This window comes from Oncorhynchus nerka, linkage group LG19 (genome assembly GCF_034236695.1).
Source record: "Oncorhynchus nerka isolate Pitt River linkage group LG19, Oner_Uvic_2.0, whole genome shotgun sequence".
In the NCBI taxonomy this organism is placed as follows: domain Eukaryota; kingdom Metazoa; phylum Chordata; class Actinopteri; order Salmoniformes; family Salmonidae; genus Oncorhynchus; species Oncorhynchus nerka.
The window spans coordinates 38,086,456-38,158,544 of record NC_088414.1 but is presented as its reverse complement, the minus strand read 5'-3'; the positions used below and the strand labels follow the sequence as shown (position 1 = coordinate 38,158,544).

General features: G+C 42.4%; 1 protein-coding gene across 2 annotated transcripts; it reads right to left on the bottom strand.

Annotated features, from left to right (window-relative positions):
- Window positions 1-20,953: 20,953 nt before the first annotated feature.
- Window positions 20,954-71,781, bottom strand: LOC115146848 (CMP-N-acetylneuraminate-beta-galactosamide-alpha-2,3-sialyltransferase 1-like). Of its 2 annotated transcripts, XM_029688866.2 has the most exons (7): window positions 71,662-71,779; window positions 69,279-69,616; window positions 60,433-60,626; window positions 59,105-59,287; window positions 58,950-58,995; window positions 50,451-50,570; window positions 47,085-49,939 (listed from the first exon to the last, which is right to left on the bottom strand). In XM_029688866.2, the coding sequence occupies exons 2-7, from the start codon at window positions 69,567-69,569 to the stop codon at window positions 49,772-49,774; spliced, it is 1,002 nt and encodes a 333-aa protein (XP_029544726.1). In that variant the 5' UTR covers window positions 69,570-69,616; window positions 71,662-71,779; the 3' UTR covers window positions 47,085-49,771. The 2 variants fall into 2 exon arrangements, with proteins under 2 accessions (XP_064861000.1, XP_029544726.1); XM_065004928.1 differs by lacking the exons at window positions 47,085-49,939; window positions 50,451-50,570 and adding an exon at window positions 20,954-32,655 and having other exon boundaries at window positions 71,662-71,781.
- Window positions 71,782-72,089: the final 308 nt, after the last annotated feature.

The window sequence follows — 72,089 nt, the reverse complement described above, 5'->3', positions numbered from 1 at the left end:
GGAAGGGGTACTAGGTGAAGTCATGTGTGTGCTATGGTCAGTGGACTGGAGGAAGGGGTACTAGGTGAAGTCATGTGTGTGCTATGGTCAGTGGACTAGAGGAAGGGGTACTAGGTGAAGTCATGTGTGCTATGGTCAATGGACTGGAGGAAGGGGTACTAGGTGAACTCATGTGTGGATGGTCAGTGGACTGGAGGAAGGGGTACTAGGTGAAGTCATGTGTGTGCTATGGTCAGTGGACAGGAGGAAGGGGTACTAGGTGAAGTCATGTGTGTGCTATGGTCAGTGGACTGGAGGAAGGGGTACTAGGTGAAGTCATGTGTGTGCTATGGTCAGTGGACAGGAGGAAGGGGTATTAGGTGAAGTCATGTGTGTGCTATGGTCAGTGGACTGGAGGAAGGGGTACTAGGTGAAGTCATGTGTGTGCTATGGTCAGTGGACTGGAGGAAGGGGTACTAGGTGAAGTCATGTGTGTGCTATGGTCAGTGGACTGGAGGAAGGGGTACTAGGTGAAGTCATGTGTGTGCTATGGTCAGTGGACTGGAGGAAGGGGTACTAGGTGAAGTCATGTGTGTGCTATGGTCAGTGGACAGGAGGAAGGGGTACTAGGTGAAGTCATGTGTGTGCTATGGTCAGTGGACTGGAGGAAGGGGTACTAGGTGAAGTCATGTGTGTGCTATGGTCAGTGGACTGGAGGAAGGGGTACTAGGTGAAGTCATGTGTGTGCTATGGTCAATGGACTGGAGGAAGGGGTACTAGGTGAAGTCATGTGTGTGCTATGGTCAGTGGACTGGAGGAAGGGGTACTAGGTGAAGTCATGTGTGTGCTATGGTCAGTGGACTGGAGGAAGGGGTACTAGGTGAAGTCATGTGTGTGCTATGGTCAGTGGACAGGAGGAAGGGGTACTAGGTGAAGTCATGTGTGTGCTATGGTCAGTGGACTGGAGGAAGGGGTACTAGGTGAAGTCATGTGTGTGCTATGGTCAGTGGACTAGAGGAGGGTAAGGTGAAGTCATGTGTGCTATGGTCAGTGGACAGGAAGGGTCTAGGTGAAGTCATGTGTGTGCTATGGTCAGTGGACTGGAGGAAGGGGTACTAGGTGAAGTCATGTGTGTGCTATGGTCAGTGGACAGGAGGAAGGGGTACAGGTGAAGTCATGTGTCTGCTATGGTCAGTGGACTGGAGGAAGGGGTACTAGGTGAAGTCTGCTATGGTCAGTGGACTGGAGGAAGGGGTACTAGGTGAACTCATGTGTGTGCTATGGTCAGTGGACTGGAGGAAGGGGTACTAGGTGAAGTCATGTGTGTGCTATGGTCAGTGGACAGGAGGAAGGGGTACTAGGTGAAGTCATGTGTGTGCTATGGTCAGTGGACTGGAGGAAGGGGTACTAGGTGAAGTCATGTGTGTGTGCTATGGTCAGTGGACTGGAGGAAGGGGTACTAGGTGAAGTCATGTGTGTGCTATGGTCAGTGGACTGGAGGAAGGGGTACTAGGTGAAGTTATGTGTGTGCTATGGTCAGTGGACTAGAGGAAGGGGTACTAGGTGAAGTCATGTGTGTGCTATGGTCAGTGGACTGGAGGAAGGGGTACAGTGGTCACTGGTCAGTGGACTGGAGGAAGGGGTACTAGGCGAAGTCATGTGTGTGCTATGGTCAGTGGACTGGAGGAACGGGTACTAGGCGAAGTCATGTGTGTGCTATGGTCAGTGGACCGGAGGAAGGGGTACTAGGTGAAGTCATGTGTGTGCTATGGTCAGTGGACTAGAGGAAGGGGTACTGGGTGAAGTCATGTGTGTGCTATGGTCAGTGGACCGGAGGAAGGGGTACTAGGTGAAGTCATGTGTGTGCTATGGTCAGTGGACTAGAGGAAGGGGTACTGGGTGAAGTCATGTGTGTGCTATGGTCAGTGGACTGGAAATCAAATCAAACAGCTGAAAAAACAATATATCCTTATTTAGAACATATTTCACAGCGATTTAGATGGTACACTGATTTTCTACACTAAAGATGGCTTGTTTTGACACAAACTGAAATGTAGAATTTTAGCAACCAGGTAAAGGCAGAGCGATTTCTACATGCTTGCCCCAGTTTTCCGTTGTTGGTTGTGCTGATATGTGGGCCTAAATCATTCCTTTGTGAATTTCTTTTGTGAAACACTATAATTTTATTTGATTATTAATGCAGACATTTTATGGACATTTTCTTAAATCACATTTCAATTTTTTATTTATTTAGCTCCTTTAAGGAAGGATAACAGAATTCCATTCAGGTCAGCAGGAGGGGTCAGCCAATGAATTATTCTTCTGACATTCATTCCATAACTGCAGGTTGCTGTAAATGACCAACCTTGGCTTTAATCCTGTTCAGACTATACAAACTGTAGCACTTCAGTTTTTTTTTTACAAACTGCCAATACACTTATGAAAGTATAAGAAGAAAAAATGGACTACTTTCAAATGGATAGCCCTTAATGGCACTACAGATGCTGTCACAAAAGCATCCATTGCAAAGATTAGCTGTCTTCTACATCTCTATGGTCATCAGAGTTAGAAAAGCTAGAGAACCCGCAACATTTTGAAGTAGTCATATATAGTCATGCTGTTACAGAAGTGATTAATGGCAAAGATAGGTGTAGCTTTTCTAACAACTGTTGTCATGTCACCTAGAATAATTACTTTGATGAGTAAAATTTATCTTCAATTCATTCTTTGAATGAAACCATGTTTACATGTATAAACATGTACCACACATATAATGTACCACACATATAATGTATGTGTGTGCTTACTGCTGCTCGATCATCCTATTTTTCTAACTTAATTGAGGAAAGTAAGAAAAATCCGAAATTCCTTTTTGATACTGTCGCAAAGCTAACTAAAAAGCAGCATTCCCCAAGAGAGGATGACTTTCACTTTAGCAGTGATAAATTCATGAACTTCTTTGAGGAAAAGATTATGATTATTAGAAAGCAAATTACGGACTCCTCTTTAAATCTGCGTATTCCTTCAAAGCTCAGTTGTCCTGAGTCTGCACAACTCTCCCAGGACCTAGGATCAAGAGAGACGCTCAAGTGTTTTAGTACTATATCTCTTGACACAATGATGAAAATAATCATGGCCTCTAAACCTTCAAGCTGCATACTGGACCCTATTCCAACTAAACTACTGAAAGAGCTGCTTCCTGTGCTTGGCCCTCCTATGTTGAACATAATAAACGTCTCTCTATCCACCGGATGTGTACCAAACTCACTAAAAGTGGCAGTAATAAAGCCTCTCTTGAAAAAGCCAAACCTTGACCCAGAAAAATATAAAAAACTATCGGCCTATATCGAATCTTCCATTCCTCCCAAAAATTTTAGAAAAGGCTGTTGCGCAGCAACTCACTGCCTTCTGAAGACAAACAATGTATACGAAATGCTTCAGTCTGGTTTTAGACCCCATCATAGCACTGAGACGGCACTTGTGAAGGTGGTAAATGACATTTTAATGGCATCGGACCGAGGCTCTGCATCTGTCCTCGTGCTCCTAGACCTTAGTGCTGCTTTTGATACCATCGATCACCACATTCTTTTGGAGAGATTGGAAACCCAAATTGGTCTACACAGACAAGTTCTGGCCTGGTTTAGATCTTATCTGTCAGAAAGATATCAGTTTGTCTCTGTGAATGGTTTGTCCTCTGACAAATCAACTGTAAATTTCGGTGTTCCTCAAGGTTCCGTTTTAGGACCACTATTGTTTTCACTATATATTTTACCTCTTGGGGATGTTATTCGAAAACATAATGTTAACTTTCCCTGCTATGCGGATGACACACAGCTGTACATTTCAATGAAACATGGTGAAGCCCCAAAATTGCCCTTGCTAGAAGCATGTGTTTCAGACATAAGGAAGTGGATGGCTGCAAACTTTCTACTTTTAAACTCAGAAAAACAGAGATGCTTGTTCCCAAGAGATGCTAGGTCCCAAGAAACAAAGAGATCTTCTGTTGAATCTGACAATTAATCTTAATGGTTGTACAGTCGTCTCAAATAAAACTGTGAAGGACCTCGGCATTACTCTGGACCCTGATCTCTCTTTTGAAGAACATATCAAGACCATTTCAAGGACAGCTTTTTTCTATCTACGTAACATTGCAAAAATCAGAAACTTTCTGTCCAAAAATGATGCAGAAAAATTAATCCATGCTTTTGTCACTTCTAGGTTAGACTACTGCAATGCTCTACTTTCCGGCTACCCGGATAAAGCACTAAATAAACTTCAGTTAGTGCTAAATACGGCTGCTAGAATCCTGACTAGAACCCAAAAATTTGATCATATTACTCCAGTGCTAGCCTCTCTACACTGGCTTCCTGTCAAAGCAAGGGCTGATTTCAAGGTTTTACTGCTAACCTACAAAGCATTACATGGGCTTGCTCCTACCTATCTCTCTGATTTGGTCCTGCCGTACATACCTACACGTACGCTACGGTCACAAGACGCAGGCCTCCTAATTGTCCCTAGAATTTCTAAGCAAACAGCTGGAGGCAGGGCTTTCTCCAATAGAGCTCCATTTTTATGGAACGGTCTGCCTACCCATGTCAGAGACGCAAACTCGGTCTCAACCTTTAAGTCTTTACTGAAGACTCATCTCTTCAGTGGGTCATATGATTGAGTGTAGTCTGGCCCAGGAGTGGGAAGGTGAACGGAAAAGCTCTGGAGCAACGAACCGCCCTTGCTGTCTCTGCCTGGCCGGTTCCCCTCTTTCCACTGGGATTCTCTGCCTCTAACCCTATTACAGGGGCTGAGTCACTGGCTTGCTGGGGCTCTCTCATGCCGTCCCTGGAAGGGGTGCGTCACCTGAGTGGGTTGATTCACCGATGTGGTCACCCTGTCTGGGTTGGCGCCCCCCCCTTGGGTTGTGCCATGGCAGAGATCTTTGTGGGCTATACTCAGCCTTGTCTCAGGATGGTAAGTTGGTGGTTGAAGATATCCCTCTAGTGGTGTGGGTGCTGTGCTTTGGCAAAGTGGGCGGGGTTATATCCTGCCTGTTTGGCCCTGTCCGGGGGTGTCCTCGGATGGGGCCACAGTGTCTCTTGACCCCTCCTGTCTCAGCCTCCAGTATTTACGCTGCAGTAGTTTATGTGTCGGGGGGCTAGGGTCAGTTTGTTATATCTGGAGTACTTCTCCTGTCCTATTCGGTGTGCGTTCTCTAATTCTCTCCTTCTCTCTTTCTTTCTCTCTCTCGGAGGACCTGAGCCCTAGGACCATGCCCCAGGACTACCTGACATGATGACTCCTTGCTGTCCCCAGTCCACCTGGCCGTGCTGCTGCTCCAGTTTCAACTGTTCTGCCTTATTATTATTTGACCATGCTGGTCATTTATGAACATTTGAACATCTTGGCCATGTTCTGTTATAATCTCCACCCGGCACAGCCAGAAGAGGACTGGCCACCCCACATAGCCTGGTTCCTCTCTAGGTTTCTTCCTAGGTTTTGGCCTTTCTAGGGAGTTTTTCCTAGCCACCGTGCTTCTACACCTGCATTGCTTGCTGTTTGGGGTTTTAGGCTGGGTTTCTGTACAGCACTTTGAGATATCAGCTGATGTACGAAGGGCTATATAAATACATTTGATTTGATTTATGGTCAGTGGACTGGAGGAAGGGGTACTAGGTTGAAAGTCATTGCTTAATCCCAAGAGGCCATTAGATCTGTGCTTGGGAGCCTTTGACCAACTCTATGGGTACCATAGTTCGGATGTACCGATCCTGTGCTGGTGTTGTTACACGTGGTCTACCACCCCGAGGACGATCAGCCGTCCATCCTGTCTCCCTGTAGCGCTGTCTTAGGCGTCTCACGGTACGGACATTGCAATTTATTGCCCTGGCCACATCTGCAGTCCTCATGCCTCCTTACAGCATGCCTAAGGCACATTCACGCAGATGAGCAGGGACCCTGGGCATCTTTCTTTTTGTGTTTTTCAGAGTCTGTAGTCTGCCTCTTTAGTGTCCTAAATTTTCATAGCTGTGACCTTAATTGCCTACCATCTGTAAAGCTGTTTTAAAATTTTATTTCACCTTTATTTATTAACCAGGTAGGCTAGTTGAGAACAACTTCTCATTTGCAACTGCGACCTGGCCAAGATAAAGCAAAGCAGTGTGACACAGACAACAACACAAAGTTACACATGGACTAAACAATAAACAAGCCAATAACACAAACAAGTCAATGACACAGTAGAGAAAAGAAAGTCTATATACAGTGTGTGCAAAAAGCATGAGGAGGTAGGCAATAAATAGGCCATAGGACTGAATAATTACAATTTAGCAGATTAACACGCGTGATAAATGAGCAGATGATGATGAGCAGATGATGATGCGCAAGTAGAGATACTGGTGTGCAAAAAATAGAAAAGTAAATCAAATAAGAACAGTTTAGGGATGAGGTAGGTAGATTAGGAGGGCTATTTACAGATGGACTATGTACAGCTGCAGTGATCGGTTAGCTGCTCAGATAGTTGATGTTTAAAGTTGGTGAGGGAAATAAGTCTCCAGCTTCAGTGATTTTTGCAATTCGTTCCAGTCAGAGAACTGGAAGGAAAGGTGGCCAAATGAAGTGTTGGCTTTGGGGATGATCAGTGAGATATACATGTATGTTCCTATTTGGAATTTTGCTTGATATTTTGAATAAACTCAGTTATGTTACTCAATACCTGTGTCCTGCGCCTGACTCCGCTATAACTCTGCACCCAATCGCTGACAGGGTTGATACATTTTTTGTTAGGGCAAATCAAGACTGACATTTCTAAGTGGAAATGAAAAACTGCAGAAGCCTGTTCAAAACTCAAATACTTTACACGTCTCCTAAATTCTCAGCAACAAAAGAATGATCAAATTAAAATCCTACATTTGAACCTTAAGCTTGTAGATGGATGTCAATCGGACAGAAATCACAAAATGTAATCAACATACATATTAAAGAGTACGTATTAAACATATGTCAAGGTCTTCAGATTAAAAAGATGTGTCTGTGCCAGAGGTTGGTTGATTGATGTAGCCCGGGGCTTGTGGTTCCATTTTATAGCCCTCAAACCAATTGTTTCCCCCCTATCTAACATCTGCAGTTTCTAATTTTTTATTTTTGTTGTAAAACACATCCCCATATGTGGTCTTCTTGTAAATCACATGACGCCTTTCTTCTGTTTCAGAATGCTTGTGTGTTCCAAATGGCACCATATTCCCTATTCTGATGCTAAAAGTTTGACCAGGGCCCTAGAATGCACTATATAGGGAATAGTGTGACATTTGGGATGAACCTCTATGTATGCTCAGTGTAGTTGGAAATACACCCTTCTGAGCAGCAAATACCACACAGAATTGCACCATGGGCATTTTAACCAAACATATCTTTTTTTGCCGGTGTTTTGTTTTCCCACATATATTGATTAATTTGCTTCTCATCATGAAACTATTTCAGATACCTTCCTCATAACACCAAAAAAAATATATGTTTTTCTCCAATCTCCAACCCTCATAAAATCCGACATAGCCTTGAATAAAATGCAGTGTTCTAAACAATAAATGGTATAATGCACATGAAAAAGTGGAGCCTTGTATTAAATACATTATGATGAAAATGGCGCAATGTAGGCTCCACAAAATATATAATGCATTACGAAGAAAATTGTGTACTGTTGCCTACACAATAAGGGGCCTTTCTGACTTCAAGTGCATCAGTATCCCAAAATATGAATCAAAATCAAGCATAGAAAACATTATTGGCATTAAATGTAAAAAACGTAAGGCTACTATTATATTGTAATTATTTCAGTGACAACAATATTGGCTTAACACGTTTGTTTTTTGATACAAATGAATTGTGGACACACAAAAAAAAGCAGTGCAGAATCCCATTGCCCATCATGCATTGCTCCAATAACTTTCAGAAGATTGTTCCCGAAGTTAACTAAATCTAATGCAATACCTTTTGAAGTTTATTGCAGGAGTTGATTATGAGACTGTGTTGCAAACTGTTTTTGATGTCTTCTTTTTTTTGTAAAACACATCCCCATATGGGGTCTTCTTGTAAATCACATGACACCTATTGCTCAATAGTGTATTGCTCAAGCACTCCTGTGCATTCCAAATGGCACCCTATTCCCTATATGATGCTAAAAGTTTAACCAGGGCCCTAGAATGCACTATATAGGGAATAGTGTGACATTCAGAACGTAAACGCAATTTATGCCCTTATGACAGTGTAACTGCTCATTTATTTACAGTGTAAGTATTGTCATCATTACTCATTATTAAGCTGTACTTAAACTGTACTTAGGGTTAGTTATTGTTAGGGTTAGAGTTACTGCTCTAAGTACATTGTAGCTAAATGAGTCATTACAATACTTCTTACATTGTAATTACAGTTACAAAATAACCAGAGAACGAGCGACTGGCCAGTAATCGAAAGATTGCTGGGTCGAATCTCTGACCTGACCAGTGGTGTAAAGTACCTAAGTAAAAATACTTTTAAGTACTACTAAAGTCGTTTTTGGTGGTATCTGTACAGTACTTTACAATTTATATGTTTTACAACTTTTACTTTTACTTCACTACATTCCTAAAGAAAATAATATACTTTTTAATCCATACATTTTCCCTGACACCAAAAAGAACTTTAGCAGGATAGAAAATGGTCCAATTCACACACTTATCAACAGAACCTCACTGGAAATCCCTACTGCCTCTGATCTGGCAGACTCACTAAACAAAAATTCTTCATTTGTAAATTATGTCTGACTGTTGGAGTGTGCCCCTGGCTATCTGTAAATGATGTCTGACTGTTGGAGTGTGCCCCTGGCTATCTGTAAATGATGTCTGACTGTTGGAGTGTGCCCCTGGCTATCTGTAAATGATGTCTGACTGTTGGAGTGTGCCCCTGGCTATCTGTAAATGATGTCTGACTGTTGGAGTGTGCCCCTGGCTATCTGTAAATGATGTCTGACTGTTGGAGTGTGCCCCTGGCTATCTGTAAATGATGTCTGACTGTTGGAGTGTGCCCCTGGCTATCTGTAAATGATGTCTGACTGTTGGAGTGTGCCCCTGGCTATCTGTAAATGATGTCTGACTGTTGGAGTGTGCCCCTGGCTATCTGTAAATGATGTCTGACTGTTGGAGTGTGCCCCTGGCTATATGTAAATGATGTCTGACTGTTGGAGTAGCCCCTGGGTATCTGTAAATGATGTCTGACTGTTGGAGTGTGCCCCTGGCTATCTGTAAATGATGTCTGACTGTTGGAGTAGCCCCTGGGTATCTGTAAATGATAGCTGATTGTTGGAGTGGGTCCCTGGCTATCTGTAAATGATGTCTCAGTGTTGGAGTGTGCCCCTGGCTATCTGTAAATGATGTCTGGGTGTTGGAGTGTGCCCCTGGCTATCTGTAAATGATGTCTGACTGTTGGAGTGGGTCCCTGGCTATCTGTAAATGATGTCTCAGTGTTGGAGTGTGCCCCTGGCTATCTGTAAATGATGTCTGGGTGTTGGAGTGTTCCCCTGGCTATCTGTAAATGATGTCTGAGGGTTGGAGTGTGCCCCTGGCTATCTGTAAATGATGTCTGACTGTTGGAGTGTGCCCCTGGCTATCTGTAAATGCGACTAACAGTTCTGACCTGGCTACAGTGAAGATGTTCCAGTAGCCAAAAGAGGAATTGTTTCTGCGCCCCAGGAGGCAGACGAGTTATCCTGCAATCCTAAGCCACATGGAGCTGCTGTCACCACCCACAACACACACACACACAAATCCATCGCTTCCCAGAGGAAGATGAGTTGTGAGGCTTGACACACCTCTCTCATCCCACAGTTGACCAGGCCAGCTCCAGGCCTCCTCAGTGTTCAGGGAGTGACCACACCCTCACCAGTTGGGAGCTGCTGAGGGAATGCGAGTACCTGCGTCATGAGCAGCACCGGTACCGCCACTACTCTCCTGACCACCACCGCTCTAGGCCTCCCCAGCTAGATCCATCGTCACCGTCAAGGGAGCCCCACTACAGCTGGCCCGTCTACTCCCCTGAGAGACACTACTCCAGGCCGTCACACCACGAGATGTCCCGAGGTGGCCCAGCTATTTCACAGATTGGCATCGCTCCAGGCCCCCTTGGCTGGCCCAGCTGCTCCCTCAACCAACTTCCTGCTAGGTCCCCCTGACCCAAGCCACCAGAGCGCCTGGTCTGCTTCTGTTCTCCAGAGCGGCCCAGATCCCCATCATGACAAGACAACTTCAGAGGGCACAGTCCACGACACCAGGATCTGCACCTCGCCTCAGCCAGCTCCTCGACTGGCCACAGTTAAGGAGTCTCGCACTCCAGTCATGGTTCCACAGTCAGCCACTGTCATGGGGCCCGTTCTGGCTGTAGTTGTGGAGTCATCCTCTCCTCCCAGTGGGGACCTCCTGCTGGTTGAGGCAGATGCTTGGGTGCCTGAGGTTTGACTGTCTGCTGCCCTGGAATATTCAGCCACAAAGATTCCACCTGCTCTCCCTCAGGAGCCCCTCCCTGCTCTGGGCCCAGAGTCCAAGCCCACAGTGGATTTTATTACCTGCTCCTAGGTTGGAGCTACAGCCTGCAGCTACTGCAGATGTCAAGTGCAGCCATGAACCTGGGGCCTCTCTTGCCCAACCTGCCAACACCGTGATAGTTCCAGCCCGAGGGTCCTGCTACCTCCAGACCTCGCCTCAGGGGACCTGCCAGACATCCCCCCGGGTGACCCATCTCTCATGTCCTGCTGACTAGGATTGGAGTGCCCCTCCTCCCCGGTAGGGTCAGAATCAGAGTTCCCTGCCCCCACAGTAGGGGTAGGGTAAGAGTCAGAGTTTACTTCCTCCACAGTGGGGTCAGAGTTCCCTTCCCTCCTGGTGGGGTTAGTGTTGCCCTTCTTCCTGGTAGAGTCAGGCTTAAAGTTCCCCGTCTCTCTCATATGATTTAAGTTTCCTGCCTCTCAAGTAAGTCTAAAGTTCCCTACTTTCCTGGAAGGTCCAGTCTATCCTGCCCCCTTGGTAGACTCTCAGTTTCTGTCTGTAACCCGGCCTTCAGTCTCTGGCCGGAGTTTCAGGTTCACACTGTTCTGCGTTAGGTTCCCGGACTCATGGCATAGTGCTAGGTCCCCAGTCATACACTGTTTTAGGTCCACAGTTCTCTGCACTAGTACCCCCTAAATGTGCTACTCTGCCAGGCCCTAGGTATCCTACCCAGCTAGGCCCCACATTCGATTCACCTTCAGGTCCGCAGTTTCTGGACCAGCTAGGCCCCGAATTCGCTTCATCATCAGATCCGCAGTTTCCAGGCCAGCTAGGAACCACATTTGCTTCACCTGCCCTGCTCAGATTGCAGCCCTCTGCCTTATTTGGTGGTTAGTTTCCTAGCCCGCCAGGTTTAGGGCCCTTGTCCCGCTAACCCACACGTTATCTGTGCTGGGCTCTCAGTCCTCAGCCCTCATCTGCATTCAGTCCTCAGTCTCCAGCTGCACTAGGTCTGCTGTCTCCAACAATAGTCAGCTCTCAGTCCCCAGTTCAGGTGGGTCATCAGGCTCCTGCCCCGCTAGGCTCAAAGGTACCAGTTTCTCCAGTAGTCCCAGAGCTTGACTGTTCTCCTAGCCCTCAGTCGTTGCCCCTGTTCATCTTTCCCACTATCCTGACTAGTCTCCCAGTCCCTTGCACAGGGCGGGGTTCATTGCACAGGGCGGAGTTCAGACCCAGGGCATCCAGCTTAATGATGAGCTTGGAGGGTACTATGGGGTTGAATGCTGAGCTATAGTCAATGAACAGCATTCTTACATTCTTGCATCGTCTGGTGACCTATTGGGGCGGTAAGCAAATTGAAGTGGGTCTCTAGGGTAACAGGTAAGGTGGAGGAAAGGAACATATGATCCTTGACTAGTCTCTCAAAGCACTTCATGATGAAAAGTCATTTAGTTCAGTTACCTTTGCACAGGAACAATGGTGGCCATCTTGAAGCATTTGGGGACAGCAGACTTGGATAGGGAGATATATGCTGCAGAAATGTTTTGGTACCCTTCCCCAGATCTGTCCTTTGACACAATCCTGTCTCGGAGCTCTACGGACAATTCCTTCAACCTCATGAATTGGTTTTTGCTGTCAACTGTGAGACCTTATATAGACACGTGTGTACCTTTCCAAATCATGTCCAATCAATGGAATTCACCACAGGTGGACTCCAATTAAGCTAGAGAAACATCTCAAGGATGATCAATGGAAACAGGATGCACCTGAGCTCAATTTCGAGTTTCATAGCAAAGGGTCTGGATACTTACCTAAATAAGGTATTTCTGTTTTTAATTTTATACATTTGCAAATATTTCTAAAACCCTTTTTTCCCTTTTTCATTATGTTGTATTGTTTGTAGATTGCTGAGGATTTTTACTTATTTAATACAGTTTAGAATAAGGCTGTAATGTAACTAAATGTGGAAAAGGTCAAGGGTTCTGAATACTTTCCGATGGAGCTGTATTTACAATACACTGCATAATGAAACAATCCCTAGTAAGCTAGTGGTTTGAGGGTGGACTGACACTATTATTTGGCATGAATAGACTGGTTTTACACACAACAACTTGTATTACAAGCTGGGAGAACGAAGACGGCTCATATCATGCAGATACAAGAGAAATCTGCAATGTTTGAATTTCCAACTTCAATTAGTGAACAAGTAACCCTAACCCTAACCCTAATCCTAACCCTAACCCTAACCCCGGGGGTCCAGAGAAAATACGTTATGTCAGTGATTGATTGACCTTACAGATAATTGTATGTGTGGTGTACAGAGATGGGGTAATCGTTCAAAAATCATGTTGTTGAACACAGAATGAGTCCTTAGTATGTGATTTGTCAAGCACACTGTCCACTTTATTTGGTGTTGACCTGGCCGCAGAGTTTCATATCTTTCACTCACAACACACAAACCACTCGCTGGCTGATTCTTGTTAGCCCATATGTACCTCACATATGAGACCCATTTTAGCATATCTGTGTGTGTCTGCACAAAATGGGCTAGTTCTTCTTTCACTCTGACTGTCTCATTTATCATGGCCTGAGAAAGCTCTTCACACCAGATTCCCCCCTAATACTCCAAACACCATTTGATGTTCCCATTGCCTGATGAATAGGTTCATAAAATAGTTTTACATACAATAATGCAAAATATTTTTTTCTCTCCAATTACATCACACAAACAGTAACATTAGATCAAAGAGAAGGTAGCCTCTGCCTGGTGCCAGTTCATTCAGGTGTTAAAGAAGCACCAAAAAGCAGCCATTTTAAGAAAAAGAAATAGCAAAATATGCACAGATAACAGATTCTGAAAACCTGAAAGAGTAAATAACCTTTTAAGTTTTGCAACAAATGCAGCCGATTTGCCGATAGTGCACAACTTCTGACCAGAGCCCTATGGGTTAACGTAGTGCACTAAACAGGGCACAGGGTGACATTTAGGATGCAGGCCATATGTACCTCACATGTGAGACCACATTTTAACATATTTCTGTGTGTCTGCAAAAAATGGTCTGGTTTTTCTTTCACTCAATCTCTTGTTTATCACAAGACAGCCCTTCACACCAGTGAGTCCCACCTGACACTGAACACTCCAACACCATTAGGTGTTCTCATTGCCTGATGAATTGGTTTGTAAAATACACTATATACTGTTTACAAAAGGTATGTGGACACCCCTTCAAATTAGTGGATTTGGCTATTTCAGCCACACCCGTTTTCTGACAGGTGTATAAAATCGAGCACACCGATATGCGATCTCCATAGACAAACATTGGCAGTAGAATGGCCTTTCTGAAGATCTCAGTGACTTTCAACGTGGCACTGTCATAAGATGCCACCTTTCCAACAAGTCAGTTTGTCAAATATCTGCCCTGCTAGAGCTTCCCCGGTCAACTGTAAGTGGAAACGTCTAGGAGAAACAATGGCTCAGTCGCAAAGTGGTAGGCCACACAAGCTTACAGAACGGGACCGCTGAAGCGTGAAAAAAAATGTCTGTCCTCGGTTACAACACTCGGTACCGAGTTCCAAACTGCCTCTGGAGGCGGCAACAGAACAAGAACTGTTCGTTGGCAGCTTCATGAAATGGATTTCCATGGCTGAACAGCACACAAGCCTAAGATCACCATGCGCAATTCCAAACATCAGCTGGAGTGGTGTGAAGCTCATCGCCATTGGACTCTGGAGCAGTGGAAATGCATTCTCTGGAGTAATGAATCACGCTTCACCATCTGGGATTCCGACGGACAAATCTGGGATTGATGGCTGCCATGAGAACGCTACCTTCCTGAATGCATAGTGCCAACTGTAAAGTTTGGTGGAGTAATGTTCTGGAGCTGTGGTTCATGGTTCGGGCCCCTTAGTTCCATCGAAGGGAAGTCTTAACGCTGCAGCAAACAATGACATTCTAGATGATTCTGTGCTTCCAACTTTGTGGCAACAGTTTGGGGAAGGCCCTTTCCTGTTTCAGCATGACATTGCAACCCGTGCACAAAGCGAGGTCCATACAGAAATGGTTTGTCGAGATCGGTGTGGAAGAACTTGACTGGCCTGCACAGAGCCCTGACCTCAACTCCATCGAACACCTTTGGGATGAACTGGAACCTGTTCTGATTTGTATTATTTGTCTATCTCTTTTGTAAGTTTGCCTCCCTCTTGGAGGGGTAAGCAGCTCTTTGTGTAGATGCAGTATATGAAAAGACTGTGTGTTTGTAAAATCTTTGAGACCCTCTCCGGTATGTCCTGAGAGTTCCTGTCCGGTATGTCCTGAGAGTTCCTCTCCGGTATGTCCTGAGAGTTCCTGTCCGGTATGTCCTGAGAGTTCCTGTCCGGTATGTCCTGAGAGTTCCTCTCCGGTATGTCCTGAGAGTTCCTCTCCGGTATGTCCTGAGAGTTCCTGTCCGGTATGTCCTGAGAGTTCCTCTCCGGTATGTCCTGAGAGTTCCTCTCCGGTATGGAGATAATGAGACAAACGTAAGTCTCCCGAAAGCTAAGATGAGGAAATATGACGGTGTATGTAGCGCTTGGCATCATTGTGACTACGGTGGGAGACGAGGAGATATGATGAAGTGTATGTAGCGCTTGGCATCACTGTGACTACGGTGGGAGACGAGGAGATATGAGGAAGCGTATGTAGCGCTTGGCTTCACTGTGACTACGGTGGGGGATGAGGAAAGACCGGTATGTTTACTGTGTCTAAAAATGTTGGCAGCGGACAGCATGAAGCCAAATAAATGAAGGTGTAACTTAAAGACATTACACCCCAAACCCGCTGATAAGCCGCTTGAGTTTATTCAGCGAAAACGTGCAGAATATTGCCAACAATCGTCCCGCTTTGTGAATGCTACTTCAGTAAACCAGCGAGCACTGTTAGCATCATATAAGGTGGCGTACCAAATTGCTCAGTGCAAAACACTCCATAGCAGAGGAGCTGATACTGCCTGCAGCATTAGAAATAGTCTCTGTCATGCTGAATGACGCTAGTGCTGCAAAAATAAAAGTACTTCCCTGAAAACAGTTCCCAATATGACTGGGTGAGAGATCCTTTCAATGTACCAGCTCCAACTAGTTTCAGCTCTGCAGAGGAGGACCAGTTCCCAATATGACTGGGTGAGAGATCCTTTCAATGCACCAGCTCCAACTGGTTTCAGCTCTGCAGAGGAGGACCAGTTCCCAATATGACTGGGTGAGAGATCCTTTCAATGCACCAACTCCAACTGGTTTCAGCTCTGCAGAGGAGGACCAGTTCCCAATATGACTGGGTGAGAGATCCTTTCAATGCACCAGCTCCAACTGGTTTCAGCTCTGCAGAGGAGGACCAGTTCCCAATATGACTGGGTGAGAGATCCTTTCAATGCACCAGCTCCAACTGGTTTCAGCTCTGCAGAGGAGGACGAGTTCCCAATATGACTGGGTGAGAGATCCTTTCAATGCACCAACTCCAACTGGTTTCAGCTCTGCAGAGGAGGACCAGTTCCCAATATGACTGGGTGAGAGATCCTTTCAATGCACCAGCTCCAACTGGTTTCAGCTCTGCAGAGGAGGACGAGTTCCCAATATGACTGGGTGAGAGATCCTTTCAATGCACCAACTCCAACTGGTTTCAGCTCTGCAGAGGAGGACCAGTTCACTGGTATGACTGGGTGAGAGATCCTTTCAATGCACCAACTCCAACTGGTTTCAGCTCTGCAGAGGAGGACCAGTTCATTGATATGACGTCTGACTCCACATTGAGACTGAGGTTCACATCACAGACACTGAGTGTAGAGAGGCAGTATCCACTTTTAGGGCAGAGGGCCATGGGCATTCTTCTTCCTTTTGCAACATCTTATCTTTGTGAGACTGGCTTCTCTGCTGTTGCTGCACTGAAGACCAAGTACAGGTCCCAGCTAAACATTGAGCAGGAGCTGAGAGTTGCAGTATCATGCTTCGAAAAGCTGTGCTCTGCAAAACGTGCTCATTGTAGCCATTAATCCTGACTTCCTCATTTTGATTTTTAAAAATCAGCACAAATTGTTTTATAAATTTTTGTTTTATAGGTCAAAGTGTTTCATATATTGTGCTCCTGAGTTAATGTTGCTGATCAATTTGAATTTATTATTATTTATTGATTATATTAAATGTTATTTTTCAGTATCAAATACAATGGATAAAATGTTATGCAGATGTGTACTTATAACAATTTTATAGACAAATGATACTATTTACAGTCGTGGCAGAGAGTTGGGGGATGCGAAATGTTTACTTCTTCCAAGGGGGGGGGCGTAACAGAAAATAATTGAGAAGCACTGGTTTAGTGGGTTAGTGACCACTGTTATAGTGGGTTAGTTTAGTGGGTTAGTGACCACTGTTATAGTGGGTTAGTTTAATGGGTTAGTGACCACTGTTATATTGGGTTAGTTTAGTGGGTTAGTGACCACTGTTACAGTGGGGCAAAAAAGTATTTAGTCAGCCACCAATTGTGCAAGTTCTCCCACTTAAAAAGATGAGAGAGGCCTGTAATTTTCATCCTAGGTACACTTCAACTATGACAGACAAAATGAGGGGGAACAAATCCAGAAAATCACATTGTAGGATTTTTAATGAATTTATTTGCACATTATGGTGGAAGTTGTTGAAAAAAGCACAAGACAGCAACGGAGATCCTTACATAGCTCTCCTTGAGTACAGAAACACACCCCTGGATGAAGTAGGTCTCATCTGCACAACTACTAATGGGAAGAAGGCTGAAGACAAAGATTCCGACATTAAAGAGATTGTTAAAGCCAGGACTTTATCAGCATGTCAGGAGCTGTCTCACAAGCAGACAACAGAGAGACTCTATCAGCATGTCAGGAGCTGTCTCACAAGCAGACAACAGAGACTCTATCAGCATGTCAGGAGCTGTCTCACAAGCAGACAACAGAGAGACTCTATCAGCATGTCAGGAGCGTCTCACAAGCAGACAACAGAGAGACTCTATCAGCATGTCAGGAGCCGTCTCACAAGCAGACAACAGAGAGACTCCATCAACATGTCAGGAGCCGTCTCACAAGCAGACAACAGAGACAAAAACACTACTGTGACCAAGGCACACCTAAACTTTCTGTCATGAAGGAAGGAGAACGAGTCAGGATCAGACAAGACAACAAATGGCAACCAGCAATTGTACTTGGAAAACATGACCAGCCAAGGTTATACATAGTACAAACACCAAACGAGAGAGAATCTACAGAAGGAACCGGAGACACATGAAACAACACACCCAGAGAGACACTCAGAAACCATAATGGACCTTATCCTGTGGAAAGAGAACCTGAAACAAGTGTCAGCCTGGAGGAAAACTACTCACCTGTGTGTTCTCCAGCACCAACAACACCAAAACAAACAGAGGAAAGCCTGAAACAAGTGTCAGCCTGGAGGAAAACTACTCACCTGTGTGTTCTCCAGCACCAACAACACCAAAACAAACAGAGGAAAGCAACAATGTAAACACTGACACACCAGTGAAATCAACAACGACGAGACGGCCTACAGGGAGGAGGTGAGGGCCCTCGGAGTGTGGTGTCAGGAAAATAACCTCACACTCAACGTCAACAAAACTAAGGAGATGATTGTGGACTTCAGGAAACAGCAGAGGGAACACCCCCCTATCCACATCGATGGAACAGTAGTGGAGAGGGTAGCAAGTTTTAAGTTCCTCGGCATACACATCACAGACAAACTGAATTGGTCCACTCACACAGACAGCATCGTGAAGAAGGCGCAGCAGCGCCTCTTCAACCTCAGGAGGCTGAAGAAATTTGGCTTGTCACCAAAAGCACTCACAAACTTCTACAGATGCACAATCGAGAGCATCCTGGCGGGCTGTATCACCGCCTGGTACGGCAACTGCTCCGCCCTCAACCGTAAGGCTCTCCAGAGGGTAGTGAGGTCTGCACAACGCATCACCGGGGCAAACTACCTGCCCTCCAGGACACCTACACCACCCGATGTTACAGGAAGGCCATAAAGATCATCAAGGACATCAACCACCCGAGCCACTGCCTGTTCACCCCGCTATCATCCAGAAGGCGAGGTCAGTACAGGTGCATCAAAGCTGGGACCGAGAGACTGAAAAACAGCTTCTATCTCAAGGCCATCAGACTGTTAAACAGCCACCACTAACATTGAGTGGCTGCTGCCAACACACTGACATTGACACTGACTCAACTCCAGCCACTTTAATAATGGGAATTGATGGGGAATGATGTAAATATATCACTAGCCACTTTAAACAATGCTACCTTATATAATGTTACTTACCCTACATTATTAATCTCATATGCATACGTATATACTGTACTCTATATCATCGACTGCATCCTTATGTAATACATGTATCACTAGCCACTTTAACTATGCCACTTTGTTTACTTTGTCTACATACTCATCTCATATGTATATTCTGTACTCGATACCATCTACTGTATGCTGCCCTGTACCATCACTCATTCATATATCCTTATGTACATATTCTTTATCCCCTTACACTGTGTATAAGACAGTAGTTTTGGAATTGTTAGTTAGATTACTTGTTGGTTATTACTGCATTGTCGGAACTAGAAGCACAAGCATTTCGCTACACTCGCATTAACATCTGCTAACCATGTGTATGTGACAAATAAAATTTGATTTGATTTGAACTCAATATGGAAGACTTATCAGAACGTTACCAGTACTGAAAAGACTGTTAAAAAAATAAGAAAATATTAATAAAACATTGAAAACATCTTAATAATAACAATTGTGATGTCCATGTTATGTTGTATATTGCATAACAATTGCATATTGCGATGTGAAACACTGAGTTGAAAGAGCATACAAAAATAAATGTAAAAAAAAGTCTAATGAAAGGGAGATGTCATGTCTGTTCATGTACAGTATTTACCTTGAGTGCCTGAGGCTGGCGCTGTTACTAACTACTACATGTGGTCATCTGTACTTGCACTTGACCCGTGACCTCTGATAAACTTGGTTCTTCTACCCGCATCCCTATCTCAGTGTGCTAGTATATTACACTAGCCAAACCTAGCTTAGTTAAGCGCTAGCTAGCTCTAGGCTAGTTGGTTTCAGCCAATGTGAGCTTACATCTTAGTGGTTAATAATGTAATGGTTGTAGCATTGTTTCTCATAGGCCTCCTGTCATTTATAGCTTTTTCAAAATTGACACTAATAGTACAGTGAGTTGTAAATAATGTGATTGTGTATGTATGGTGTATGGTGTATGTATGTATGGTGTATGATGTATCGTGTATGTATGGTGTATGGTGTATGTATGGTGTATGTATGGTGTATGGTGTATGTATGGTGTGTGTATGGTGTATGTATGGTGTGTGTATGGTGTGTGTATGGTGTATGGTGTATGTATGGTGTATGTATGGTGTATGTATGGTGTATGGTGTATGGTGTATGTATGGTGTATGTATGGTGTATGGTGTATGTATGGTGTATGTATGGTGTATGGTGTATGTATGGTGTGTGTATGGTGTATGTATGGTGTATGTATGGTGTATGGTGTATGTATGGTGTATGGGTGTATGGTGTATGTATGGTGTATGGTGTATGTATGGTGTATGGTGGTGTATGGTGTATGTATGGTGTATGGTGTATGTATGGTGTATGTATGGTGTATGTATGGTGTATGGTGTATGGTGTATGGTGTATGTATGGTGTATGGTGTATGGTGACTCCAGGTTTGGATGAATGGACCTACTAGACCCTCAAGACAAATCCCTTGGCGGATACCAGGAATGGTGGGAGGACAACCCGAAGGTCTTTCTCTTTGCACATAACAGCAGCGTCCAGGCTTCCAGAGTACTCACCCTATCGCCTGCTGTATGCACGGGAGCCGCAGCTGTTTACTGAGTTAAACAATGCAATTGTATATACAATAGTATTAAACATATGTGATTGACTTAGTGTTGTTTGTGTATTGCTATTTTTGTATTTGTATAAAACTTCCACCACCTCAGGTGGCGTTTCAGGCCAAATGACTTGGCCTGGAAGAAGGACGAAAGTAAGGTGAGACCTGGGAATCGTCGCTGCTCTTTTACTTCTACCTGGGGTCACCATTTATTAAGGTGAACATAATATATACTGTCAGCAGTACCAACACTGGCCCAGGGGTTTCTCCAAATAGTAAATCTCAAGGCTAACCACTGGCTCACGTTAAGCAACCTTCGCTTCCAGGTAGGTACTGTTAAGGTGTATGACTCCAGTGGTCCTGACACCATCCTGGAGTTTCTCTCACAACTCACATCTCTCTTTTCCAGGGACCATCCCTTATCTCCCGCATCAACCCCACTGACATAACAAATTACACGGCTATTCTTTATTTTCTGTTTGTCATTAATGTCACGAACCGGCTCAAAGCCCGTAACAAAGGGAGACAACGTGGAGATAAGGAGTAGCAAAATATGTATTTATTAACTAAAGTAACTAAGTATAATATACAATGGTGTGTGTAATCAGTAATCAGTAGTGTAAGTGAGTGTTTTCCATGCATGAATGTGATAATGCAGGGTGATGAAAGGTGCCAAAGCAAACAAACAAACAAACGGCCACCAAGAACCACAACACAATCTACAAAGGGTGTCTGCATGGAGAGAGTCTCCTCCATGAATGGGGAAGTGGTGTATTTATCCTGGGAGACACCGGGCCCAGGTGTTTCCCATGTAGCTGACGACCCTCCCAACTCCGCCCACCAGCATCCTAATAAGGAAATAACAGAGAGAATACGGCAGACAGAGTGGGAGGGTCGTCACATCCCCCCCCCATAAAACCGGGGACCAACAAGGACCCCGGAACAAAATACCAGCCTCTAAGTTCCAAATTGACACAGCTTCTGCGCCACAAATTGATGAGGGTTTACGTGTTCACATTTACAATTTGCCCCAGCCAACCTCCTCCCCAGACCTCAGCGACCTTCGTACAGGAAGCAACATTTAAGAGGAAAGAAGAAAACAAGACCAGGAGGGAGCAGACAGGACAGAGAGAACATGACAATACGAAACAATGGTCAGTCACGTAAACATTAGGAACAGGGCGCACGAGAGAGCGCATCAGCAATCACGTTTTCAGTCCCCCGGATGTGCCTCACATCGAGATGGAATGATTGTAAAAATAAACACCATCGCATTATCCTCTGGTTTGGACACATCATGGACCTCAAAAAAGTGAGGGGGTTATGGTCGGTGTAGACCACAATAGGTACTACCCCCGACCCGACATACACTTCGAAGTGTTGTAGCGCCCAAATTAGTGCTAGCGCTTCCTTTTCAATAACCGAATAGTTCAACTGATAATCGTTAAACTTTTTGGAAAAGAAACTAACAGGCCTCTCAATCCCAGACACATCTGCTTGCAGCAAAACTGCACCTGCCCCCACATGACTAGCATCCACCTGCAAGGTAAATGACAAATCCATGCGAGGAGCAGCCAGCACTGGAGTTGAGGTAAGCAACCTCTTTGCATCTTCAAAAGCGTGTTGACAACGAGTAGACCAAACATAAACAGCCTTAGCTTTCAGCATATCTGTCAAGGGAGCGACCACAGTAGAGAAGTTATTACAAAAACTACGGTAATAACCAATCATGCCCAAGAAACACATCAGTTCCTTTTTAGTAGTTGGTGGTGGAAAAGCATCAATAGCCACCACTTTAGCCCGAACAGGACGCACTTCACCCTGCCCAACCATTTTTCCAAGGTATGCAACGGTCGCCTGAGCAAACTCACATTTTGCCAGATTGATTGTGAGGCGACCCGCAGCCAGACATTCGAACAAGGCTTGAATACGGGACAGATGTTCTTCCCAAGTATCTGCATAGAGCACTACATCGTCCAAATAAACAGCGCACCCGGTCAGACCGGCGACAACCCTGTTCATAAGTCGCTGAAAAGTGGCAGGTGCATTGCGCAGACTGAAACTCATAACTGAATACGAGTACAGACCAAAGGGTGTAATAAAGGCAGAGATTTCACGTGCCCTACTCGTCAGTGGCACCTGCCAATAGCCTTTTAACAGGTCAAATTTGCTCACAAACTTAGCTGCACCGACTTGATCAACACAGTCCTCCATCCGAGGAAGAGGAAATGAATCTGGCTTTGTGACACTGTTTACCTTACGGTAGTCCGTACAAAAACGGTTTGTTCCATCCGGTTTACTGACCAAGATACAGGGAGAAGCCCAACTGGAGAAAGAAGGCTCTGCTATCTTACTCTCCAGCATGTACTTGACCTCAGCATCCAGACAACGTAGTTTCTCTGAAGAAACTCTATAGAAGCGCTGACGAATGGGGTCAGCACCTCCAATGTCAATATCATGTTCTATTAAGTTTGTACGTGTAGGTGTATCAGAAAACAAACCTGGAAATCTCTGAATCAGACCAACCATCTCTTTCCGCCCATCAACAGGTAGGTGAGTGAGAAGACTGTCTAAAATATCCAGTGTTTCTGAATTTTTCAATCTACCCTGCAATATACAATCGTCAGGACCAGGAACATCTTCCTCCTCATGCACAGATCTAGCACGACAAGAACCCAAGGAAACAACGGTATCAGCCAAAAGAACAGGTTTTACCGTCCTCTGTAGAATCCCACTGTTCAGTCTCAGAGGAACGTGCATAATAGGGTTTTAACAGATTTACATGGCACAGCTGGTGTGCTTTCCTCCGTTCTGGAGTGGCAACTAGATAATTTTGCTCAGTGTACTGGCGCACCACTGTATATGGACCTTGAAACTTGGCTTGAAAAGGAGAACCAACAATTGGCAGCAGAGCAAGAACCTGGTCACCTGGACTAAAGTGACGAGGCTCAGTTCGGCAATCAAATATGCCCTTCATCCTCTCCTGTGAAGATGATAACTTCTCTTTAGCCATTTCACCAGCGGCATACAGCCGTCGCCGGAAATCACACACATACGATAACAGGGACTGAGGAGGCTCGGGAGACTTCCAGTCATCCTGGAGAACAGATAAAAGTCCACGCACCCTATGTCCAAACACAAGGTCATTTGGACTGAAACCTGTGCTCTCCTGTGAAACTTCCCTAGCAGCTAACAGTAACCAAGGCAACCCCTCCTCCCAATCCTTATCCATCTCAGTACAATAAGCTCTCAACAAAGACTTAAGTGTTTGATGGAAACATTCCAGTGCTCCTTGACTTTGCGTGTGATAGGCACAAGACAAATTGTGTTTAATATGGAGCTGTTGAAGAACCTGACCAAACAGATTAGAGGTAAAATTAGATCCTTGATCACTCTGAATGACCTTAGGGATTCCAAACAATGAGAGAAACTGAGTCAAAGCTTTTAACACTGATTTAGTCGTGATAGATCGGAGAGGATAGGCAGCAGGAAACCTAGTGGTCTGACACATCACAGTGAACAGGTAACTGCTACCCTTTTTAGAACGAGGCAGAGGACCCACACAGTCAATAATCAGATACTCAAAAGGTTGGCTGAGTACAGGAATAGGAAACAATGGTACTGGTTTAATAGCTTGATTAGGCTTACCAGTTAATTGACAGGTGTGACAAGTTTTGATAAAATCAGAAACATCCCTCTTTAATCTAGGCCAAAAGAAATGTCTTAATATGCGATTGTAGGTTTTCCTCACCCCCATATGTCCAGCAACGTCGCTGTGAGAAGTTTCCAACACCAACTCACGAAGCTTAACTGGTACAACAACCTGACTAATTGCCTGCCCCAGAAAAACACTATCATGAGACACCCGCTTTCTCATCAGGACATCCTCTTGGAGAAAATAGCCATGGGCGACATCTCCCAACTGTTCTATAGGCACAATTTGATCACGCAACTCTTCCAACGTGGGGTCATCCCGTTGCGCATTGATTAGATCTGAGCGGGTTACAGATAACGGGATAACAGGGAAAACAGTGACATACTTTGTATTATTATCATTAGTCGGCGCAGTGACCAGTTCGCCACGGCTCATAGAACGTGTCACTGCACACGCAGAGAACACCTCTGGGAAACTCTGTACACTCTCATCAGGAATCCCAACAAATGACGGCTTAGTGGAAACCACTAGAGATGGAAACACGACAGGCCATACACGCTCACCAGCCAAGTTATTCCCAAGGATAACATCGATACCCTCAATAGACAACGAAGGACGCACACCCACAACAACTTCACCCTTCACCAGCCCACAATCCAACATCAGTTTATGCAATGGAACTGACAGAGTGTTCAAACCTATTCCCCTAATTAGAACACTATTCCCCCAATCAGTCTCAGCAGAAAAGGGTAACACAGACTCCAACACAAATGATTCAGAGGCACCTGTGTCTCTCAGGATCTTCACTGGCACTAGGTCTTTACTTCCTAACATAGACACAAAACCTTCTGTAATGAAAGGTAAATAGTCTGGATCAATATGGACTTTCACATTCTCCTGGGCCTGAGGAAATGAGTCATGAATGAACTGATGTGGAACAGGTGCAGCTAATGCAGTAGGCTTAGATTTAGCGTAAGCACCCTTTGACCTGAGAAGTGGACATTCGTTTTTCCAATGCCCTGAACCTTGACAGTAGTGACACTCCTGCCCAAAGTCAGCTTTACCATGGGAGTCAGGTTCAACCCTAGTTGAATAGAACTCTGCCCGAGAACCAAAGTATCTCGGTGAGCGAAGCCCAAATCTATCCGAACGCCCCCACTCTTTCCGAATACGGGGTTCTGCAAAGACACTTTTGTGAGTCAACACATACTCGTCCGCCAAAACTGCAGCAACATTCTTTACTTTCTGTTCATTAATATACGTGGCAATACGATCAGTAATTGTGTCCTTAAATTGCTCTAACATAATCAGATCACACAGCCCTTGGAAAGTCACAACTGCAGAGGCGGAACACCAGCAATTAAACTGTAAAGATAACTGTCGCGCAAACTCAACATGAGTCTGGTTATCATCCCTTTTTAAAGTTCTAAATCGTTGGCGGTAAGCCTCAGGGACCAATTCATAAATCTGTAACACAGCTGTTTTAACTTTATCATAACTGGCACTGTCGTGTACACTAAGAGCTGAATATGCTTCCTGCGCTTTACCAGTCAGCACACACTGCAACATTAAAGTGCGGTCAGAATCAGGCCAACTCCTAGCGTCAGCAACCCACTCAAACAACGAAAAGAATGTCTCGGGGTCCCTTTCATTAAACCGAGGCAATAACCGTAAGTTCCCAACAATATCAAATGTCTCTGGGGCACGACCAAAAGCGGAACTACCCCTAGGTAAATCTGGGTCACCTTCCCAAAACAAACTCTCCCCTGAGATCTTTCCTTCCCTAACCAACTCTATACGTTCTTGTTGCAATTTGATTTTAGCACGCTCCATATCTTGTTTAAATGCCAATTCCTTTTCATATTTTACACGATCATGCTCTAGCTTCTCACGATCATGCTGCCGATCATGCTCTCTCTTCTCACGATCATGCTCCAGCTGTAACAAAAGCAGTTCTTTCTGCTGTTCAAAAAGAAGGCTACTAGGACTAACCGATGGAATGTCCATTGTAACGTTATGGGGAGACGACAAATCCCCAGCAGAGGCTGGCCCAGTGGTAACTTCAAGAATACCACTCTCCATCAGATTGGCCTTCAATATCAACCTAATAGAATTCTTTAGACGTTTGTCACTAATCTCAACCTTGTAGTGTTCCGCGACCTTCAACAGCTGTTCTTTAGTACCTAAATCTAACAATTCCTCTGATGGAGAGCGAATGAACTTATCTACGCCATAAGACGCCATAATCACACAAAAAAAAAAATTCTCGCTCTTCCCTTCTGCTGAGCACACCAGACCACAACCCGAGAATTGACAATAACTCAACCCTAGTCTTCGTGCAGATTTGCGGTGGGAATTTACGCACTGTAGCCCGCTGGCAAGGAAATAGAACTCCCCAGCATGCTGGCAAATTCCACCAAGCCACGGATGTGCCCCCGAGACAACTGCTCAGTCCACAGACACCACACAAAAATAACAAACATTAACCTTGCCCAACATATTCCAAAAAATGAAACACGTCGCTAAACCTATCAGGGGAAAAAGGCTATAGCTCCGGGTAGCAAGTTCCACTACCCTACCCAAATCTCCCACCGAGGTACACAGCAGATTACTCACCTCAGACTGATGTCCCAACAGAAAGTAGAACAAGAGTTCAGGCTAGGCAGGGCCTGGAAACTAACCATTATAGTCTCTCCAACACAGCACACAAACCAAACAACAAAAGGCAACCAATACTGGGCCTATCAAACACAATATGCAAACCAAACACGTACCTCCACGGTCTCCCAAACCAATAGTTCAAAGATCCCGGATGAGCCCCCACTTGTCACGAACCGGCTCAAAGCCCGTAACAAAGGGAGACAACGTGGAGATAAGGAGTAGCAAAATATGTATTTATTAACTAAAGCAACTAAGTATAATATACAATGGTGTGTGTAATCAGTAGTGTAAGTGAGTGTTTTGCATGCATGAATGTGATAATGCAGGGTGATGAAAGGTGCCAAAGCAAACAAACAAACAAACAAACAAACAAACAAACAAACAAACAAACAAACAAACAAACAAACAAACAAACAAACGGCCACCAAGAACCACAACACAATCTACAAAGGGTGTCTGCATGGAGAGAGCCTCCTCCATGAATGGGGAAGTGGTGTATTTATCCTGGGAGACACCGGGCCCAGGTGTTTCCCATGTAGCTGACGACCCTCCCAACTCCGCCCACCAGCATCCTAATAAGGAAATAACAGAGAGAATACGGCAGACAGAGTGGGAGGGTCGTCACATTAAACATTATTGCATGTCTAATCAAACAGTTAAATTAAATCGTTCAGTAACTGTATTTTTACATGCCTGTGTGTTTGCGTGTGTAGAAACGTTAAAGACATGGATTTCATGTTGTCACGGTAACAAGGTACCCAAAAGTAGTTTGAAGTAATGTTTTCATTTTATTAGCTGAATAAAAAAACAGGAGCTGGTGCACACCCAGAAAAATGATTGTGTGTGGAGGTGCTGACTAACGGGGAATAAACTATGCAAATAGAATGGCACACTCCATATATAAACTCCCAGTCATTTATTGGGTAAATCACCAATGTTTCAGCATCACTGTGCCTTCTTCAGGGTAGTGTCATGAATACTTGAACCAGGTTATGTAGACAAACAGTGCAATTAGTGCAACCAATGACAATAGTGATGGGTGTAATGATTAAGTTAATTAGGATGAATTAGTGAAACTGTTAAAAAAACAATAGTTTATGGCATATTAAATATATTAGGCTATTGTTATCATATGCAAACATAATTAAATATTGTACATAATATTAGCATCAACATACATTATTGTTTAATTAAATTTCACATATTTTCTTGTTTCCTATTTCATTTATATTTGTTACATGTAATCTTTTGGTTCAACCTTAATGCATAGTAAGCATCATCAACAGAGGGAACATATTAGGTGTACGCTAATAAGCTGTAGAAAGAATATATCAATTTAAAAGACAAGTTCAAAAAATAGAGAATTTTTCACAAGGGCCTGAGATCAATGTGAATATTTCAGACCACTAGGGGTCAATGTTTTTAGATAGGATATCCAGTAAGCCTCTGTCGTGTCTTTACTATCATTAACTGAAGACTTAAAGTTTTTATCAAAGATTCTCTGTAATTAGTATTACACGATTACTGATTAATCATGTAACCGTAATTACTAGGAAGTCGGGGCACCAAGGAAAAATATTCAGATTACAAAGTTATCATTTCCTAAAATAACTTGTCAGATATTTTATCTGACCAATTAGTCTTCGAATTAATGAATTATTTACCTCACGTTAGTCTCATTCCAAACGTCGTAAATTGTTGGTTATCTGCACGAACCCAGTCTTCACTATGAGTCATCCATACATCAATTGTCTTAAATCATTTATTTATTACTAACTAAGTAATTCACAGAAATGCATAAACAAACAAACAAACAAGGTAAATGTGGTTACAAGAAATGATAGGAGAATGTGCCCTAGTGGGCTAAACTGGCATGGCGGCTTGTTAGACAAAAGGGGAGTGGGGGTCAACTAAGAAGTCACTACAAAGTGATAATTATAACAATTGAAATGCTAACCCTTTACACATGAACGCTCACTCATTCGGGAACAATTGCAATCAATATATATATTTACGCTCAGTGTGTCGTCTTGATCGCTGGTGAAAAGTTTGTTTCTTTTGTAGAATTGTCCATCTCTCTCCCTCTTGGTTAGAGTGGATTGTTCAGAGTGACATTCATTCGTTTCGTTATAGAATGGATATTTCGGCGGATGTCATTCTTCGCGTTCAATTATACCGAATTCCTAGCTGCAGACTAGTAATTAATATCAAAGACTTGTTCTTATTCTGTCGGTATCGATAGTCTAAGAGTTTAACCACGTGGTATGGTTAAAAGATTCAGCAATGGTCAACAACCTTTGTCTCCTCCTAATGGAGAAAAACGGTCTGGTGATAATTTCTCAAAGTTGAGTTTTATTCGGAATGGCAGAAAAGGGCTGTCCCAGGACGCCTGACCCAAACTGGGCTCAGGGGCGGTCCTCTGATTTAGTTAACTCCAATCCCCTTTTTGAGTTTTCCTTCATTAAACAGTACAAAATCATATTACACAATTTTACAAACAGTATCATACATTCATCTTATACAACAATTAGATGTAAACCTCATATCTGAGGCTATTATATAAACAGCGTTATGGTAATGTGGCCACACCGTCTCCCATGAGCTTCCCCAAGTTGTAACAAACGGACCAGTTCGTAGCTGGATTCTTCACCGATTTTTTTAATACTTTCTCCGGAACATGAAATTTGTTCGTACCTCAAGTTCTGTGAGTTGGAAGAAATTCCTTTCTGCTCAATGAAAATTTCCTTTGCCTCTTATAGTATGTGGCCATGTGGCAGGGTCTTCTCAGGAATTTACGACGTCTCTCTGACCACAGCAGCCTAGTTGAAGGAGGAACGGGGGAGGCAGGGAAAGGGGGATGGGGCTTGCTATACCCAACGGGCCAACGTCATGACACCTCCTTTTGTAGTAGTAGGATCTCAATGTTTCCTCTCCTTGGTAGAGCAACATGCTCAATGCCTATGCATTTGAGGGAGGAGATTGGATGGCTATCTTCAACAAAGTGAGCTGCTTACACCTGACTGAGCTGCGGTGTTCAGCTATGCTGTGTTTTAATTGTACTTTTGTTTGTCCTACATAGACTTTTCCACATGAACAGGTGATGAGAGAGATTACTCCCTTGGTCTTGCATGAGATAATACCCCTAGGATGTTTTTATAGTGCTATTGCACTGTGCGCATGAGCCTCATTTGTAGTTCCCATTTGGAATGGGTGTCAAGAGTGTCTGAGTGGGCTCAGGGAACATGTCAGATCTCACCAAGCTATCTCCAATATTGCAACCACAAAACTTGTTTAAAACTTCTTAGGGCTGCAATCCCGTCAACGGGATCGATATGACAACACCCAGTGAAAGTGCAGAGCGCCAAATTCAAAACAAGAGAAATCTCATAATTAAAATTCCTCAAACATACATGTATCTTATACCGTTTTAAACGTAATCCTGTTGTTAAACCCACCACAGTGTCCGATTTCAAATAGGCTTTACAGCGAGAGCACCACAAACGATTATGTTAGGTCACCACCAACTCACAGAAAAATTCTGCCATTTTTCCAGCCAAAGAGAGGAATCACAAAAAGCACAAATAGAGATTAAATTAATCACTAACCTTTGATGATCTTCATCAGATGACACTCATAGTATATCATGTTACACAATACATGTATGTTTGTTTGATAAAGTTCATATTTATATTTTAAAATCTCAGTATACATTGGCGCGTTACGTTCACTAGTTCCAAAAACATCCGGTGATATTGCAGACATTATAAATGTCGATGAAAATACAATAGTTAGACTTGGAAATATAGATATACCTCTCCTTAATGCAACCGCTGTGTCAGATTTCAAAAAAACTTTACGGAAAAAGCAAACCATGCAATAATCTGAGACGACGCTCAAAGAACGACGCTGAAAAGAACGTAATTTAGGCAATAATGATCTCCAAAATTAGAATCATAAGGTCATCACACCATTGATATAGCAACGGACGCTAATAGTTTATTGAATCCCATTGAGATGTGGCGGGGGACACTTTTTGGCTGGGGGACATTATTTGGCATGACATGCTAAATAATGTCCCCCAGCCAAAAAGTGTCACCCCCCTGTGCCACAATGGAATTTGATAAGTTCTAGCTTCCGTTGCTAGAGCTGTTGCTAGAACTTGCAAAATTCTGACCGGGTTACGTAATGAACCAAAGCGTCAATTGATATGCTGGTTGCTTGGCTCTATTTTACTTGGATAGACCCATATCAATTGTATCTTTTTGGTCTTTTGCCGTAGGCATAGCCTGCCACTAATATTCTAAATTGCGGAGCATTTAATAAAACAACCACTTTTTCCTGTGAGCAAGACCTTCAATAAGCTCGTAGACTATGCAGAAATAATTGTGGAGTTAATCATTGTTATAGCCCAGATTGCCTAGATATACTTTACTGTTGTTTTCTTCCAAGGCCAAGCAAACAAGGGGTAGCATATGCTTTTTGCCCGCCTCTATAACAAGGGTTAGGCCTATATCCTCACATACCCCCTCAATTCAAGCCCTGCTTTTAACCATTAGACATCTCCACAGAAATGTATAGCCTAAGGATTACATGGTGTTAGTGATTGTGTCTGTTAAACCGGTAAACGTGTGGTACACTGGGAACTTTGAGAAAAACATTTGGTCAAATCATTACATCAGTGATTTTCAGGTCAGAGAAAGATGCCCAAATTTCTGCATTGGAATTCTGAGTTGGATGACCTTTTTTCAGAGTTCCCAGTTGTCTTGAACACACTGAGCTCGGAGTTGTTTTGAATGCGGCATTGGAGACCTGAATAGGGCTTCTTCCAACAAAGCAGCCCTTGTGTCCATATTGATTTCAGAAATAGGCATATCTACACAGTAATGGTGGCTGGCTGCAAATCAATCTAATAATTTTTGTATTGAAGTGATATGCCTATTTTAGCTAAGTCGACAAATTAAATTGATTAGATTACTCTGGCAATTACATTTTTTTTTTACAAAACCATGTTCATGTAGATGTTTAAGGCGTTCATGGTGAGATCTTTAATAATAAACTAAACGAACACTTAAACTAACACATACGTCTTGCTGTGTACACAACAGCAGTTTGACACTTTAGAAAAAAACTTGTCTCGATTTGACAGTCCATGTTAATTCATGCCAGTATTTTATGGCGCTAGGAAGATGTTAGGTGACTCTGTAAGAGGTATCAGTAGCTTCATGAGGCTTAATTATGGCATGAAACACCCCCCATAGGTCTGAGAAGAACAAGATTGGCAGGGCAATTCAAGAATAGCCAATATGCATTAACATGGACTTGCTACTGTTATTTTTCACTGTCTTTTTACTGTTGTTTTTAGTTCTTTACTTATCTATTGTTCACCTATTATTTACTTAAAATTGCACTGTTGGTTAGGGCTTGTAAGTAACCATTTCACTGTAAGGTCTACACCGGTTGTATTCGGCGCACATGATAAATACACTTTGATTTGCATTGATAATACAGTGGGGCAAAAAAGTATTTAGTCAGCCACTAATTGTGCAAGTTCTCCCACTTAAAAAGATGAGAGAGGCCTGTAATTTTCATCATAGGTACACTTCAACTATGACAGACAAAATGAGAAAAAGAAATCCAGAAAATCACATTGTAGGATTTTTTATGAATTTATTTGCAAATTATGGTGGAAAATAAGTATTTGGTCAATAACAAAAGTTTATCTCAATACTTTGTTATATACCCTTTGTTGGCAATGACAGAGGTAAAACGTTTTCACACACTGTTGCTGGTATTTTGTCCCATTCCGCTATGCAGATCTCCTCTAGAGCAGTGATGTTTTGGGGCTGTTGCTGGGCAACACGGACTTTCAACTCCCTCCAAAGATTTTCTATGGGGTTGAGATCTGGAGACTGGCTAGGCCACTCCAGGACCTTGAAATGGGGTAATAGGGGAAAGGTTGACTGTAATTGTTAGGTTGGTAATAGGGGAAAGGTTGACTGTAATTATTAGGTTGGTAAAAGGGGAAAAGTTGACTGTAATTGTTAGGTTGGTCATAGGAGAAAGGTTGACTGTAATTGTTAGGTTGTTAAAGGGGAAAGGTTGACTGTAATTGTTAGGTTGGTAATAGGGGAAAGGTTGACTGTAATTGTTAGGTTGGTAATAGGGGAAAGGTTGACTGTAATTGTTAGGTTGGTAAAAGGGGAAAGGTTGACTGTAATTGTTAGGTTGGTAATAGGGGAAAGGTTGTCGGTTGAGAGACATGAGAGTAATAGGATCATTATGCAGACATTTGTTTTATTAGACTATATTTCTCATTAGGTATACGGTTGTCATCTTTGCTCCCCCCTTACATGGGTAATAATCTCCAAGCTGCTCTAAACGTTGATGTTTTTGGTGTCTCTGGGTTCATCTCTAGACTGGTGAATGAGGCCTGTTACAACTTTCTTACAAAACCTTTAAAGGTAGTTTGTGAAACCATTCAGTCATGGATGTATGTAAAACATATTTAACACGTATTGCAGGTTACAGAAGCCTCCTGTTGTACTATGAATCCCCACTCATCCCTGTTATATCTTGATGTGTTGGCTCTCTATGTACGTACATGTTTATAATCCACATAGTGGGAATATTGTTTTCCATAAAGTTAATAACACCTAAACCGAAATATGAAATTACCTTTAGGATCTCTTACCACCCTCTTACTTTGTGGTTCTAATCTCCCTCTTTCAAAATCGCCCCAGTGACCAAACATTCAGTCATGGATGTATGTAAAACATATTTAACACGTATTGCAGGTTACAGAAGCCTCCTGCTGTACTATGAATCCCCACTCATCCCTGTTATACTTGATGTGTTGGTTCTCTATGTACGTACATGTTTATAATCCACATAGTGGGAATATTGTTTTCCATAAAGTTAATAACACCTAAACCGAAATATGAAATTACCTTTAGGATCTCTTACCACCCTCTTACTTTGTGTTTCTAATCTCCCTCTTTTGCCCCAGTGACCAAATCTCTAACATTCCTGATCCTTCCCATATATTTTAACCCTAAACCGCCCACAATAACTATTGTCTATTGTTAGTCTCAGTGACCTTACTGACAATGTCCCCGTTTAAAACAGCTCAAAATACATTGTTGGCTACAGTTTTCATGTCTTTCATTATGCAGACATTTGTTTTATTAGACTATATTTCTCATTAGGTATACGGTTGTCACCCCCCTTGGAGGCTTGGTGCATGTACAAAGAAAAAGTACCAAATTCAACCATGGGTGGCTGTTAACTAAAATAATGGCAATTCGTGTAGTTTTGACTTAGTGGTTGTTTCTTTACTAACTAGGAAAACTCAACAGTGTGTAAGTCTGAGAAACATTATTGAGCTGGTTGGTTTATTGTTGTTGAAAGCTTGAAATGTACACCCATTGAGAAGTGATTTTGCAGCAACAGTTTTAAAGTGGGTAATCGTATCATATATATATATATATATATATATATATATCCTTGCATGTTTGAATTAGAGCTCCTTTAAAGTGTTTTAGATTATGATAATAATGTTATATTATTTTTATAATAATACATATCTGCAAACCAAATGTTTTTCTGAAAACCCCTTTTTGCATCTTCAATAGTTGTAGATGTTCCAACGTTCGTAGACCTTTCATACAAAAAGACCTAAATACTGTCTGTTTCATCGGTTCCTCCGATACAGGATATTTGGTTTAGAGAACAAAGGCTATGAATTCAAACAACAGGAGGGGATGTCGTGACATTCTGTCTGCAACCGGGGTGGGGGGGTCACCGGCCGCAGATTAGAGGTTTCTATGTTTAACCCCGGGTGGTCGGCTGATATCTCGACATGCCTTATGCCTGATAGTGCACACCTTGGTTTCAAACGATTCTCTACAGATAGAATGGGGCTACATGCTTGGGCCCCTGTTGAACACACACCCCCACCCTTTGTTTTTGAAACAAACACACACACACACACTCCTGCTGCTCCGTCACACGCACACTCATGCAAGCACCCTGATTTTCCGTGTCTTTTTTCTTCGTGACAGACCGGGGTGATGTCGGGAAAGGACATTTTCCTATCGTTAAAGGGTGAGATACATTTTTTAAACCAGTGATTTAATTCCAAAATATTTAGTACATACGTTTTAAAGACGTGTTAGAATTAATGACCAAATTGTACTACTATTTAAACAAGAATCATTAGTATTTTATGTAAAAACATTGGAGGTCTACAGTTGTACCGCACACTCACGCACGCACGCACCCGGATTTTCTGTATTTTTTTCATCGTGACAGACGTGGTTGATGGCTGGAAAGGACATTTTCCCTTCGTTAAAGGGTGAGATACTGTTTTAAAACCATTGATTTAAGACCCAAAATATATAGTACTAACTTTTTAAAGACATGTTCGAATTAATTACCAAATTGTACTACTATTTAAACATGCATCATTAGTGTTTTTATGTAAAAACATTGGAGACCTACAGTTGTACATTATTACAAACTTTATAACATACCATTGTAGGAAAGACTATAAATTGCTTCTGAGAATCTACGTCTAACAGTCGCTTCCCAATCACCTATGTCCAGTAGCCTTCAGAAATATCTATTAAAAGGGATTCCCTTATTCACATCTCTTTTTTAATCTGTCCTGGCAGCTAAATATTCGGGGCTGTGGGTTTGCGCTAAAGCTGTGGTAACAGTGTTAAAGTATATGCTCCACGTTCTGTCCCTAACTATGTGTGTGTTTCGAGACATTTTTTGTTTTGTTTTAGTTTTATAATGGTTACAGTCGGGGTTTGTACAGAGTTGGTTAAATCCGCTCTTTTGCTCCCCGTTTACATGGCTAATAATCTCCAAGCTGCTCTAAACGGTGTTGTTTGTGTGAATATTGTTTTCCATAAAGTTAATAACCCCCCTAAAACGAAATATGAAATGACCTCTTCCCCTATCGTTAAAGCGTGCGATACATTTTTAAAACCAGTGATTTAATTCAAAATATTTAGTACCTACATTTTAACACATGTTATAATTCCAAATTATGTGTCCGCTGTCGGGGAAAATGATAATACAAGCGGAACTACGTAGCTAATACTGTTGTAACTGGGGATCCTTATTGTAGCAACACACTTTTGTAGGGAAGGCAATCCTGCGCTGCGTTAGCTAAGTTTTCATGTCATCGGGTGTAGTTCATAAAGGTTGAAGAGTGTATGTTAGGATGAAGTGTGAATTCATGCCAGGAATAATAAGTGTGAAGTTTGATTTCCTCCCTTCTGTAATAAGCAGCCAATGAGGTATTTTTTCCTTTATTCATGTGTTTAATCTGAACCCGTTATAACGCCGGTTAAACTGTTATGTATGTAAGCACTTCAGAGTTATACCAAGCTAATAAGTCACTCCTAAGATAATGTTGTATGAGTGTGCTTAACTGTATTTTTTCCCTCCCTGTGTAGATCAAACGTCCTGCCTGTAAATCCTGGGTATGCCCACATCATTAATGAATAAGATGTGTAGAAAACTGTTTAGCCATAGTTAAAGGCCTTTCATAAAGAGCCTGTCATGATTGCATGTCCCTTATGTTTAACACGTATTGCTTGTTACAGAATACTACTGTTGTACATTTAATATCCCCTAGCAGATTTCGTTGCCTTTGCACAAATTCTGTCATGTTACTGTGGTCTTTTTAAAAGTCAATAAAAATGTGTGTAAAGTGGCCATGTTTGTTTCACTGTATATTTGTTTAAGCCCTCCTAGAAACACCTAATTTCATCCCACAGCATTAATTAATAAGCTGTGTAGAAGCTGTTTAGCCATAAGTAAAGGCCTTTCATAAAGCGGCTGTCATGATAAACCTGAATCTGAAAGTACCTTTAGGATCTTTTCTTTGGGGTTCTAATCTCCCCGTGTGTACATGCACTGAAAATCCTTAGGCTGGAGCCATCTGGAAGCTCTGTGCCTGTACATATAAAGAGAACTCAATAGGAAACTAGGCTGAGAAACATTATTTAGATGGCTGTTTAATTGTTGTTTAAAGCCTGAAATGGACACAATGCCCAAGGGACCTTGTTTCTAACACACACACACACCCACACACATTCCTTGTTTCTCACACACACCCACACACACACATATTCAGGTCTTAAAAAAATGGCTTGTTCTGGACATTTATAATGCTGAGGCCACAGCGCTATCTATAGCCCCAGACATTCCTGCTTCATAGATAACAACCATAAGGGAGATAAAACTGGGGGGTGGAGGGGGGCATGGGCCCCAAAAGTTCAAACACCCTCTAACACATGACCACACGAACAGGGGGGGCGGGGCGGGGGCACATATTCTGTACATGTCATCAGGTCATAAGGTCAGCAATCAATCAAATTTGACACGCGCCGTATCCTATTACTCTCTGACATAGTTGGATAAAGAGAGATGATAAGTGGTGTGAAAAGTATTCTGAGAAATGTTCAGTGGTCCCCTTACGGATCATGTTATACTGATATGGTTAAATGACTGTCTAAAGCAGGGGTGTCAAAGTCAAATGGACGGAGGGCCAAATAAAAAAATCAGCTACAAGACGAGGGCCGGACTGTTCGAATGTTCATTGAAAAATTTTTAAATGACGCATATAGTCTAGTGAACCTAATTGAACCTACTGAAAACCTAACAAATATATTACAATATGATCAGATAAATAAAGCAATATTTTCTTATGGCTCTGTCAGTAATCTTTAATTTTCAACAGACACAAAAGACAAATTTCCTTTATATAAATATCCCCATAACATGAACATTAAATGAAAGAAACCGGTATTCAAGGCACCATCAGTAGACTATATTTTCTATTTTAGCAAAAGTGGGCTAAATTTACTTCAAAGAAAAAACAATAATAGCAATTTTCTATCATCCACTCAACTGAAATATTTTTAAAATATAATTGGATTGAAATACAAAAAAATAAAGTGCAAAAATCTATTAATCAAAAACAACACTTTGTTTAAGGAGAAGTAACATGCAGTGAAAACAAATATTAAATTTTAACTTTTAAACTTGAACTGAGTAAAAACTCTAAATATGTGATTGCACAGTAATGTTCACTTGTTTGAGGTTGAGGGTGATACTTGGTGGTGTCCCATCTTTTCCACAAGTTCATCAATGTTCGGGGTAAGGCTCTGAGCTGAAGAAATCCTCAGAATTGAGTGGAGGTGTTCAGCAGTAAGTCGACTTCTGTGTGATGTTTTGTTCAGGTTCATCAAAGAAAACAGTTGTTCACACAGGTATGTGCTGCCAAACATAGACAACGTTTGAGCAGCCTGGATGCGCAGCTGGGGCATTGTGCCGGGAGGAAACGGGCGAACTCCGCAGCACCCACTGCCGCATATTTTGCCCTCAGTGCATCATTGCATTGGAGGTCAATCAACTCCATTTGGAGGTTTGGTGGTGAGCTTTCCACGTCAACAGCAAATGGGTTACCGAGCAGTTCCAACCTGCTTTTTGTGCTTCAAAGTCAGCAAATCGGCGTCGAAAGTCAGCGGCAAGCATACCTATTTTATCAGCCAACTGTGTGCTCGGGAACGCACTGGTAGAGAGCTTCTCTTTCATGGTCTGGCAGCTGGGAAAGTGGCTCAAATTTTCTTTCCGCATCTGCGTCTCCCACAGAGTCAGTTTGGTTTTAAATGCCTTCACTGTACTGTACATATCAGAGATGACACGATCCCGACCCTGCAGCTGCAAGTTTATTGCATTCAGATGACTCGTAATGTCACACAGAAAAGCCATTTCACACAGAAACATTTCGTCTCGGAGTTGTGTTGTGTCTTTCCCTTTGCTGTCCAAGAACAGACAAATCTCCTCACGAAGCTCGAAACATCTTTGAAGCACCTTTCCCTGGCTTAGCCATCGCACCTCTGTGTGATAAGGCAAATCACCATGCTCCGTTTCTAACTCCGTCAGAAATGCCTTGAACTGGCGGTGATTCAAACCTTTGGCTCTGATAAAGTTAACTGTGCGCGTGATGATGCTCATTACATGCTCCATTTTCAAGGCTTTACCGCACAACGCTTCCTGGTGTATGATACAATGATAAGCTGTCAGCTCACCTGTCGCGTTTTCCTCTTGCATCTTTTCCCGTATCTTCGCCACCAGTCCGCTCCTGTGTCCACACATCGCAGGTGCTCCGTCGGTTGTCAAACCCACGAGTTTTTCCCAAGGCAGCTCCATCTCATTTACACATCTTGACACCTCTTCATACAAATCATGCCCCGTAGTTGTGCCATGCATAGGACGTAAAGCCAAAAACTCCTCTGTCACGCTTAGGTTGGAGTCCACTCCGCGGATGAAAATTGACAACTGGGCAATGTCAGAAATGTCGGTGCTCTCATCCACAGCCAAGGAATATGCAATAAAATCTTTTCCCTTTTTCACAAGCTGCTCTTTTAGATTGATGGACAACTGGTCTACTCTCTCGGCAATGGTGTTTCTGCTCAGACTCACATTTAAAAAGAGTTGCCTTTTTCTGGGCAAACTTCGTCACAAACTTTAATCATGCAGTTTTTGATGAAATCCCCCTCCGTAAATGGCCGGGCTGATTTAGCGATCTCTTCTGCCAAAATAAAACTGGCCTTGACAGCAGCCTGGCCTTGTGATTTGGCTTTTTTGAACAGAGCCTGTCGAGATTTGAGGCCTCGTTTTAATTCCTCTGCCTTTTGTAGCCTTTGTTCCATGTCCATATTCTTGTTTTTGTCCGCGTGTTTCGTTTCATAATGTCGTCTCAGATTATACTCTTTCAGTACCGCCACACTTTCTCCACACAGAAGACACACAGGTTTTCCAGCTACCTTTGTGAACATATACTCCGACTCCCACCTTGTTTGAAACCCCCGGTTCTCAGTATCCACCTTCCGTTTTGCCATTTTTGATGGGTATCTGAAAGTTAATTTTACTGTGATGCTGACGACTGCTGTGCCAATAAATATTGAAATGAAGCAGCCTACTGCTCGGTGCGTCACCTTTGCATTGTGGGAAATGTAGTATTGGTGCGTGTAAAAGATCTGCGGGCTGCCGGCTTGCTGCGGGCCGGTTCTAATAATAAATCAAGATCATCCCAGGGGCCGTAAAAAACCTTCTTGCGGGCCGGATGTGGCCCGCGGGCCTTGACTCTGACATATGTGGTCTAAAGGGTCTGGGACCTAGAGTTTCAGACAAAGATTGGCACATTTTCTATGGTTTTAAAACAGATCCCAAAGAAAAATAGAATTGTTAAGTCAGAGCCTTCATCAAGAATTAAAGGAATACCACCCCAGTAATACATGTTGAAGTAAAACCAATGCCCTGTTCAATAGGACCTGAGAATGTTGAACATGGTTTTCTGTATTCATCCTCTCAACCATTTCACTTGCTAGGTTGAGACTTGTACACTAAACTTAAGGCTACAGTGTATTGTAGTCCTGATGGAGTTTTTCTTGATTTCTCCAACAATGAAGTTCTAAACCAATTCATGAGTAGTAGGCAAAATTGAACCACTCCCCGAGACGGAGTAGAAACTGTCTCTGTCTCTCAGGTTATTCTGTCTCAGGTGCCAGACTCATTATGGACAGAGCACTTTAGACGGTGCTAGCCAAGATATCATAAATGTTGATCCTAGAAAGAAACTGTCATGTCTCTTGAGCTACAGTAACTTAAAAGGGAAGTTCCCTCCAAAGTGTATCTCTCCCCTTCTGAATTGGCCAAATAGACATTTAATGAGTGTGAAGCAGAAAGTGAACATCCAATGGAAATTGGTCATATATATTTAGAGTAACATCATTAGGGTAGACTAAAATGCAAACAATGCTTTCAAATAAGGTGAAAGTAAAAGTGGACAATGGCATCCCGGTGAACTGTCACGAGTCTGACCGAGGGTGGCTCCCCTTCCCGGTCGGGTGGTGCTCGGCGGTCGTCGTCCCCGGCCTATTAGCTGCCACTGATTGTCTTTCCTCCCCCTCCTTATATGTTTATTGTTAGCACCTGTTAGTGAGTCATTAGTTGGGCTTCTTTAGACAGCCGGTCCGCCTGTTTCTTTGTGCGGGATTAATCATTGTGACCTTCGTGTAGGTAGTAGAGGAACGTGTTTGTTCCTGGTCGTGTATTTTCTGCTGTACTGTTTTCGTCCCCCGTGTTTGGGGCATTTGATTTTGAGCACCCAGTGTTGCGTTAGTGCATTAAAAGAGCACAGTATTGCCCTCTCTGTTTCCTGCGTCTGACTCCACACCCACAACACCCGGAGCGTTACACGAACAGACGTTATCATGTTTGTTTTGTTTGTTTTTTAAACCTTACAATAGTGGTAAAAGCAGAACATTGTTTGAGTGATACGTGTGTATTAGCAGTAGTGATTGAGAGGGTTTTCTTATTGGGAAGAAAGTAAAGGGTTGAAGGAAAAAGATATGGAGACTAGTGAAAGTAACAAAGACAGTGATAACAAAAGTAAAATGGGAAGATTCATGGTACTCATGTTCTGTCAGTTGATGTCAAATTGAATAAGTGTTGACAATATGTGAATGGTAATATGTTATTAGTGGCTTTCAGATAGAAGTCTAATAATGCAATATCCAAGTAATTTGAAGAAACTAAGGTTTCAATACAAGGTCACGTGACGAACAGAGGGATTGAGCCATAGGACTGATTAGAGGCTGCCATCTGGTGTTTAGGTTAAAGATAAGCTTCCTGTGGACCCATAGATAAGAGTGGTACTCGCTGAACTCTGGCTGTAAGGGACGCCATGGGAAACCTTGGAACAGAGGTCTGAATAATTGAATAAGATACATTTTTGACTATTTCCAATTATTATTTTTTCAATTCGATAGTGTGAATAACACCCGTGATTTTAAGTAAGAAGGTAACGTCATCTAAACCAATCATTTGTTTCCCATTACGTGGAACACTGTCCACTATTGAAGTAGATCCAAATAAATATTTTTTAATACCAGGGCTATGAAAAAAAAGAAAGCTCTGATAAGCCAGCGCCAACTGTTTGAAGATGCGAGAGGATTTGTTCAACAACAACTTGCCTATTTTGACTAGTTCATGTCCCAGGGACAGAAAGTACAGAACACAAGTCATACGTAAATGCAACAGGTCTAGATGATAAGACTACAAGAAAGGGGCTTTGGGATTGTTTACTTTAAAAGGTGCCTATGTTGCTTAAAGGGACCCAGTATCACCTGATGTGTCTCCAGTATGATTATGTACACATGGTTTTATCAAGGCTTCCTGACCAAAATGCAGTAAGCTTGTTTCAATAGGGGAGGATGGTACATGTAGGCATAGTAATACTGAATGTTGCATTTTTAGGACTGATTCAGATTGAGACTGGTGAGGACTGATTAAGATGTAGCATAGTGAAAACTATGTACATGTTTATTTTCTCTTCCAGGACTGATGGAATGTCCACTACCAAAATTTCTGACGAGTTTAACAATGATTCTGTTTCTCTCCCTTTGAATAGCTTCCTGAGGCAGGTGCCTTGGGAGAGCAGTTAGTGAGACTCTGCACTATATACTATACTATAAAATATAAAGGTACCCGGATCCGGCTGTTAAGGGAGTGAGACTCTGCACTATATACTATACTATAAAATATAAAGGTACCCGGATCCGGCTGTTAAGGGAGTGAGACTCTGCACTATATACTATACTATAAAATATAAAGGTACCCGGATCCGGCTGTTAAGGGAGTGAGACTCTGCACTATATACTATACTATAAAATATAAAGGTACCCGGATCCGGCTGTTAAGGGAGTGAGACTCTGCACTATATACTATACTATAAAATATAAAGGTACCGGATCCGGCTGTTAAGGGAGTGAGACTCTGCACTATATACTATACTATAAAATATAAAGGTACCCGGATCCGGCTGTTAAGGGAGTGAGACTCTGCACTATATACTATACTATAAAATATAAAGGTACCCGGATCCGGCTGTTAAGGGAGCATCCAAATTATGTAAGGCCTGGCCATTTGTTGTTTTTGTTCTATGTTTTACCACACAGACACCTGCATACACACACACCCCACCCATCAATACTTATAAATATTCGTTAGTGGTGTTAATACCATGCCTGATTTATTGTGTGGGGTATTGCTATTTGGGTTTAGTAGGTTCTTCATGGTTAGAAAGGATGCCCTTTAAAGGGCACAAACATTTCATTTCCTGAAGTGTCTATTGTCTGAATTTTGGTTGACACTTGTAAGTTCTCCTGAAGAGAAATATACTGAAAAACCCTATGTGAACCTGGTATATAGAATGTTTGACATGTTTTACAAGGGGCATGAGTCTGAAGTACAGGGAAAGAGAAGGGGAAGAACTGACTCACTTAATTACACCATGCCCCTTTCTAAACTCATTAAAACTCTCTGATCCTGACCACCGCCCTGTGTTTTATCATCTGCTATCTAAGCACACCTTATCAGGAGACAAGATAACTGCAGAAAATGTACACATGGCCCTTCTCTAAACCTGCAAAGTTGCACTTTGGCAGAGCCTAAATTAATTCAGGTTCAGGAGTAAATGGATAAGACTGCAGCCAGTCCACAGCCCTGACTAAGTCATAAGCAGCAACAGGTTATGTATGTTAAGTATTTGTATATTTATTTTCAGTTAAGTATGCTATGTTGTAGGTTTTCCTACTTACAAAGCATGTAGAGGTCTGTAATTTTTATCATAGGTACACTTCAACTGTGAGACGGAATTAATTATTTAGTATTTTATTGCATGACATAAGTATTTGATCACCTACCAACCAGTAAGAATTCCGGCTCTCACAGACCTGTTAGTTTTTCTTTAAGAACCCTCCTGTTCTCCACTCATTACCTGTATTAAATGCACCTGTTTGAACTCATTTCCTGTATAAAAGACATCTGTCCACACACTCAATCAAACAGACTCCAACTTCGACACAATGGCCAAGACCATAGAAATGTGTAAGGACATCAGGGCTAAATTGTATACCTGCACAAGGCTGGGATGGGATACAGGACAATAGGCAAGCAGCTTGGTGAGAAGGCAACAACTGTTGGAGCAATTATTAGAAAATGGAAGAAGTTCAAGATGACGGTCAATCACATTCGGTCTGGGGCTCCATGCAAGATCTCACCTCGTGGGGCATCAATGATCATGAGGAAGGTGAGGGATCAGCCCAGAACTACACGGCAGGACCTGGTCAATGTCCTGAAGAGAACTGGGACCACAGTCTCAAAGAAAACCATTAGTAACACACTACGCCTTCATGGATTAAAATCCTGCAGCACACGCAATGATCCCCTGCTCAAGCCAGCGCATGTCCAGGCCCGTCTGAAGTTTGCTGATGGCCATCTGGATGATCCACAGGAAGAATGGGAGAAGGTCATGTGGTCTGATGATACAAAAATAGAGCTTTTTGGTCTAAACTCCGCTCGCCGTGTTTGGAGGAAGAAGAAGGATGAGTACAACCCCGAGTACAACCCCAAGAATACCATCCCAACCGTGAACCATGGAGGTGGAAACATCATTCTTTGGGGATGCTTTTCTGCAAAGGGGACAGGACGACTGCACCGTATTGAGGGGAGGATGGATGGGGCCATGTATCACAAGATCTTGGCCAACAACCTCCTTCCCTCAGTAAGAGCATTGAAGATGGGTCGTGACTGGGTCTTCCAGCATGAACAACAACCCGAAACACACAGACAGGGCAACTAAGGAGTGGCTCCGTAAGAAGCATCTCAAGGTCCTGGAGTGGCCTAGCCAGTCTTCAGACCTGAACCCAATAGAAAATCTTTGGAGGGAGCTGAAAGTCCGTATTGCCCAGCGACAGCCCCGAAACCTGAAGGATCTGGAGAAGGTCTGTATGGAGGAGTGGGCCAAAATCCCTGCTGCAGTGTGTGCAAACCTGGTCAAGAACTACAGGAAACGTATGATCTCTGTAATTGCAAACAAAGGTTTCTGTACCACATATTAAGTTCTGCTTTTCTGATGTATCAAATACTTATGTCATGGAATTAAACGCTAATTAATTACTTAAAAATCATACAATGTGATTTTCTGGATTTTTGTTTTAGATTCTGTCTCTCACAGTTGAAGTGTACCTATGATAAAAAATTACAGACCTCTACATGCTTTGTAAGTAGGAAAACCTGCAAAATCGGCAGTGTATCAAATACTTGTTCTCCCCGCTGTATATACTTCCACCCTCAGTGACTGTAAAGTTTACTTCTCCTATTCTCACCCATGGCCATGACCCAAAAGACAGAAATGAGGAGGCCCCATCTCTGCGCTGAAAGAAAGCTATTGATTGCATTATACTTTGGTAATATTACCTCCAACAATTCCTCCAGGGATTTGACAGGACTGTAGAACTGCGTAGTGAGATTTTATCTATGTATATTATATGTACACCTCACATGCTACCCATAATGCAATTAATATGTTAACTAAGTATATTACAAAGTATATCTGACTCTATTTAACATTATAGTAAAACGATGTGCAATCAAATATTATGTGTTTAGCTGACTAAGGTCAAGAAAGGGTCATGAGAAGCTAATTTCAAAGCAATATTATTATTATAGTTATTTAATAACTTTGTAAAATTAATGGATTCACAAGGTATAAAGCTTAAGTTACAAGGCAATACTGACGTTAATAAAACGTCATTTGAGGGGATAGATCTCAAGGTTAACTTACAAGACAAACCTTGAGCAAAGAGATACTAGGTCAGATGCCTAGGAAATAAGAAAATGTCATACAAGAGAAAGAGAGAGAAAAACAGACCTTCATTCCATCTATAACATCTGAAGGTGTAGCATTTTCAAACCAAAACCAACCACCATTGACCAATCAAACAATACTAAGTTTACAGTAACCTGATCACCCAGGCCCCATCGTCACAGGGTGTCACAGTATCTAACGGCTTGTCTGGGGGATAAAACAAATGTAAATAGACAATAAAACCCCTTTGCAACGAGTCATTTAGGAGAGAGCGTTCATGCTGTACAGATACAAGTTACCACAGAGATCATAAATCCATATAGATCGACAAACATTTCTGCAAAAAGCCCAAAGATAAAGCCTTCCTTGCATTTCTATAGTTTTATTGGGGGTCTCTAAAGCCTGGTTCAGATACAACAGCCGAGACGATACGGTTTTATGTTTTTGAACAAAGTGTGCTTGATCTGAACGGTCTAGTTCTAGAACGTCTCATGTCATCTGCTGGAGTTTCCAAGATTGTCACATCTTGGCCAAATGCTTGCGATGAGATGGGTCCGTTTATTCAATCAGAGAACTGTGCGCTGACGTTCTGTCTTAAGCCAAGCCGCTAGCTAGCTAGCCAAACAGATACATAGCTAGCCATTTTTGTTGCATTTAGTTATCCTAGCTTGCTGATATTTATCTGACAAGTCACATGGTGTGCCCTGTTTTGGTGCATGTATTTTATGACACTTGCTTGCTAAACTTTGTTTCAAAGTTTCCTTCACTTAACTGTATGCCCTGTCTTTAGTCAGCTGTTCTACAACACTGTTGAGGAAAACTTGTTTGAGGAATCAGGCAGAACTCATTTATAAGAAATAATACGTTTATTTGATCAATTGCAAGGAATTATCACTCTCTCAGGATGAACCCGGAGAGTAACTCTCAGGACATACCGTAAAGGAACTCTCAGGACATACCGTAAAGGAACTCTCAGGACATACCGTAAAGGAACTCTCAGGACATACCGTAAAGGAACTCTCAGGACATACCGTAAAGGATCTCTCAGGACATACCGTAAAGGATCTCTCAGGACATACCGTAAAGGAACTCTCAGGACATACCGTAAAGGAACTCTCAGGACATACCGTAAAGGAACTCTCAGGACATACCGTAAAGGAACTCTCAGGACATACCGTAAAGGAACTCTCAGGACATACCGTAAAGGAACTCTCAGGACATACCGTAAAGGAACTCTCAGGACATACCGTAAAGGAACTCTCAGGACATACCGTAAAGGAACTCTCAGGACATACCGTAAAGGAACTCTCAGGACATACCGTAAAGGAACTCTCAGGACATACCGTAAAGGAAATCTCAGGACATACCGTAAAGGAACTCTCAGGACATACCGTAAAGGAACTCTCAGGACATACCGTAAAGGAACTCTCAGGACATACCGTAAAGGAACTCTCAGGACATACCGTAAAGGAACTCTCAGGAAATACCGTAAAGGAACTCTCAGGACATACCGTAAAGGAACTCTCAGGACATACCGTAAAGGAACTCTCAGGACATACCGTAAAGGAACTCTCAGGACATACCGTAAAGGAACTCTCAGGACATACCGCAAAGGAACTCTCAGGACATACCGTAAAGGAACTCTCAGGACATACCGTAAAGGAACTCTCAGGACATACCGTAAAGGAACTCTCAGGACATACCGTAAAGGAACTCTCGGGACATACCGTAAAGGAACTCTCAGGACATATCGTAAAGGAACTCTCAGGATATACCAGAAAGGAATTCTCAGGATATACCAGAAAGGAATTCTCAGGATATACCAGAAAGGAATTCTCAGGATATACCAGAAAGGAATTCTCAGGATATACCAGAAAGGAATTCTCAGGATATACCAGAAAGGAATTCTCAGGATATACCAGAAAGGAATTCTCAGTATTTACCGGAAAGGAATTCTCAGGATATACCAGAAAGGAATTCTCAGGACATACCAGAAAGGAATTCTCAGGACATACCAGAAAGGAATTCTCAGGACATACCAGAAAGGAACTCTCAGGACATACCAGAAAGGAATTCTCAGGACATACCGGAGAGGGTCTCAAAGATTTTACAATCACACAGTCTTTTTATATACTGCATCTACACAAAGAGCTGCTTACCCCTCCAAGGGGGAGGCAACCTTACAAAAAGAGATGAGGGATAATTGTCTCCATTTCCTTAGAAAAAGAATACAAATGAGAATAGGTTCTAACCAATTCTCACAGACTATACAGTGCATTCTGAAAGTATTCAAACCTCATTTCTTCCCTAATCAATCTACACTCAATACCCCATAATGACAAAGTGAAAACAGGTGTTTAGACATTTTGGCAAATTGAAAACTTATTTACATAAGTGTTCAGACCGTTTGCTATGAGACTTGAAATTGAGCTCCGGTGCATTTCCATTGATCATCCTTGAGATGTTTCTACAACTTGATTGGAGTCCACCTGTGGTAAATTCAATTGGTTGGACATGATTTGGAAAGGCACAAACCTGTCTATATAAGGTCCCACACTTGACAGTGCATGTCAAAGCAAAAAAGGAATTGTCCGTAAAGCTCCGAGACAGATCTGGGGAAGGGTACAAAACATGTCTGCATCATTGAAGGTCCCCAAGAACACAGTGGCCTCCATCATTCTTAAATGGAAGAAGATTGGAACCACAAAGCCTCTGCCTAGAGCTGGCCGCCCGGCCAAACCGAGAAATCGGGGGAGATTGGCCTTGGTCAGGGAGGTGACCAAGAACCCGATGGTCACTCTGAGTTCCTCTGTGGAGATGGGAGAACCTTCTAGAAGGACAACCATCTCTGCAGCACTCCACCAATCAGGCGTTTATGGTAGAGAGGCCAGATGGAAGCCACTCCTCAGTAAAAGGCACAAGACAGCCCACTTGGAGTTTGCCAAAAGGCACCTAAAAGACTCTCAGACCATGAGAAACAAGATTCTCTGGTCTGATGAGACCAAGATTGAACTCTTTAACCTGAATGCCAAGCATCACATCTGGAGGAAACTTGGAACCATCCCTACAGTGAAGCATGGTGGTGGTAGCATCAAGATGTGGGGATGTTTTTCCGCGGCAGGGACTTGGAGACGAGTTAGGATTGAGGGAAAGATGAACAGAGCAAAGTACAGAGAGATCCTTGATGATAACCTGCTCCTCAGACTGGGGTGAAGGTTCACCTTCCAACAGGACAACAACCCTAAGCACACAGCGAAGACAACGCATGAGTCTCTGAATGTCCTTGAGTGGTCCAGCCGGAGCCCAATTCCCCAAATACAGGTGTGCCAAGCTGTAGAGTCATACCCAAGAAAACGCAAAGCTGTAATCACCGTCAAAGGTGCTTCAACAAAGTACTGAGTAAAGGGTCTGAATACTTCTGTACATGTGCTATTTCAGTTTTTAAATTTCTAAAAACCTGTTTTTGCTTTGTCATTATGGGGTATTGTGTGTAGATCGGTGAGGGGGAAAAACTATTGAAATCATTTTAGAATAATTCAGTAACATAACAAAATGTGGAAAAAGTCAAGGGGTCTGAATCATTTCTGAATGCACTGTATGTCTAAAATAGAGGAGACATGGGATCTTTAAAGCCTAACCAGAGGAAACTATGTTTCCACATGGCTTTAGTGCCCGAAAGATAATGAGCAATTAATAAATCACTCTTCTGTGTGGTACGTAAAGAGGTTACTGGACAGGTGTGGAAAATTATCCGTGACTAGTAGTATTCAACTCAAGCATTTACATAGCATTAGTCTGTAACAAAACCATTTTGTACCCACAACACAAAATTCTACAACTGGCTAGTTTCAGCTCTTCTCGTCTTTCCTTATGTTGGCTGTTGTATCTGAACCCGGGCTTAAAAGAGTTGTATAGTATGATTGGTGGAAGATATTTCAAATCTGATTCCAGATTTGAATAGCAGAGAAGCAGCCTAAGTTTTTATCTTACTTGTTGGTAAAGCTCTCAACTTAGCTGATTTGTGTTACATTATTGTGATTAGAATGTTAGAAGTCATGGGAGTTTTTAACAATGGTAGCTTTGGAAATTTGAAAAGTAGATTTGTTTTTTTTTAGAAGGTCAAAAGTTTAAAAAGTATAAATGTTATCAAAAGCAAGTTTATCCAGACCAAACTTTTTTTAAAGTTCGAATGGTGTTCTAAGATGTAATGTAGTCCTCGACAGACTAAAACAGTCAGAAATAAATTGTTCAATAAAAAAAAAAATGGGACTACTGAAGCAAATCCCGTTAATGATCTGGATTAATGATTATCACCATCCCTTATATATCTCAAGTTTGTGTATTTCCGAGAGCTTTCTAGTGACATTGTACTCATAGTCTCCAGGGTGTGGTCCAGTCTTGAGCTTTTTATTGGTTAGTGTTTCCCAGTAGTGGTGCCAGTTCCCATTTCTGTCTTTCCCAAATCCATACACATTCACCTGCATTTGGAATGAAGTGTTTAGAGAATTAGTTTAATAACAGTGTTTACAGAAGTTTTATGTATGGCAATGTGATATATTGTCTATGCAGCCTATAGGCCTACATGATTTGGGTGTTTAGTGTTATACTATATGCATTGCGTGGTGTAGCATACAGTCTATCTTGCAGTGACCTGAGAAAGTACCATTCCTAGCAGAGCATGTTTTGGTATTGCTAAACACTGCACAATTTAAACACTTTGCTCTCCAAATACTCTTTCCCTAAACACTCGTGTAAATATTGTACTGTAAATTATTGTCTTATTCTTCTTCTATAGTCTTCTTGTATTTATACTTATGAAAATGTTTATTCTGTTCCATTGAGCTTAATTTTTTACTTATTTCTTATTGTTGTTGCATTATAGAGAGGGAACCTGCTAGTAAGCATTTCATTGGACTGTGTACACCATGTGTATCCTGAGCATATGACACAACTTGAACTTGATGTGTGTTGATATGTATAACGTCTTACCTCGTCACAAATGTGTAGGGCTAATATCAAAGCCATGAATCCGGTGGAGGGGTATTTGCCGTAATAGTCAAGCCAGACTTCATGAACATATTTCATGAACACAGGATTCAGAACCAATACCTGCATGGAATATATTATACATAAACAGCATGATTGAATTAGAAAATGCAATGCAAATAGTCTGGGTAGCCATTTGACTAGATGTTCAGGAGTCTTATGTCTTGGGGGATAGAAGCTGTTAAGAAGCCTCTTGGACCTAGATTTGGCACTTCGGTACCGCTTGCCGTGTGGTAGCAGAGAGAATAGTCTATGACTGGGGTGGCTGGAGTCTTTGACAATGTTTAAGGCCTTCCTCTGACACCGCCTGGTATAGAGATCCTGGATGGCAGGAAGCCTGGCCCCAGTGATGTACTGGGCCAATCGCACTACCCTCTGTAGTGCCTTGCGGTCGGAGGCCGAGCAGTTGCCATACCAGGCAGTGATGCAACCGGTCAAGATACTCTCGATGGTGCAGGTGTAGAACCTTTTGAGGATCTGAGGACCCATGCCAAATCTGTTCAGTCTCCTGGGGGGGAATAGGTTTTGTCGTGTCCACTTCACGACTGTCGTTGTGTGCTTGGACCATGTTAGTTTGTTGGTGATGTGGACAACAAGGAACTTGAAGATCTCAACCTGCTCCACTGCAGCCACGTTAATGAGAATGGGGGTGTGCTCGGACCTCTTTTTCCTGTAGTCCACAATCATCTCCTTTGTCTTGATAACGTTGAGAAAGAGGTTGTTGTCCTGGCACCACACGGCCAAGTCTTTGACCTCCTCCCTATAGGCTGTCTCGTTGTTGTCGGTGATCAGGCCTACCACTGTTGTGTCATTGGCAAATTTAATGATGGTGTTGGAGTCGTGCCTGGCCGTGCAGTCATGAGTGAACAGAGAGTACAGGAGGGGATGAGCACGCACCCCTGAGGGGCCCCTGTGTTGAGGATCAGCGCGGCGGAAGTGTTGTTACCTACCCTTACCACCTGGGGGTGCCCCGTCAGGAAGACCAGGATCCAGTTGCAGAGGGAGGTGTTTAGTTCCAGGATCTTTCGCTTATTGATGCGCTTTGAGAGCACAATTGTGTTGAACGCTGAACTGGAGTAAATGAATAGCATTCTCACATAGGTGTTCCATTTGTCCAGGTGGGAAAGGGTAGTGTGGAGTGCAATAGAGAATGCATCATCTGTGGATCTGTTGGGGCGGTATGCAAATTGGAGTGGGTCTTGGGTTTCTGGGATGATGGTGTTGATGAGAGCCATGACCAGCCTTTCAAAGCACTTCATGGCTACAGACTTGAGTGCTACGGGTTGATAGTCATTTAGGCAGGTTACCTTAGTGTTCTTGAGCACAGACTCGGACAGGGAGAGGTTGAAAATGTTAGTGAAGACACTTGCTAGTTGGTCAGCGCATGTCCGCAGTACAAGTCCTGGTAATCCGTCTGGCCCTGCGGCCTTGTGAATGTTGACCTGTCTAAAGGTCTTACTCACATCAGCAGCGGAGAGCATGATCACACGGTCTTCCGGAAACAGCTGGTGCTCTCATGCATGTTTCAGTGTTATTTGCCTCGAGGCGAGCATAGAAGTAGTTTAGCTCATCCGGTAGGCTCTTGTCACTGGGCAGCTCTTGGATGTGCTTCCCTTTGTATTCTGTAATGGTTTGCAAGCCCTGCCACATCCAACGAACGTCAGAGCCGGTGTAGTACTACTCGATCTTAGTCCTGTATTGACGCTTTGCCTGTTTGATGATTCATCGGAGGGCATAGCGAGATTTCTTATAAGCTTCCGGGTTAGAGTCCCACTCCTTGAAAGCGGCAGCTCTAGCCTTTAGCTCAGTGCGGATGCTGCCTGTAATCCATGGCTTCTGGTTGGGGTATGTACGTATGGTCAATGTGGGGACAACGTCATCTATGCACTTATTAATGAAGCCAATGACTGATGTGGTGTACTCCTCAATTGCAATGGAGGAATCCTGGAACATATTCCAGTCTTTGCTAGCCAAACAGTCCTGTAGCTTAGCATCTGCTTCATCTGACCACTTTTCTATTGGTCTAGTCACTGGTGCTTCCTGCTTTAAATTTTGCTTGTAATCAGGAATGAGGAGGATGGAATTATGGTCAGATTTGTCAAATGGAGGGTGAGGGAGAGCTTTGTATGCATCTCTGTGTGTGGAGTATAGGTTGTCCAGAGTAGTTATCCCTCTGGTCCAGAGTAGTTATCCCACTGACTGCACATTTAACATGCTGATAGAAATTTGGTAAAACTGATTTAAGTTTCCCTGCATTAAAATCCCCGGCTACTCGGAGCACCAAAGTTTTCTTGTTTGATTATGGTGGAATGCAGCTCATTCAATGCTATCTTAGTGTCAGCCTCTGACTGTGATGTTATGTAAACAGCTACAAAGAATATAGATGAAAACTCATGCGGTAGGTAGTGTGGCCTGCAGCTTATCATGAGAAACTCTACCTCAGGCGAGCAAAACCTCAAGACTTCCTTAGATATCGTGCACCGGTTGTTGTTTCCAAAAATACATAGACCGGCGCCCCTTGTCTTACCAGATGCCCCTGTTCTATCCTGCCGGTACATCGCAACAAGAAATGTGAATTATCATTTAGATAATAATTGATTGACTTTTTTGGAGGGGTTGATACGTTTTACATGTTTTTTAGCCTCTAATACAGTGGTTCACAATGTTTTAATAGTCCTGTACCCCTTCAAACACTCAACCTCCAGCTCCACCCCCTCTAGCACCAGGGTCAAGGCACTCTCAAATATTGTTTTTGCCATCATTGTAAGCCTGCCACACACACACTATACGACACATTTATTAAACATAAGAATGAGTGTGAGTTTTTGTCACAACTTGGGAAGTGACAAAGAGCTCTTACAGGACCAGGGCACAAATAATAATATAGTAATAATCAATCATTTAGCTTTTTATTTAACCACCTTATATATAAAACCTTATTTGTTCATTGGAAATTGTGAATAACTCACCACAGGTTAATGAGAATGGTGTGTTTGAAAGGATGCATATTACTCTGCAATGTTGGGTTGTATTGGAGAGAGTCTCAGTCTTAAATCATTTTCCACACACTGAGAATCCACTCTCACATAGGCACGTGGTTGCAAAGGGCAACAGTGTCTTAACAGCGCAATTTGCCAATGCAGGAGCCTCATCGAAACCTGGCAATGGCTTCTGATTAAATTCAATTTTCACAGAACCGCTTGTTGCAATTTCGATGAGGCTCTCTTCTTCAGATATTGGTAAGTGGACTGGAGGCAGGGCATGAAAGGGATAACGAATCCAGTTGTTTGAGTCACCCGTTCCGGGAATGTCCCTGCGTAATTGCGCACCCAGCTCACTCAGGTGCTTCGCTATATCCCGTTTGACATTGTCCGTCAACGTGAGTTCATTTGCACACAAAAAAATCATACAATGATGGAAAGGCCTGTGTGTTGTCCTTGTTAATGCAGACAGAGAAGAGCTCCAACTTCTTAATCATAGCCTCAATTTTGTCCCGAACATTGAATATAGTTGTGGAAAGTCTGTGTAATCCTAGATTCAGATCATTCAGGGGAGAAAATACATCACCCAGATAGGCCAGTTGTGTGAGAAACTGGTCATCATGCAAGCGGTCAGACAAGTAAAAATGATGGTCAGTAAGAGAACTTTAAGCTCGTCTCTCAATTTAAAAACAGCGTGTCAATACTTTGCCCCTTGATAACCTGTGCACTTCTGTATGTTGTAGAAGCGTTACATGGTCGCTGCCCATATCATCGCATAGTGCAGAAAATACACGATTTCAGGGGCCTTGCTTTAACAAAGTTAACTATTTTCACTGTAGTGTCCAAAACGTCTTTCAAGCTGTCAGGCTTTCCTTTGGCAGCAAGAGCCTCTCGGTGGATGCTGCAGTGTACCCAGGTGGCGTGGGGAGCAACTGCTTGCACGCGTGTTACCACTCTACTATGTCTTCCTGTCATAGCTTTTGCGCCATCAGTACAGGTACCAACATGAGCAGCAGCTATGTTTGGCTAAATACGGACCGTTAGTGGAATTCCCATGAGAGAGTAACGGTTTATGTGATTGGATGTTAGTTATTTGACTAGGCTACCTGTATTTGACATTGTGTTGTTATTTCGCTGAACACTAGATGGTTTCATTTTATTTTTGGCAGTGAAACGAGGCTACACAGGCGGGAAAAAAACTCACCCAAATGTATAAATGGACTATTTGAAAATGTGAATCACATTTTTATTTGTGTATACCACGACGGCATTGCGCGTACCCCTACAGGAGGCCTTTTGTCTCTTGCTAGGCCGTCATTGTAAATAATTCTTTGTTTTTAATTGACTTGCCTGATAAAATAAAGGTTAAATCAAAATAAATCAAATAAAAGTTAAATGAAATCAAATGAAGATCCTACATCGGCACTGATGGGCCTCTTAGCATTTTCATTAAACGAACATGGCTCAAAGGTCCCCCCCCAAAACAAAAGGTGTGTCAATGACAACATCCTAGGTGCTTGAATTGTGTTGAGTTTGTACAATAAAACTGGACTACGTTCAAAAATCCTCATTCCGTTTTAGTAATGGGCATACCACCAACACCATAGAACCCCACAGTGGAGGTGCCATAATACCCATAAAACCTAGTGGTCAAGCAAGGAAATGGTTCCTTAAAATAAGGCCTGTGTTTCGCGTAGGCTTACCCTGACGCGACGTTTTGAAAACCATGTAAATCTCTCTCAGACAAGGTGACTTTTATCAATATATTCGGCTCTATTTACTCTCAGATTCAAAAATGCTAATTAGCATCAAAGTAGACATCATGCAAGACTACACATTCCTGCAAGCTCCTGCACATGGAGTAAAGTGAGTAAAGTGAGTTTGGAAAATCTGAAACTATGCATCTTAAAAATAGTTTTAAGATGTCCGTACTCAGAATGAAAATGAATAGGCCCCGAGCGCTGGCATGAAAAGCAAACCACCCTAGACATAAAACCCTTAGGCATCGCCCCAATAGGGTTAACCCACTTGATGGGAATTGTAGCATGGATCATATAGTATTGCTACACTGCCCCCTCTGAACAGGAAGGAATGTCCCTGTGCTTTGATGACTCAGCCACCATATTCAGACCATGTGTTCCCAATGGCCTCACCATTCCCCTTCTGACACCAATGTAGCAAACAGTGATGCAGGGAAGCAAACCCAGGTTGCTTCCATGAAAGGCAAACACCTTACACATTGCGCCAATAACCCACTTGGTGGGAATTGTAAAATGGCCAATATAGCGAGGATCGCTACAATATGGTCACTGTGATAGAACATTTATTTTCATTGGTGATTTTCTGAATTTATCTAAGTCTCATCAAGTAGGCCTAGCCTGATTATCTAGCCTGATTATCTAGCCTGATTATCTAGCCTGATTACCTAGCCTGATTACCTAGCCTGATTACCTAGCCTGATTATCTAGCCTGATTATCTAGCCTGATTATCTAGCCTGATTACCTAGCCTGATTATCTAGCCTGATTATCAGACATCTCCATGTAGACTGGATCGTAAGAGACAATGTTCTTCTGGTAAAGCAAGTACACTTTTTAATTGAACTATTATATTAAAGAGATTGAACAGGATCTTAAGTACTTACAAATTGGTAACATATTGTACATATTGTAAAAGAAGTGAACATACAGTGTATCATAGGAAGTTGTGTACAATTTTCAGGGAGCTGTTTTGCCTCGTGAGCGAGCACTACATTCAAAACTACTGGCTGAAATTATACAAAACCTTTATAACGCATATTTAATCTCAGTATTCACAATAATGGTAGTATTGTGTGCATGTAAACATACTCTGAACAATTCCACGTTGACACTCTTTCATTGCATTGTGTGTGCAAAACACGGATGATGAACACAAGTGAAATTATCAGAAAGGGCTGAGAGTTTCCGTTTACGAGACTTCGCAAATGTGTTATCGAGCATCTGACCAAATGACGCACGATTTTAGGGTCAACCGAGATTAGCCCATACCTAACATCCTCAATTACCTACTATCCAACCGAGATTAGCCCATACCTAACTAACAAACATCCTCAATTACCTACTATCCAACCGAGATTAGCCCATACCTAACTAACAAACATCCTCAATTACCTACTATCCAACCGAGATTAGCCCATACCTAACTAACAAACATCCTCAATTACCTACTATCCAACCGAGATTAGCCCATACCTAACTAACAAACATCCTCAATTACCTACTATCCAACCGTGATTAGCCCATACCTAACTAACAAACATCCTCAATTACCTACTATCCAACCGAGATTAGCCCATACCTAACTAACAAACATCCTCAATTACCTACTATCCAACCGAGATTAGCACATACCTAACTAACAAACATCCTCAATTACCTACTATCCAACCGAGATTAGCCCATACCTAACTAACAAACATCCTCAATTACCTACTATCCAACCGAGATTAGCCCATACCTAACTAACAAACATCCTCAATTACCTACTATCCAACCGAGATTAGCCCATACCTAACTAACAAACATCCTCAATTACCTACTATCCAACCGAGATTAGCCCATACCTAACTAACAAACATCCTCAATTACCTACTATCCAACCGAGATTAGCCCATACCTAACTAACAAACATCCTCAATTACCTACTATCCAACCGAGATTAGCCCATACCTAACTAACAAACATCCTCAATTACCTACTATCCAACCGAGATTAGCACATACCTAACTAACAAACATCCTCAATTACCTACTATCCAACCGAGATTAGCCCATACCTAACTAACAAACATCCTCAATGACCTTCTATCCAACCGAGATTAGCCCATAACTAACTAACAAACATCCTCAATTACCTACTATCCAACCGAGATTAGCCCATACCTAACTAACAAACATCCTCAATTACCTACTATCCAACCGAGATTAGCACATACCTAACTAACAAACATCCTCAATTACCTACTATCCAACCGAGATTAGCCCATACCTAACTAACAAACATCCTCAATGACCTTCTATCCAACCGAGATTAGCCCATAACTAACTAACAAACATCCTCAATTACCTACTATCCAACCGAGATTAGCCCATAACTAACTAACAAACATCCTCAATTACCTACTATCCAACCGAGATTAGCCCATACCTAACTAACAAACATCCTCAATTACCTACTATCCAACCGAGATTAGCACATACCTAACTAACAAACATCCTCAATTACCTACTATCCAACCGAGATTAGCCCATACCTAACTAACAAACATCCTCAATGACCTTCTATCCAACCGAGATTAGCCCATACCTAACTAACAAACATCCTCAATTACCTACTATCCAACCGAGATTAGCACATACCTAACTAACAAACATCCTCAATTACCTACTATCCAACCGAGATTAGCCCATAACTAACTAACAAACATCCTCAATTACCTACTATCCAACCGAGATTAGCCCATACCTAACTAACAAACATCCTCAATTACCTACTATCCAACCGAGATTAGCACATACCTAACTAACAAACATCCTCAATTACCTACTATCCAACCGAGATTAGCCCATACCTAACTAACAAACATCCTCAATGACCTTCTATCCAACCGAGATTAGCCCATAACTAACTAACAAACATCCTCAATTACCTACTATCCAACCGAAATTAGCCCATACCTAACTAAAAAACATCCTCAATGACCTTCTATCCAACCGAGATTAGCCCATAACTAACTAACAAACATCCTCAATTACCTACTATCCAACCGAGATTAGCCCATACCTAACTAACAAACATCCTCAATTACCTACTATCCAACCAAGATTAGCCCATAACTAACAAACATCCCCAATTACCTACTATCCAACCGAGATTAGCCCATACCTAACTAACAAACATCCTCAATTACCTACTATCCAACCGAGATTAGCCCATACCTAACTAACAAACATCCTCAATTACCTACTATCCAACCGAGATTAGCCCATACCTAACTAACAAACATCCTCAATTACCTACTATCCAACCGAGATTAGCCCATACCTAACTAACAAACATCCTCAATTACCTACTATCCAACCGAGATTAGCCCATACCTAACTAACAGACATCCTCAATTACCTACTATCCAACCGAGATTAGCCCATACCTAACTAACAAACATCCTCAATTACCTACTATCCAACCGAGATTAGCCCATACCTAACTAACAAACATCCTCAATTACCTACTATCCAACCGAGATTAGCCCATACCTAACTAACAAACATCCTCAATTACCTACTATCCAACCGAGATTAGCCCATACCTAACTAACAAACATCCTCAATTACCTACTATCCAACATATAAACATATCATGCATTTATCATTGACTGTAGATGTATTAGAACCATAATACATGGTCAACAATGTGACTCACCAAATCTTTGTTGGCCTTTATCTTCGGTCTAAGACGTAAATATGAGCTGTTGAATAAAATAAGACCTACATTTTATCCAGAGTTTCTATGTGATCTTTGAAAAATGCATGGTGTAACAGATTGATGGACTAATCAAAAGGAGAACGGTTACTCACAAGGTGATGTGAGACCCAGTGGTAATGGCACCGGGTAGCCACTGAAGGTCCAGAGTCTTGAAAGGGAAAAACAAGAGACTAGTGGTGTTGTCCAGATCTATGGCACTCTCTGGGTATATGATGTGATGTGTGGTGCGGCTGCCAACATCCCGCTCATAGCCAGAGGTACGAGCCTTGTTCATTCTGGATAACACAGTAAATAACCGGGATCCACATCATGATTGCCATATTCCAAAACACTTTAATTCAAAACACATAGTCATTTATACTGCCAAGATAAAAAAAAAAATGAAAACATCAAACCAAACCAAAACAGGCATACATAGAGGACATTAAATCATTAAGTTGGATGAAGGCACAACTTTGCCATACTGTCTTCTGTGACACCATGGGTAAGGCCATTGAGGGCTATATATATGTTCAAATCTTTGATTTCTTCTTATTGTACTTGGTAAACAAACTGAAAGGGTGCATATAATACCACCTGGAGGTCTAAACAGGTATAAAGCCAATGTTAGTGATTAACTGACACATGCAGCTATGCCACATTTTTGCTACATTCTCCCTGGAGTGTGCACTCGTTCACTACTTCCCACAAATCTAAAAGCACTGAACAACCATGTGCAAGTGAACAAGTGCACACTTTGAGGTAGGAGGGACAAATGGGACATAACCCTTAATTCCTTGGAATTCTTTGATCCTTCCTCAACCTATAGGAAGTCCCGCCCAGTTGACTCCTTCAAAATGGTGAAAGTCCTCAATTGCACTGCTCATGCTAAAACAGGCTGTGTTGCACTGCCCATGCTAAAACAGGCTGTGTTGCACTGCCCATGCTAAAACAGGCTGTGTTGCACTGCCCATGCTAAAACAGGCTGTGTTGCACTGCCCATGCTAAAACAGGCTGTGTTGCACTGTCCATGCTAAAACAGGCTGTGTTGCACTGCCCATGCTAAAACAGGCTGTGTTGCACTGCTCATGCTAAAACAGGCTGTGTTGCACTGTCCATGCTAAAACAGGCTGTGTTGCACTGCCCATGCTAAAACAGGCTGTGTTGCACTGCTCATGCTGAAACAGGCTGTGTTGCACTGCCCATGCTAAAACAGGCTGTGTTGCACTGCCCATGCTAAAACAGGCTGTGTTGCACTGCCCATGCTAAAACAGGCTGTGTTGCACTGCTCATGCTGAAACAGGCTGCGTTGCACTGCCCATGCTAAAACAGGCTGTGTTGCACTGCTCATGCTAAAACAGGCTGTGTTGCACTGCCCATGCTGAAACAGGCTTTGTGGCAAGTGTGCCCTCGATCAACCACACCCTCTCAGTTGGCTTACCTTATGATGACATCACTGGAGTCGATGAGGGCTCCGTAGTGGGAGCCCTTGAGGTTCCCAGAGTTCCCCACCACAGCACAGGTCCGACAGCGCTCAGGGCCCGCGTCCATGTAAAGGTCAGCATCAGGGATGACCTGGAACAACTTCTCCACCACCTCGCTAAAGTTGGCTATGTTACGGTCTTTCTGCAATTTCTGGTTATTTAATTGCACCAGACAATACATAAAACAACAATGAATACACAATAAATACACAACAATGGACAGGCTGACACTAAAAGCATCCTAATGCAAATGACACACTATAACATCTGAGGAAACCCACACACTAAAAGGTAAGACTCCAGAGCCACCTGCTCTTTACACTGAGGTTATTGATGACTACTATAGCAAACCGTTAATCAGCTGTCAGTGACCATGCTTATATTGCAGCCTAAACATCAAATAAAAGAGTTCATTCTGAATAAAACTCCCTCGTATACAAAAATATAACTCCAGTAAACTATTCGAGATTCTTAAAGGGATAGTGTGAGATTTTGGCAAACCTCCCCAGAGTCACATGAACAAGTCGTTTTATGTCTCTGTGTGCAATTTGATGGAAGTTTATGGTTGTTTCTCGATTGCCAGAGGTGGGACCAAGTCAATATTATTCAAGTCACGAGTAAGTCTCAAGTGACAAGGTCCAAATCTCAAGTTGAGTCCCTTGTAGAACGGGTCGAGTCTCGAGTCATGTCCAAGACGTGCATTCTAAGGACGAAGTCGAGTCAAAGGTCTCAAGTCAAGTAGAAAAAATCTACAGAGGCAATGACTCGTTCAACCACAAATCTTTGTCTATTTATTGAGGCTACCAGACAGGCCTTTTCCTTATTTTGTCTACAACACATTTTGATTATGTAATAATTCATTTTAACAACCAATTCCAAACACAAGTTTCATAAGTAAAGGATACATTTCAAGCCATTTTGCATACCAAATGACCAGTAGAGCCTATGCTAGTCATTGTTGCTTAATGCCCCATTGCTAATAAACGGTTCATATCCTCGATCACCAAAATGTTTTGGAACTGCATTTTTATTGATGTCAAACCTCTCTTCATACAATTTGACATTTGCACTGCACCCGATCTTATAGCTGAACATCAAATCTGAAATCTGTTCGCTGACCCAGTGGTTTTCAAACGATTTGACACGCAATCCTTAAAATGTGTGTGACCCCCGCGCATGCACACATGCACACTCGCTACGCAAATATAGCCTCCCACTGGGCACAAACATAAATTCAACGTCTATTCCACATTGGTTCAACAACGTTGATTCAACCAGTGTCATTACAGTCATAAATGGTGATGCAAACGCAAGATACGGAAATAAATGCAATTTACACCTGCATTTTGAACTGAACGTAATTTATGTGAAGTCAATCAACTTGAGATATCATGTCACATTGAGCCCTGGGAGCAGTTGTTTTGGAGGATTTATTGAGTTGCTCAAGGGCAGAACAGCTGATTTTTCTACTTTTCCGTCTCAGGGATTCAGTTACTGTCTTAATGCTCAATTTGTTAAAATTATTTGATAAAATATTTGCATTTGGCCTTTACTATAGAAGCACATTGAATAACGCATTCATAAATGGCAAAAGATAGTCAAAAAATAAAATATTGAAGTGTCTGTCCTATATATAGCAGATATAAGAAAGCTCAGGAAATGTTTTAGTTTTTTTTTTACACATATTTAACCCCTTATTTTTGTTGGCACATCACTACCTTCATACTAGGATGCCGGAGAAGAAGGCTGATGTTTTACGTGTCCCTAACTGATTGTGTTTTTGTTCGTTTACTTGCCTTGTTTGTAACTTATTTTTTAAACTTATTTTGTACATAATGTTGCTGCTACCGTCTCTCATGACCGAAAATATCTTTTGGACATCAGAACTGCGATTACTCACCACAAACTGGCAGAATCCTTTTTTCCTTTAATGAGTCCGACGAGCCCGACGTAAATGACATACTGCTTTCCCGGGAACAGGCCCAGATCTCCATCATTTGTGTGAAGAGAAAGGCAGAGAAAAAGGGACCAGAGGACTGCCACCTGAGAATTCGTAGGCAATCGAATAAACCCCCACTGCCTTCCATTCTGCTAGCAAACGTGCAATATTTGGAAAATAAAATCGATGACCTACGCTGACGATTAAACTACCAACGGGACATTCAAAACTAATATCTGCTTCACTGAGTCGTGGCAGAACGACGACACTATCAACATACAGCTGGCTGGTTATACGCTGTATCGGCAGGATAGAAGAGTGGCGTCTGGTAAAACAAGGGGCGGCGGACTATGTATGTTTGTAGATAACAGCTGGTGCACAATATCTAAGGAAGTCTCAAGATTTTGCTCGCCTGAGGTAGAGTATTTCATGATAAGCTGTAGACCACACTATCTACGTAGAGACTTTTCATCTGTATTTTTCGTAGCTGTCTACATACCACCACAGACTGAAGCTGGCACTAAGACCACACTGTATTCCGCCATAAGCAAACAGGAAAACGCTAACCCAGAGGCGGCGCTCCTAGGGGCAAGGGACTTTCATGCAGGGAAAATTAAATTTGTCTAACCAAATATTTATCAGCATGTAAATTCTGCAACCAGAGGGATAACTACTCTGGACACCTTTACTCCACACACAGAGACGCATACAAAGCTCTCCCTCGCCCTCCATTTGGCAAATCTGACTATAATTCTATCCTCCTGATTCCTGCTTACAAGCAAAAATTAAAGCAGGAAGCAACAGTGACCCAATCAATAAAAAAGTGGTCAGATGAAGCAGATGCTAAGCTACAGGACTGTTTGGCTAGCACAGACTGGAATATGTTCCGGGATTGCTCCAATGGCACTGGTACACCACATCAGTCACTGGCTTCATCAATAAGTGCATTGATGACGTCGTCCCCACATTGACCGTATGTACCCCGACCAGAAACCATGGATTACAGGCAACATCCGCACTGAGTTAAAGGCTAGAGCTGCCACTTTCAAGGAGTGGAACTCTAACCCGGAAGCTTATAAGAAATCTCGCTATGCCCTCCAACGAACCATCAAACTGGCAAAGCGTCAATCCTGGACTAAGATCAAATCATATTACACCGGCTCTGACACTCGTCGGATGTGGCAAGGCTTGCAAACCATTACAGACTACAATGGGAAGCACAGTTGAGAGCTGCCCAGTGACACAAGCCTACCAGATGAGCTAAACTACTTCTATGTTCGCTTCGAAGCAAATAACACTGAAACATGAATGAGAGCACCAGCTGTTCCAGAAGACTGTGTGATCACACTCTCCGCAGCAGATGTGAGTAAGCCTTTAAACAGGTCAACATACACAAGGCCGCAGGGCCAGACGGATCACCAGGACTAGGAAGTGTCTTCATTGACATTTTCAACCTCTCCCTGTCCCAGTCTGTAATACCAACATGTTTTAAGCAGACCACCATAGTGCCTGTGCCCAAGAACACTAAGGTAACTTTCCTAAATGACTACCAACCCGTAGCACTCAAGTCTGTAGCCATGAAGTGCTTTGAAAGGCTGGTAATGGCTTTCATCAACACCATTATCCCAGAAACTCAAGACCCACTCCAATTTACATACCGCCCTAACAGATCCACAGATGATGCAATCTCTATTGCACTCCACACTGCCATTTGTCACCTGGACAAATGTGACACCTATGTGAGAATGATATTCATTGACTACAGCTCAGCGTTCAACACAATAGTGCCCTCAAAGCTCATCAATAAGCTAAGGACCCTGGGACTAAATACCTCCCTCTGCAACTGGATCCTGGACTTTCTGACGGGCCGCCCTCGGTGCCATGCTGATCCTCAACACAGGGGCCCCTCAGGGGTGCGTGCTCAGTCCCCTCCTTCACTCATGACTGCACGGCCAGGCACGACGCCAACACCATCATTAAGTTTGCCGATGACACAACAGTGGTAGGCCTGATCACCGACAACAACGAGACAGCCTATAGGGTCAAGACAAACAAGATGATTGTGGACTACAGGAAAAATAAGACCAAGCACGCCCCCATTCTCATCGAAGGGGCTGTAGTGGAGCAGGTTGAGAGCTTCAAGTTCCTTGTTGTCCCCATCACCAACAAATTAACATGGTCCAAGCACGCCAAGGCAGTTGTAAAGAGTGCATGACAAAACCTATTCCCCTTCAGGAGACTGAAAATATTTGACATGGGTCCTTAGATCCTTAAAAGGTTTTACAGCTGCAACATCTGGTTGCATCACTGCCTGGTATGGCAACTGCTCGGACCTCCGACCTCAATGCACTACAGAGGGTAGTGAGATTGGCCCAGTACATCACTGGGGCCAAGCTTCCTGCCATCCAGGATCTCTATCAAATCAAATCAAATTTTATTTGTCACATACACATGGTTAGCAGATGTTAATGCAAGTGTAGCGAAATGCTTGTGCTTCTAGTTCCGACAATGCAGTAATAACCAACAAGTAATCTAACTAACAATTCCAAAACTACTGTCTTATACACAGTGTAAGGGGATAAAGAATATGTAAACCTAAGATGACCTGGGGTACTAATGTAAGAAATAACACGTAAAAAAACAAAAAACTGCATAGTTTCCTAGGAACGCGAAGCGAGGCGGCCATCTCTGTCGGCGGTGTCAGAGGAAGGCCTGAGTCAGACTGTTTTCTCTGCTACAACACGGCAAGCGGTACCGGAGCACCAAGTGCATTAGTGTGTTTAGTTTTAGAAACAGACCCCTCACAAGTCCTCAACTAGCAGCTTCATTAAATAGTACCCGCAAAACACCAGTCTCAACGTCAACAGTGATGAGGTGACTCCGGGATGCTGGCCTTCTAGGCAGAAAAACCCAAGACCAAATTTTCAGCGGTTAAAAATATATGTTTATTAATTGTGAAATTATGAAAAATATTCATAACATTCCACCCATGCAGCCACTAGAGGGACGATTTGGTAATTGAACTACAGGGGGGGGATATGATACACACCTGTGTATGAATCTAAGTAACATATAAAAAAATCCCCATCTGTCAGTTTAAACTAGAGATATTGGCTGTGTCTCAATCCACCTTCCACATTTCTAGTGGAAAGTTTTTTAATTTTTTAAAGTAAAATTGTGACATGGGGGCAGTATTGAATAGCTTTGATGAATAAGGTGTCCAGAGTAAACTGCCTGCTACTCTGTCCCAGATGCTAATATATGCATATTATTAGTAGTATTGGATAGAAAACCCTCTGAAGTTTCTAAAACTGTTTGAATGATGTCTGTGAGTATAACAGAACTCTTATGGCAGGTGAAAACCTGAGAAAAATCCAACCAGGAAGTGGGAAATCTGAGGCTCAGCCCCTATTGTAGATACAGTGGGATATTGGTTAAGGCTTCCACTAGATGTCAACCGTCTTCAGAAATTTGTTTGAGGATTCTACTATAAAGGATGGGCACATAGGAGCTGTTTGAGTCAGTGGTCTGGCAGAGTGCCTTGGGCTTTTGATGCGCGGTCATGAGAGAGTTAGCTCTCGTTCCATTGCTTTTCTACAGACATAGGAATTCTCCGGTTGGAACATTATTGAACATTTATGTAAAAAACATCCTAAAGATTGATTCTTTACTTAGTTTGACAAGTTTCTACGGGCTGTAACGGAACTTTTTGAACTTTTCGTCCGACGTTCGGTGCGACCTGAACGCGCTTTTGGATTTGTTTACCAAACGCCCTAACAAAAGAAGATATTTGGAAATAACTGATGGACATTATCGAACAAACCAAACATTTATGGTGGAACTGGGATTCCTAGTAGTGCATTCTGATGAAGATCATCAAAGGTAAGTGAATATTTCTAATGCTATTTATCACTAATGTTGACCATCCAATATGGCGAATATCTTTTTGGCTGCTTTGTTGTCTGAATGCTGTACTCAGATTATTGCATGGTTTTCTTTTTTTGTCAAGTTTAAAAAAAATCTGACACAGCGGTTGCATTAAGGAGAAGTATATCTCTAATTCCATGTGTAACACTTGTATTCTCATCAACATTTATGATGAGTATTTCTGTAACTTGATGTGGCTCTCTGCAAAATCAATGCACGTTTTAGAACTACTGAACGTAATGCGCCAATGTAAAATGAGATTTTTTTATATAAATATGCACTTTAGCGAACAAAACATACATGTATTGTGTAACATGATGTCCTATGAGTGTCATCTGATGAAGAACATCAAAAGGTTAGTGATTAATTTAATCTCTATTTGTGCTTTTTGTGACTCCTCTCTTTGGCTGGAAAAATGTCTGGATTTTTCTGAGACTTGGTTTTAAGGATGTCGGTAGGCTACTCTGTTTTTGCCAAGAAAACCTGAGAAAAATAAACAAGCTCTTTCTGGTCACTAATCTGGATATGTGCGCCCGCCTTTGCATGCCAATGCTGATGACTGATCATTGGTCAACAGTCAAGACACGCAACTTTTTCTGAAGCAAAGATTAGATGTTTTTGAAACAAGAATTTGGTGCAATGCTGTAGGCCTATGTTAGTGACCAGATCAAATAAGCAAAGGTATGAATATAAAATACAAATGGTAAATGATTTGTAGACTATTAAATATGTAAATGGTAACCACTCCAGTTCTCTGCTGCTTTCATGAGGTCATCATTTAAAAAGCCTTACAACCTCTCATTCATTCAGTTTCACACTCGGGCGGCAGGTAGCCTAGTGGTTAAAGCACTGGGCCAGTAACTGAGAGGTTGCTAGACCAAATCCCCAAGCTGACAAGGTAAAAGTCTGTTGTTCTGCCCCTGAACAAGGCAGTTGTAATTGTAAATAAGACTTGTTCTTAACTGACTTGCCTAGTTAAATAAAACACTTGCAACACCCCCCAAAATCTTCTCACTGTTCTAGCTAACCCAACCTGTGTTGATTGAGGGCTTTTTCTGCTTTTTTACCAGTTTGATACTATTTCTGGCTGCATGGAAAATAATCCACAGAGAATCTGTGCCACAAAATGAGTGACAAAATGTTCCAAAACCTGGCCAGATAATTTCAAGTCATCAGTCTCATGTCAAAATCGAGTCCCATGTCTTGAGGCTCCAAGTCGAGTCTCAAGTTTTTAAAATTTTATATCAAGTCTAGTCTCAAGTCATCAAATTTGTGACTAGAGTCAGACTTGAGTCCAAGTCATATGACTCGAGTTCACACCTCTGGCGATTGATAACTAGCGTTAGCGCAATGACTGGAAGTCTACTGGATCAGCTAGCCTTAGTGCAATCAGTATTGCTGGCCTTGCCTGCTTTTTGGAAAGTCTGAACCTTGGTCGAAAGGTGGATACAGTGACCTGAAGAACATCGATCATTCAGCTAAACTGCAAAACAAATGTAGGGAGCATATAAATGCCCACATCAGATTCAAGTTTCTGGGAAAAAGCTGCATCGATCATGACGAAGGTCTGCGTTTTCAAACCGCTACCAAGCTGCTTATCAACACCACGGCGTTTTTGGGCATGCAATCATTTGCTTTTAGAGGACATGACGAGAGGAAAAGCACTGCCATCAAGGGCAACTACAAGGAGCTTGCAGAGGATCCAGTGTTTTCCTAGTTAGGTTAACATATAAGGAATAACTCCAGGGCCCATGGTGTAAAAATTGCCCCACCGCTCTGGGACCTATGGTGCCACCAGTCTGCTTGCAGTTGTCAGTTATCGTCAGCTAACTCCCCTCCTGTTCCCTGATTTAAGAGCCTCTGAACACCTCAGCTCATGCCCCATACCCTCATTCAATCACCACTGTGATCCCTTTCCACCACTGTTCCACTTGGTCGTGCTGCTGCTCCAGTTTCAACTGTTCTGCCTGCGGCTATGAAACCCTGACCTGTTCACCGGACGTGCTACCCTGCCCCGGACCTGAGACAGCAGGAGCAGTAGAGATACTCTGATTGGTCGGCTATGAAAAGCCAACTGACATTTACTCCTGAGGTGCTGACCTGTTGCACCCTCTACAACCACTGTGATTATTATTATTTGACCCTACTGGTCATCTATGAACATTTGAACATCTTGGCCATGCTCTGTTATAATCTCCACCCGGCACAGCCAGAAGAGGACTGACCACCCCTCAGCCTGGTTCCTCTCTAGGTTTCTTCCTAGGTTCTGGCCTTTCTAGGGAGTTTTTCCTAGCCACCGTGCTTCTGCACTTGCATTGCTTGCTGTTTGGGGTTTTAGGCTGGGTTTCTGTACAGCACTTTGTGACATCAGCTGATGTGTAAACGGCTTTATAAATACGCTTGATTGATCAGCTAGCTGACCCCGTAGACTTTTGTCAGTGCGCTAAAGCTAGCTGACTTTAGTAAATTTAAAAAAGGGCTTGATTGTCAAAATGTCACACTATTCCATTAACTTTAGAACACAATAAACATGTTTTGATATTTCAATGTGTAGTAACACTGAGTGTTTGGGACTCTCCTTGACCAATGGAAACATGAATAGGCTAATCTACATAGGAAGATACTGTTTCTGTGCCAGTCGATCAGTTGTTCTTTACAGATTATCATCAATTACTGTTATAACGTTTAGAATAATCAATGCAAAGGTCACATCAATGAGATGGCAGATAGTGTTTTATTTTTCTCATTTGTTTTATTTTATTTTAATGGTTTATTTAATTAGCATTATATCTATTTTTTCTTGGTAGGTGTGGAAATATACTATGTATAATGTATGAGTAAATATGTGAATATGTGTTGGGTGTGACAGCAGGCATCGCTTTTTTTGCTTTAAGATAAGATGTAATAAAAAACCGTTGATAAAAACGTTTTTATTACCTGCCACCACATTCTTGTATCGTTGGAGAGTGTCTTGTACTTTCTGGTCAGAAAGGGTTGAAACGATGTGTTGAAGCGCTTCTGGAACCAGAGGTCATCGTCTGGCTGTGTCATACATTTGAGACAGGCGCAATATTTTGGAGAGAGGATCCTGTCCAGAGGCCGAAGGGCATTTTTAACAAAGTCCACAAGCGAATTGGAGGACAGCTGTCCGGTATAAAACACAACGATAGTAGTGATGCAGAGTAGAACGATGACACGACGGACTTTTCTAATCCTGAAGATAATCATTTTGCAGATAGCAGGGAACCTGTTGGGTGTCACAGAATCCTCACCACCTGTATGTAAAGAGATCAATAATAAACTGACAATTACATTTTTATATAGAATAGATGTAACCTATAAGTCTTAATCAAACAGCTGAAGGATGAAAGGCAAATTAACAAATTGACATATGTAAATAAGGTATTTCTGTTTTTTATTTGTAATAGATTTGCAAACATTTCTAAAAACCTGTTTTTGCTTTGTCATTATGGGGCATTGTGTGTAGATTGATGGGGGGGGACTATTTTATCAATTTTAGAAGAAGGCTGTAATGTAACAAAATGTGGAAAAAGTCAAGGGGTGTGAATACTTTCCGAAGGCACTGTATACGGAAAGGGAGATACCTGGTCAGTTGCACAACTGAATGCATTCAACTGAAATGTGTCTTCCGCATTTAACCAACCCCTCTGAATCAACATTTAAATTATGCCCTTAGAAGAGAAAGCAATGTGTTGTTTTTATTGTGCTTACTGAATTAAGTTAAAAGTGAGCTACCCACTCTCAGACCAGCCTTACTTATTGAACCCTCGTTATAAACTACATTAGCGTTCCAAAGATGAACTATAATACACGTTAGGCGGGTAGCCAGTAAACGAGCCCTTTTAAGTGATTGTTTGACAATCAGATTAAAACATCACGACTGGTTGTGTTCATGCCACAATAAAAGAAGGCAGCCGCATAGAACTAAACTCACAAAGACGCAGCTCTAACAACACATCATATCACATGATTCTGCCTAAAAACAACGATAACTTCTCTCACCCAGTGGCATGAGTGCTGTTTAGGTGAGAGCTGATGTCGCCCCATGAAAACCAAGGCCCACTTTGCCAAAGGCAGGGGCGCACAATATGTAGCTTGTCCATGCCCAGCGCGCCTCTCCAGGGTGCTGTTGGAAAGACGCAGCGCTTCGGCGATCCACTAACGCTCCATCAAATTAATTTAACATAAATGATATAGCGGCAGGGTAGCCTGGTGGTTAGAGTGTTGGACTAGTAACCGAAAGGTTGCAAGTTCAAATCCCCGAGCTGACAAGGTACAAATCTGTCGTTTTGCCCCTTAACCCACTAGTTCCTAGGCCGTCATTGAAAATAATTTGTTCTTAATTTGACCTGACTTGCCCAGTTAAATAAAGGTAAAAAATAAATCAAAATAGCCTAACGTAGAAAGAGCCTTTGTGTTTTTTCTGTGAGACCAAATGCATTACAATGTTATGAGACAGACACATTTTTATTCATTAACTTAATAATGAGGAGAGAGAGGGAGTGCAGGAGAAAGTCAACTAAAAAGGCAGACATCCGTAACAGAGGTGGACTGCAAATGGTGCTGAAATTAATTCATTTCAACAATTGTCTTCATTTTAATTCGACTTAACTAACATCAAGAGGGCTTTTTTGAAGCCTATTTCTTCCTATAAAAAAATAAAAGGTAGGTCTACCTGTTTGACAGACGCAATTATGCCATCCATAGATTTTTATCGGTATAGCCAAATACTCCAATACTGTCACCATGCACTCCTTAAATACCTCCATGCCTGGGAAGGGCTTGGTGTGTTCGGTTAAAAACAGGGCTCAAATTGAGTGGGGTTATGCCATACCCTTTGTTAAAGAAAATGGCACAAACTATACCTATTGTTAACTTTATATTTTGAAATAGATAACAAAAAAATATCCAGATAATATAAAGCATTCTATAACAATATTAAATGCGTGATGCCTTTTGCTAGAAACAACCTTTAAAATGCCCACAAAAGACGTGAGTCTGATGCATATGGAGATATATTGATTCCTGCATATCATGGATGAAGCTTGAGCTGGAATGTGAAGCTAACTAAAGCTAGCCAATTCAATAAAAACCTGAACTCTTAACTAGATTCTTAGTATACCCCTCAGGGTTAACAATAACATTTATTGAAGTTTGAAAAGACAACACACCATTACAGATGTCAGCAAGAAAAACATTTAAGTTAACAAAACACAGAACATACATGAAAATCAAAAGGTACAAGACAAAAAAATGACAATCCTCCACGAGTAGTTATTTTAACTATATACACACTTACCTGCAGACAATGTAGATGTTGCACATCTCTAACCCTGCCTAGTCTGGCAAGTTGTAAATGTGGTCAGAAGGACAGCAACAGTTACCACTGCTTAGAGCGAAAGTTCATTCAAGTTCAAGAGTAAATGGATGATAAATGTGACAGCAGCCACCTATCTCCAGTGCCCTTCCCTGAATGAGTCATAAGCAGCAACAAGTTGTGTATATTAAGTATGATTGGGTATTAAGTTAAGTGTATTTTCAGTAAAGTATGTTATGTTATGTACTATTAAATGACCAAATGTACACTGAGTATACCAAACACAGCCTCAATTCGTTGGGGCATGAACTCTACAAGTTGTCGTAAGCGTTTCACAGGGATGCTGGCCCCTGTTGATTCCAATGTATCCCGCAGTTGTGTCAAGTTGGCTGGATGTCCTTTGGGTGGTA

What these genes read in the sequence shown, in the direction of transcription:
- LOC115146848 (XM_029688866.2), bottom strand. Translation starts at nt 69,569, where the DNA reads ATGATTATCTTCAGGATTAGAAAAGTCCGTCGTGTCATCGTTCTACTC. An exon ending in ATACAAGAATGTGGTGGCAG is followed by an intron (nt 60,627 to 69,278) that starts GTAATAAAAACG and finishes TTAAATAACCAG; the next exon opens with AAATTGCAGAAAGACCGTAA. An exon ending in TCCAGTGATGTCATCATAAG is followed by an intron (nt 59,288 to 60,432) that starts GTAAGCCAACTG and finishes TGTGTTATCCAG; the next exon opens with AATGAACAAGGCTCGTACCT.